The sequence below is a fragment of the Rhineura floridana genome, chromosome 4, assembly GCF_030035675.1.
Source record: "Rhineura floridana isolate rRhiFlo1 chromosome 4, rRhiFlo1.hap2, whole genome shotgun sequence".
In the NCBI taxonomy this organism is placed as follows: Eukaryota; Metazoa; Chordata; class Lepidosauria; order Squamata; family Rhineuridae; genus Rhineura; species Rhineura floridana.
In genome coordinates this window covers 203,928,800-203,994,219 of record NC_084483.1, presented here as the reverse complement: position 1 = coordinate 203,994,219, position 65,420 = coordinate 203,928,800, and the positions used below count along the sequence as shown (strand labels likewise).

At 44.7% G+C, this 65,420-nt stretch overlaps 1 protein-coding gene and 1 long non-coding RNA gene across 2 annotated transcripts; one reads left to right on the top strand and one right to left on the bottom strand.

The window, feature by feature from the left end:
• Window positions 1-4,755: 4,755 nt before the first annotated feature.
• Window positions 4,756-12,731, bottom strand: LOC133384554 (beta-defensin 13-like). The gene is made up of 2 exons (XM_061626491.1): window positions 12,561-12,731; window positions 4,756-6,304 (listed from the first exon to the last, which is right to left on the bottom strand). Exons 1-2 carry the CDS (start codon window positions 12,616-12,618, stop codon window positions 6,180-6,182), a joined length of 183 nt encoding a protein of 60 aa, XP_061482475.1. The 5' UTR covers window positions 12,619-12,731; the 3' UTR covers window positions 4,756-6,179.
• A 3,800-nt stretch (window positions 12,732-16,531) lies between these two features.
• Window positions 16,532-31,003, top strand: LOC133384553 (uncharacterized). Its single transcript, XR_009762625.1, has 5 exons — window positions 16,532-16,609; window positions 22,426-22,648; window positions 23,733-23,864; window positions 24,433-24,515; window positions 29,724-31,003. It is a non-coding gene; the product is annotated as an uncharacterized LOC133384553 (long non-coding RNA).
• Window positions 31,004-65,420: the final 34,417 nt, after the last annotated feature.

Genomic DNA, 65,420 nt, shown 5'->3' with positions numbered 1-65,420 from the left:
CTGGAGAGGGCTGGATAGAGACTGGATAGAGAAGCCTGGGGGCAGGCCCAGCACCAGACTGCAGTGGACCTGCCACTGCAGCTGAGTCTTAACTTGGCCCATCTGAGTCACTGCGCTAGTGTGCCGTGCACACACGCATGCCATCACCCAAGATTGTGGCAGGGGCATGTTGACACCGTTGCTGCCGTCTTGAGTGATGGTAAGCATGCACGCACAGTGTGCTAGTGTGCTGACGCAGCAACGTGGCAACATGGGAGTGGCGCAGTCAGCCTGAACTGACGGCAGTGGTGAGGGGGTTGCCTGGGAGGTGCACAAACCACACCAGCATCAGGTTGTGGGGCACATGGTCTGCAACCCAATGCTAGCACGGATAAAAGAGTGGGAGCTACACACACCCAGCCCCAGTGGCAGGGCCCCCTCTTAGCTGCATGGGCCCTCAGCAAGTGCCCTGCTGGGCCTGCTTGGGGGGCCAGATTCAGCCCATGTGTTGGATGTTCCAATTTCCACATCAGTTTGCAAACTGAAAACGCTCATGAGAAGTCATCAGCATTTTAGTGTGAATTTCTCCTAATGTACACATTTTTTTGTACGCAATTTTGCCTCATATGCACATTTTTGCAAGCAATTTCCTATAATACCTTCACCTTAGTATATGCATTTTTGTACACTTTATTTTGGCAGGAGAGAAGTGTGAATTTCGAAGGATGGCTGTGTTTCTGTTTGCATATTGTTTCGGAAAGTGCAAATTAGGTAGGTTTGCCTTTAAATGTGAACTGGACTTAATTTCTCTGTCAGCCCTAGCAGGTACCTTCTGTTCTTGTCACAGTCTGTTGACCGTGCAGACAATGGACAGTGAACACAGAAAGGGTAACCGTTCAAGACGGCTTTGGAATTCATCTTTGAAAACCAAGGGTGTGTGTCACGCTCCATTTCACTGCTGAATTTCCTTGGTTTATTTTGCTGACGCCACTTAACAGGAAAATCTACCCTGTTTCTGTTTAATGCCAGAAACAAGGCTGAAATGCACCTCTTCCTGCCGTGCAATTCCCTACCAAGGCTCACATTCACACAGCTTTGTTCATCTCTCTCTCTCTCTCAGCCTTCCACCACCGACACTCCCCTCTCTGCATGGCCAATCTGAAGACGTCAGGGCCTCAGTGATAAGGCCTCGAAGGGTCTGCGTGAGAGTAAAGCTTCCATGTGTTCTGTGGCGCCAGGCTGTGTCTAGTCCCTCTCCTCCTCCCCCAATCTCATGTAGCAACGTCTCATCAGAACCGCACATGACCTCATCTGTGTGTCCACTGCCGCCACCACCACCTCAAAGGTCGGGATACACTCAGAGGTGTGAATTCTACAGGAAAAGCAGTTTTGGTTACTTTGGCAAGAACCTCTAGCCCTGCAGAACATCACCAACCCAGACTTCATGAAGGTAGAAAGCCCTCAAAGCCGCCTTTTCTCCCCTCCAGGCCACAGCAGCCCCTTGTTTTCTAGCAGGAGGGCTTATCTCTGGCTGATGGCCTTGGGGAGATCTGAGTGTGTGTCGTAATGGTGGCTGGCCCCCTCGCTCGACTCTCCTTCCTTCCCTCCGTTTCCCTGCAGAACTCCTGAGGGAAGAGGAGTCCGCAGCATTGTGCATGTGTGGGTGAGGTTTCCAGTTGATCATTGGCCAAGAGAGCCATGGATTGGTTTCAAGGCCTGCTTGGCAGAAAGCTGGCCGCGTGAGCAAATGGAGCAAGCAGATTTACAAAGGTGGCATCAGCCGTCTCTGGGGGCGAGAATCCCCATCGGTGTTCCTACCCCCAGGGTCATGGGGCAGCATCCTTTGTGTCTCTTTCAAAATGATAATTCTTATCACGTGTATAGTGCTTTTAAAGGGCTTTAAGTGCCTTGTCCTCATTATCTTTTGGTGATTGCAAGAACAAACCCTTTACAACAACCACCCTGTGAGGTAGGAGAGTATTATTATACCCATACTGCAGACTGGAAAAGGAGGACTGAGGCTGAGAGACAATGATTTGCATAAGGCTGCCTATGGCTGAGGCGGGATTCGAACCAGTGCTTGCTGGATTTGTAGCTTTTCGTCACTGGTGCATCATAATATTTCAGGTAACATTTGCACCACAGTTGACTGACACTGCGTGTTTACTGTGGGGTATGCTTCTCTTATGGTAGTGCAGCTAGTACTGGACCTTAGGGCCAAACTCGGGGGCCCCACATGGCTCATCCCAAAAGATGAAGGGTAAGGGTCTTGATGGCTACTAGCCACTGTCATAGGCTGGGAACAGTAAGGGGGGAAGAGTGCTGTTGCGCTCAAGCCTTGCTTGGAGGCTTCCCAGAAGATGCATGTGAGAGAAGAGGATGCTGGATTAGATGGGGCTTTGGCCTAAGATAGCATCCATGCTCTTCTGATGTTCTTCTGATTACCCAGGAGTGGCAGCTGATGTGTCAGCAACACACAAGCCCAGTGTTGTTGGAAATAGGCAACCTCAGATGCTACCACTAGGAGGCAGGTTGCACATGCTTTAATACAGTTAAAGGGAGAAGTGCCATCTCTAGCCAGTCTCAGGAAAACTGTATACTAAGCTGTGATGTAGTTTCCTGTAAGACTGTTTTCCCCCCTCCCCTTACTCTCCTCCTTGCTGTGCTGTCCTTTGAATTCCCCATTACCACATGGAACAAGCATGCGTGGGGCTGCTTGCCAGGATCTGAAGACGATGGACTGAAAGTAACCTCCATTTCTTCTTTCTGATTTTCTAAGCTGTGTCTATATCACTGTATGCAAGGAGTATTTGTGAGTAAACTGTTTTTACATATTTTACTGCAGAAAGCTGATCGCTTTATTCTGCAGGACTGTGTGAGTAAAGACAAGGGGTGGAAAGTGGGACAGATTATTGCGCATTCTGTTTTTGTCATTTTAGTCTGCTAGAGATAGACCCACATAATTGTTTTATCCCATAAACCCCAACAGGTGTCAGCACCTGGGCCAGCATGGGTGTGATTTTAATGTTGTGTTTTATTGGGGGAGGGTCTGTCCCCCTTCTCATTCCCCTTGCCTCTCCCTCTCACTCAACTAGCCACCCCCAGCCATCCTCCCAGCACTCCCACTCCCCTTGCCAACCCACTTGCCTTGCCTGTTCCTCCACCTCCGCTGCCCTGTGCTGCCCTAGACACCACCTGCCCAGACTGCTGCTGGTGCCAATGCCAATCTTTGTCATCGCACAGCATGCCTTGGATGCACACCGGCTTCCCAGCCTCCTGGCCACCTGCTCAGTCTGCTGGTCCTGGCATCTGCTCGCTCACTGAGCTGCTGCCACCAACGCTTTGCCTGCTTGTCAAGGTGGCCGTTGGCGGGTGGCAGGAGCAGCATGCAGGCGAGAAGGTGGAAGTGTTCCTGCTGCAGTTTGCTTAGCGCCACCTGTCTGTGGAGCTGCAAACTGCAGCATGACAGATTAGGGACTTACATTTTTATTTATATAGATATTGTTGTAACCCTGTGGGACTTTATGGTGAGGGCGGGCAAGAAATCCAACAAAATGATGATGATGACCCCAGCCACCCCCAGGACTGACTCTGGTTGCTGCAGCATATGGGGAAGGGACATAGCTCACCATTAAAGCAACTGCTTTGCATCCAGAAGGTCCCAGGTTCAATCTCCATTGGCACCTCCAGGTAGGGCTGGAAATGTCCCCTGCCTGAAAACCAGGAGAGCCGCTGCCAGTCAGTGTAAACCATATCAAGCTAGATGAGTGAATGGCCTGACTCAGTTTATGGCAGCTTTCTATGCTTCTATTTCCCCTCGCCCCTTCTATTTCTTTTTCTTTTTTAAACATTTTATAGTCAGGGTCAGTGGCCAGGCATGTACATTATTATTATTATTAATATTATTAACTTTATTTATACCCCGCCGTTTTTCCAAATTGGAACTCACGGCGGCTTCCAGATAAAAAACAGATACAATTAAAACCTACCAAAGTTAAAAGCATATAACACATAAGTAAATAAATATAGACAGATATAATTAAAAAATGAACTCTAATTTAAAATAGCATTAAACTCTTTCTGATAACTAAAAACTATACTCATAAAATCAGAATAATTAAAAATTATTGTTGGCTCCAGATGCTTATTTTGGCATTTTTACCTTACAAATGTGTTTAGCATCAGGACAGCAGAAGCAAGCTCCGTTCTTCCTGTGGTCATCTTGAAGCACACAGACCACTGGTGGTCCATGGACCACAGTTTGGGAACCTTGGATCCAAAGGGTTTAAGCCCTTCCTCCTGAAATATCCGTGGCGGCGCCTACCCTGTGCAATTCCCTCCCCTTAAATATCAGACCGGGGCCATCTCTGTTATCTTTTCAGCGTCTCCTGAAGACCCTCCTCTTTCAGCAAGCCTTTTAAGTAGAGACCTTATCCCAGTCTGCCTCTGTGTTGGAATTGCTTTTTAATATTTTTTAAACCTTTTTTCTACAAAAGGTTTTTAATGTTTTTTTAAAAAAAGATGTTTCGAAAACCTTTTAGAAAAAAATGCTTTTAAAGATGTTTTGTTTTAATGTATTTTAAAGTCTGCTTTTATGATGTTTTAAAGTTTTTAGTGCTTTTGTTTGCCGCCCTGGGCTCCTGCTGGGAGGAAGGGCAGGATAGAAATTTAATAATAGATAAATAAAATAATAATAACTATTTCCCCTTAATGACTGTTGGCACCACCTCCCGGATCTTCATTTGCTTAAAACAAGGGGACAGAAGAGGACAGCGATTTGCATAAAATGAGCATCAGCTTGTTTATTTGTGTGTAGATGCATGTTTAGAAAGAACAATTGTAATTCAAATAGAAATGCACTACATCTCATCAGAGTGGGGAAGACTGTGAGAAAGTGGCCTGTGTGCCAGTCTGCTGTCCAGATACTTGCTGTGGATCGTAAGAGCCTAGGAAGCTGCCTTATATTGACCATATTGGTCCATCTAGCTCAGTATTGTCCACACTGACTGGCAGCAGTGGCTCTCCAAGGTTTCCGGCAGGGTACTCTGCCAACCTTACCTGGAGATGCCAGGGATTGAACGTGGGACCTTCTGCATGCAAGGCAGAGGCTCGATTGCTGACCTACAGAACTGAGCTACGGATGGGTAATTTTATGCTTGCTCTACCTTCCTATGGTTATATATCTCTAAACTGGGCTCGGACCAGACAGCCCTTAAATAGAGGACTGTCCTCTGTTGCGTACAACACACGGGCACCTTATGGAGAAACCACAAGAGTGCACTCTGGTCGCTTGGAATCCGTTGGGCAAAGTAAACTGGGTGTGGACTGCCATCTGCTGGCACAAAGCTGTATCACATTTGATCTGCAGCAGGGATGGAGTACTTGTGGTCCTCCAGGTGTTGTTGGCTTACAGTTGCATCACCCCGGACCCTAACCCTTGACCCTGCTGGCTGGGGCTGATGAGAGTCTGGCTTCCAACGTCATCGGGAGGGCCACAGGTTCCCCACCCCTGATCTACAAAGAGAGCAGAAGAACAGGTTAGTGTTGCCTTCGCCAACCTGGAACAAAGCTCTGGATTACCCATCAGCCCCAGCCGGGGAGAGAAATATGGCTGTGCTAGCTGAGCCTGGTGGGAGCTTTGTAGACAAAAACGTCTGGAGGATGCCAGGTTGGCAACTGCTGGCTTAGCAGAAGCTCAGTGAAGATGCTCAGGCTTCCAACTTGCATTTGTTATTTTATTTATTATGTTTATATCCTACCTTTCCTCCAAGGAGATCAAGGTGGCGTACATTTTATCCTCACAACAACCTTGTGAGGTAGGTCATTCTGAGAGATTGTGACTGGCCCAACGTCGCCCAGTGTCTGAGTGGGGATTTGAACCCTGGTCTCCTAGGTCCTAGTCCAATACTCTAACAACTACTACACTACTGTGGCTGTTGCGGTAAATATGAAGAAAATGTGACAAGGAAACTAATTTGGAATGGGAAAGAGTACAGTCATTGAAAACTTAAGCCCAAGGGGGCTGTTTTTTTTTTTAAAAAATAAGAAAATACACAGTTTAATGATAAAAAATCCACTTCACCATCATTCTGATTCCAAAGATAGAGTGCAGTTTGGTGGCATGACCCATATTTCTTCCACTGCCGCTGTTTTGGGAGGGCTCCGCCCATCTCCTGCGGCTTCCGGATCCTCCCAGGCCGTCACTTACAGCACCGCTGCCTTCTGTTGGTGCAGGTGCCAATCTGCCCTTCGTTGTAGAAGCAAAGTCTTCGGCAGTGTCCCCGGTTGTTGTAGCATTGAAGGCTGTCGTAGAGGTCCCCGGTCGCTATTCAGAAAACACAGGTTGCAATTAGAGTAGAATTGAGACCCTGCCGGCACAGTACAGCAGGATGAGGTGGTCGAGGTAGAATAGACTGCACCACTCCGGGTGGGGTGGGGTGGGAAGGGCTGCCGACAGACAGTTAAAAGGGATCCATTTCTCCTGGGCCTGGGGCCAGCAGGGGTTCCAGACTCTTTGCTCTCATTAAAAAGTTAGTTTCTAAGTGCTCTGGATCAAAAGATATACACCAAAATGTGAATCCTCCCCAGCTGCAATTTCTGTGAAATGAGCTATCTGGCTGCTCCAACTCCTCCCCTTTCAGGTTTTTAGCCAATGAGTGAAGTCAGAGCTGTGACTGAGGAGGGAGTTTTTGAAGACCAGGCACTAGAAACCTTTGCAAGTCCAGAGAAGAGCAGCCTTTTGCTGCTTGTCTCTGTATATTAGTTAATGGTGTGCACTGTGCCATTCGACAATGGAACCAATGACCTAGAGAGGTAGTGGGCTCTCTGACACTGGAGCATTCAAGAGGCAGCTGGACAGCCATCTGTCGGGAATGCTTTGATTTGGATCCCTGCATTGCACAGGGGGTTGGACTTGATGGCCTTATAGGCCCCTTCCAACTCTACTATTCTATGATTCTATGATCACTTGAGTTGAGTAAGCTTGTAGGTTTCAGCAGCAGTATGTGTGTCTGCCCATCCACTTTTCTCTCTCTTTATCCACATCCAGCATGAGGTCCAGAAAAGAAACGCACACAGCACAGCAGGATCTTGGTAGGCATGTACAGTAAACAGTTTCAGTGATGATGCTAATAAAAGTATACATGCATTTTTAAAAAAAAAATTGCAAAAAAAAGCATATTATAATTTTATCTGTCAAATAATTTCCGAACAGAAATAGAAAAGTGTACATGCAGCTTATGATGCCATTACAATATGTTACAGTTTTCTAACTATAAGAAGTCATACAGCTTTACATTTTCCTGGGCTGGTGAACAGGTGAGCTCATTGTCTAATTCATAGCTTGTTTCGAAAACCTTCCCAGTATGAGGCTTTAATCCTATACTCACTTTTCTAACAGTAAAGATGCAATGCTAATCCCACGTACATGGGAATAAACCCCATTGAATTCAGTAGGACTTAGTTTTGAGTAGGCATGGTTAGAGTTGTGCTATAAGTCAGTAGGACTTTTCAGGAGACATAGCATAGGACTGTGTTACTCTCTCCCCCCATCCTATTTTTAAAGCAATTAGGCAGGGCTTACTTAGGTATCACTGCAGTTATTTGGCAGGAAATTAATGCTAATTCTTTTTTGGGAAAAAATGTTCTGCAATGACCAACTGGTTTTGAAAATTAACTATTATAGGGGGTGTATGTATTTTTACATCTCCAGTGTGTGTGTATATAGAGTCTTTCCAACAACCCTGTAGGGTAGGCTAGGCTCAGAATTGTATATTTATTTATTGTCACTGCATGGTCTCTGAATATGACATGATATATTTGCAGTTCCCCTTTTATCTTTGCAACAACCCTGTGAAGTAAGTTAGGCTGAGAGTTCGTTCTGTCACCAATGTTATGAAGCTGTGCATACTTCAGGTATCTTTTGTCTGTTGTCAGAGATTCAGAATAACTGTTCATACTGATAATATATATCTAAGCAGCAGTTATTGCCAACAATAGATTGCCAGGAGCTGGGGGTGGGTGGGAATATAGGGGGTCCAATCTACATACAAGGTAGTGGGTCCAGGAAATCCTGTTGTCACCCTTCTATGTCTATGTGTGTGTGACAATTTGAATGCCTCCTGCTGTCAGTATAAAACCTCACTGCCTGTAGAAAACTTGCGCAGCAAGCTCGAACTTTTGACCTTGCTGTGCTAGATTTCTTTTTTCCTTGCAGGCAGTTTTTGGTTTTGATGTGAGGAGCATTCAACGTGCCATCCTATCCATCTGCAGCTTAAAGTGGCGCAGTCCAGGCTACCACTCCCTTCCTGGCTCTGTCACCTCATTTCGCCGCTTGTGTAGTTAAGGCCTGAATCTCGGAAAGTTTTCTAAGGCGTGCTTGTCTCCCTAACTCTGCAGTCTCCAACCATTTTCTTTTGCCAGTTATGGGGTGGAAAATCTGTTCGATTGGGAAGATGGTTGGGGTTGAGGGAAGCCTTTGTATAAAAGAGCCTAAGAAGAGCCCTGCAGGATCAGGTCAATGGCCCACCTAGTCCTGCATCCTGTCCTCATAGTGGCCAGCCTGATGCCCCAATGGGAAGCCCCCAAAGAGGACATGAGCACAAGAGCATCCACCCCGCTCATGCTCCCCAGCACCTGCCATTCAGGAGCATGATGTAGCCACTGTGATTACATGGAGATGATATAAACGTCATGATTGACAGGAAGCTCACTGGGGCCACATTTGCACCATACATTTATTCCAATGTTATTCCACTTTACACAGGCTACATTCACACCTTACATTTATTCCACTATTATTCCACTTTAAGCAATCATGGTTTCCCCCAAAGAATCCTGGGAAGTGTTGTTTGTGAGGGATGCTGAGAGTTGTTAAGAGACCCCTGTTCCCCTTACAGACCTGCAATTCCCAGAGTTTTCTGGGAAGAGGGAATGATTGTTAAACCACTCAGGGAACTGTACCTCTGTGAGGACAATTAGGGGTCTCCGAACAACTCTCAGCACTCTTCACAAACTACACTTCCCAGGATTCCTTTGGGGAAGCCATGACTGTTTAAAGTGGAATAATAATGGAATAAATGTACAGTGTGAATGTAGCCACAGTCATGGCCTCCCCCAAAGAATCCTGGGAAGGGTAGTTTGGGAAGGGCTATGAAAGTTGTTAGGAGATCTACCTTATTTGCCACATAGAGCTACAATTCTCAGAGTGTTTTAGCACTCAGTCCCTCTTCTCAAGGGGACTCTGGGAATTGTAGCTCTCTGAGGGGAATGGGGGGGTGTCTCCTAACCACTCTCGGCACCCTTCACAAATGACACTTCCCAGGATTCTTTGGGGGAAGCCATGACTGTTGAAAGTGGAATAATAGCGGAATTAACATATGGTGTGAATGTGGCCTGGGTGACCTTGGGCCAGGCACTGTCTCCTAGCCTAGCCTACTTCACAGGGTTCTTGTGAGGATAAAATGAGAAGGGGAACAACCATGTTGGGATACAAATTTAAAACAGTATTGAACTATTAGCCATTGAGAGCTTTATCCTCCATGAGTTTATACTGAGTCAGATCATTGGTCTCTCCAGCTCAGTATTGCCTACTCTGACTGGCAGCAACCCTCCAGATTTTCTGTCAGGAGGCTTTCCCAGCCCTACCAGGAGATGGCAGGACATGTTTGAGTGCAAAGCATGTGCTGTGGCAGGAGGCGATGGTGCTTCCTCTATGCTCTCCTCTGCCCCACTGCTTCTAATCAACAGTGCAGTCCAAAGCGGCTAGCCTAATTTCTGCCAGCCTAGCAGGTGTCTTGTGCTTACGAAATACTCCTGTTTTTCCCAGCATTATTGTCTTTTCTAGTGAGTCATGTCTTCTCATGATGTGTCCAAAGTATGATAACCTCAGTTTCATCATTTTAGCTTCTAGTGACAGTTCTGGTTTAATTTGTTCTATCATCCAATTATTTGTCTTTTTCGCAGTCCATGGTATGTGAAAAGCTCTCCTCCAACACCACATTTCAAATGAGTTGATTTTTCTCTTATCCACTTTTTTCACTGTCCAACTTTCACATCCATACATAGAGATTGGGAATACCATGGGTCTCAGTGATCCAGGGAATGATCCAGGGAATACAGGGAAGACTTGCAGGTGTGTAGAAAGCTGGGGGCAACGTGCTAGAATTACGGCATGCACAGATCACATGTGAGGATTCTCGCCTGCCGTTCCTCCTTGCCCTGGGATCAAGCAGGATGGCAGATGTGTTTCTTTCGTTCTTTCTTACACGGGTGTAAGGGAATAGGGCTCGGGTTGTGCTTCTCCTGAGTGCCTCCTCCAAATTCCAAACCCCTTCCGGCAGAGCTTTCTATGGCTTCCTGGGGTTCTCTCTCACAGGTCTTCCGGCTGTGGCCTGCTGCTGGCTTTCTCCACTATGTACTCTGCAAGGATTCGTCTCTGGAGGCTTGACCTCACACCTCTCCTTTGCCTTTCCCTGTGGCAACTGCCGCAGGAATTTACTCTCCGCTGGCACCTTGCCTGGAAATCTTAGCTGGTGTGCACTTGTAACCCCTGTGGACTATTGGTTTGTCCCAGTGGGTGGGGAAACCTTAAGGATGTGGCTGTATTTGTGAGTTTTAGATCAGAAAGAGAGATAGAAAGGTTGGCGAGGAATGGAGCTGTTATCGCCCGGAAGCAGGAATTAGTCTCTTGTCACCTTGAATGAGGGCTCTAAGGTTTTGTGTATGGGACCCCTGATCTTCCAAACCTGGATTTTTCTGCAAGCAACTTCAGCACTGGTGCTTTTCTAGATGCATAGAACTTTGGAAATTATTGTGGTTCTGAAGACACATGTTATATTCTGTTGGAAAATGTTGCATACTTTTTGCCATCTTTGTTAAACTTTCAAAAACCGTACAGGATTGTAATTGTGTTTGCATTATTCATTCACAAAGTAGCTCTGTAGAAGCCAAGAGATTGTTACACACTCACTTTTTTTCACTCCTTTGATTTTTACCTAGCACAAATGATAGCAAAGTGGACATTGAAAAAAGAAACATATGTTAAAGCTAATTGAAGGAAGATCATTTTTGTAATTAGTACTCAAACAACCTGTAGAACCTTGGAGGGGGGGAAGGTTACAGATGCTTGCTTTTTTGCCGCCCTAGCTCACTGCAGACGTTGTTGTTGTTATGTGCCTTCAAGTCGATTACGACTTATGGCGACCCTATGAATCAGCGACCTCCAAGAGCATCTGTCGTGAACCACCCTGTTCAGATCTTGTACGTTTAGCTCTGTGGCTTCCTTTATGGAATCAATCCATCTCTTGTTTGGCCTTCCTCTTTTTCTACTCCCTGCTGTTTTTCCCAGCATTATTATCTTTTCTAGTGAATGATGTCTTCTCATTATGTGTCCAAAGTAAGATAACTTCAGTTTCATCATTTTAGCTTCTAGTGACAGTTCTGGTTTAATTTGTTCTAACACCCAATTATTTGTCTTTTTCGCAGTCCATGGTATGTGCAAAGCTCTCCTCCAGCACCACATTTCAAATGCGTTGATTTTTCTCTTACCTGCTTTTCTCACTGTCCAACTTTCACATCCATACATAGAGATCTGCAGACTACATTTAAAAAAGCACAGCCACTGAGCTCCGCTTGGCACCCCCTTCAGCTCATCTTGGCACCCCGGGTGACTGCCCAGCTCACCCTCCCCTAAGGCCAGCCCTGAACATAGCCATTATGGCTAGTAGCCATGCACATCGTTTGTCTGTTCAGGGTCCATTAGAGCTTACCTGGGAGGACATGAAGAAAGATGCCGATTGGAATGAACACTGTACACATGTGGAACATGGGAAGCTGCCTTGCCCCAAGCGAGACCATTGGTCTATCAAGCTCAGCATTGCCTAAAATGACTCTCCAAGTGGTTTTCCAACATTTCAGACAGGAGTCTCTCTCAGCCATCCCTGGAGTAGGGATGGAAAGACCTGTCAGTTTCTCTTAGTTACTCATTTTTCTACTGTTAAATTCAGTTCTCTACATTTCTACAGGGATCTGTGAAATTTTTCTTTAAAAAAAATCCTCATGAAAATTCTCCACCATTTCAGTGCGAATTTCTCCAAATAAACACGTTTTTGTAGGCAGTTTTGACGATGGTACCATAAGTCGTAATCGACTTGAAGGCACATAACAACAACACATTTTTGCAAGCCATTTCTCATCATTTCATGCCTCTTTGCATGTTATTTTCATTCACGTATTCTTTATGCTCACTTTCCACTAATATACACATTGTTGTACATGTTTAGTTGGCGACTGCATCCCAAAATTCTAATAAATGCGAACGTCAAAGGATGGCTGTGTTTCGGTTCTCATATAGTTTTGGAAATTGCGAAGTTGATAAATTCTGCTTGAAATGCGAACTGAATTCTCACCCATCCCTACCCTGGGGACACCATGGATTGAACCTGAATTCTGCTTGCAAAGGAAGTGCTCTGCCACTGAACTATGGCTCTTCCATGTGGCTATTTTGGTCCTGGAGGTCAGAAGCAGCAGGGCAGTATTTCTGATCCGTTTTGCCCTGTCTCCTCTGTGCCTCAGTTTCTCACCTGGAGCAGACTGGTAGAGGAAGAGGAGAAGGACCCAGAGGAGGAAAAGGACCCTCATGATGTCTTTAGACGAGTGAACTGAAGCCTCAGCAGAGAGGAGTCTTGTGGAGTGAAGCCTACCAGGATCGGAAAGCGACTGTGCCGAATAATCTCTGCATTTATAGAGGACAAGAGCCTGCTCGAGACTGAAGGAGGTGTGTTACGGGGAGGCTCAAAGTACCCTGGCGTGGATCCATCCTTTTGATGCAAGACTTTCCCCCACAAGTTCTGGCTCTGTTTTTCCTCCAACTGAAACTCTGTCGGGATTCTGCAGTGGAGCGGTGATGCAACAGGAGGGTTTATAGTCATGTTTATTTAAAATGTTTCAATCCGACTGTTCCACCTTTGCAAAAAAAAGGCCATGGGGCCAGGAGGGCAATATGAATAATCCTTTAAAATGATAATCACAAGGTGTTAAAAAAAACACCCCATACTCAGTTGCAAATCTAACAGCTAATGGGAGTGACAAGCAAAGCAAACACAGCAGCAGGCTAAAATATTAGGGGATCAGATAAGTACTCTGGGGCATCTCACACAACAACTGCAGTGGGGTGGAGCAGCCCCAATGTCACTTTCTGAAGCTGGAGTGGAACTGCCAGATATGAACATAACATAAGAACAAAAGAGCCCTGCTGGATGAGGAGAGTGGCCCATCCAGTCCAGCATCCTGTTCTTACAGTAGCCAATTAGATGCCTATCTCACAAGCAGGGCCTGAGTGCAGCAGCGTTCTCCCCTCCTGTGGTTTCCGGCAAATGGTATTCAGAAGCATACTGCCTCCGACATCCCAACAGGCAATCTAGCAGGATACCAAGCTGTACAGCTGCTGAGGAGTCAAAAAGAAGCATCAGGGTTGCATTTCCCTTGTCTCCCAATAGTGGTTTTCACCCAGAGTAACCATTTCTGTCAAAATGAGGCCAGATAAGGATCTACATAATTAGTATTGTAATGGGACGTGGGGTCCAGCTGGATGACCTTAAGGTATCCTTCCAGCCCTGTGATTCTTGAGTGAGGGATGCCAGACTGCTTGAACCAGGAGGACTGCAGGAGATCATCTTGATGGCCCTGGGAAAGTGGACAAGGGCCCTTTCTTTGTTACTGAGAGAGTTTGCTGTAACTCAGGAGCTGAATGTGGCCCCCAGGCCTCTCTTTCTGGTCCTGAGACTCTCCCCATGCCGGGGGGGGGAGAAGCAGATTCCTTAGTCCTCTATTTTGATTGTGTCTGGTGTCGGAATTGCAGTGTGCACTGAATCAACCGGAAGTGGTTTTCTGGATGTACAGATGATATGAAGAAACTGGGGTGGGGGGGAGGAGAAGGAGATGTAAGTAGGTTCCCTGTTCCTGCAGAGGTTATGGGTTGTATCCAGTGTTAATCCTAATCAGAGTAAACCCATTTAAATCAACGGTCATTGCTAATTTAGGCTGATTAATTTCAATGAACCGACTCTGGATACCATCCGAGGAGTCTGTGAAGATCTAAACCTGTCCAGGTAGTCCACGACAAGGAAGCCAGAGAAACAATTTTCTCCTCTCCTCTCCAGACCAGCATAATTATGCCCAGCAGCATAATCCTGCCCACCAGGTCTCCTGTGTGATCTGCCACTTGAGCTGGCCCAGGTATAATTTAGGATGATCCTGTGCTTTTCCTAGTGGCGTTTGTTTGTTTATTAATATACGGTCACAGACCCATTCAAATAAAATAGTCAGTAAAACGTCAGAATAGTTAAAATACAGAAATATACTAGTACAACATAAAAGAAATAGCAGTTAAAAGAGAAGAATCCTCTTACGACTCCTTTGGGCAGAGAAGAGGAACTTAGCCACTGACTCTGTTGTAGACTTATTAGTGGTGGTGAAATTCTGAACTGTGCTTGACCAGGAGTATGTGTCTGTTTCAGAATTAATGTTGAAGATCCTCCAGCATCAACAACCTAAGGGACCCCATTACCAGACTGAAGGCTACCTGTGGCAGCTCAGTTGGGCAGTCTGACATGATCCTGCCCCAGGATCCAATACCAAATAGATAATTAATTCCCTTTGGTGTTGCCTCTTTAGATGCAGAATGGTGCCTTCTGAGAGCTGCTCTGGTCAGTGCCACAAATAGAGCCATTTTTGGCACAGTGCAGAGCCTTTTCTGATTCCAGGTACAAGTAGTTCTTGCTTCTTCATGTGACTGTGCTGAGACCAGATAAGAACATGCGACAATCCCTGCTTAACTGGACCAAAGGTCCCTCTAGTTCCCTGTTTGCAACAGCTGCCAACTAGATGGTTCTGAGAAGCTCACACAATAAGAACAATATGTTTACTTATATAAGGGCAATGCTTTTCTAAGGGCCCTTAATCCAACTCTTCCTTTCTGGTAGGTGCTAGGTGCTTGGGGGTCATTTGTCCTTCAGCACCAATAGCCAAAGAGTTAGTAATTACATTCCAGAGAAACAGAAGAGCCAGACTAGGCTTTTCTTAGTATATAATAAAAAGTAAAGCTGTTGTCGTGCATCAGTTTATTTGGCCAACAGCAGGTGGCGCTGTGAATTACAGTATGTGTCAGACTTCTGAGAGCTGCTGGATCAGTGGAGGAGGGAGATGGATATGGAGGCAGGCAGGCAGGTGTAAAGGGAGGGGTGGTTTGGGCAACATGGAAGGGGGTGGCTTTGGCAAGGTGCAAAAGGAGGGGGCAGGCGGGTTTGGTGAGCAATCCCCTGCAACTGGTATACAGAAGCATACTACCTCTGACAGTGGAGAGAGAACATAGCCATCATGGTAAGTAGCCCTTGCTAGTGTTATCATCCTGGAATAAGGCTAAGATGGATCATGGGTACCTGCAGGAATTTATTTGGAGGGAGGGGAGTAAATGATCCAAATAAATACCTGGAGATGCCAGGACTTGAAGCAGGGACGTTTCACATGCAAAGCAGATGCTCTGGCACTGAGCTATGCGCCTTTCCGTTTGTTTTTGGGTTGACACGCAGCAGGCTACTCCCAAACCATAGCTATGCTAAGATCCAAGAGTGTAAATAATGGGTGTTTTCACTCTAGTCTTCTCTAAACCAGCCAGCTCTATTTTGGTACATGTCAGTCATTACTATGGCTTCATTCATTGGCTAGAAACACTGAAAGGTTGGAGTAGGCTAGTTTCCCAGAAAACAAATGGGGAAATCAGAGCCTGCTCATTTTGCCTCATATCTCAGGTTCCAAAAATGCTAGAAACAGACTCCCTTTTTTTAAAAAATAAAAAAATAAAAACTGGGATACTGGAGATTATGGGTGGTATTCAATGCTCATCCTACTCAGGATAGACCCATTGAAGTTAATAGGTGTGACTAATTTAGGTTCATTAATTTCAATGAATCTACTGTGTGTGGGATTTAGCTGATTACAACCCTATGGTACATCTGGAGGAGGGGGGAACTGCCTCTTTGTCCCCCCCCCATGGATGCCCTTTCACCTATTATGTCCGCACACACTTCTTTTGAATGCAGGTAGAGAGCACTAATCTCACCATTCCACTTTTCAACAATTAGTCATACCCAAACAGAACTTGGTGACACAATACATATAACAGAATTAAGAGTGTCTGGAGAAGGGATAGATTCCTGCGATTGTAATTTGTTTTAAATTGTTTTAATATTGACTTTTAAATTCTTGTAGCCTGCCCTGGGACTTTAGGTGAAGGGCAGGCAAGAAATCAAGTTGTTGTTGTTGTTGATGATCATCATCTTCATAATCTTTTATAAGTATGTTCAGGCTGTATCTAAAGACACAGGTGGTTTAGTGGAGGCATAGTTTTTGATGATTTACAGCTAGACACTGTTAACCACACACTAAGCTCTTTATTCAATTAATTATTTGTGAATATTGTTAATTATTTATCATTGTTTGGAAGCTACACTAACTTAAAATATTTAATAATGGAAATCCAACCTTTTTAATTCAAGGCAGAGGTCTGAAGACTTGATGGACTGCCTTCAAGTCGATCCTGACTTATGGCTACCCTACGAATAGGGTTTTCATGGTAAGCGGTATTCAGAGGGGGTTTACCATTGCGTCCCTCTGAGGCTAGTCCTCCCCAGCTGGCTAGGGCCTGCTCAGCTTGCCACAGCTGCACAAGCCAGCCCCTTCCTCGTCCGCAACTGCCAGCTGGGGGGCAAATGGGCTCCTTGGGACTCTGCAGCTTGCCCACGGCTGCACAGGTGGCAGGGCACGTAACCTCTGAGCCACTCACTGTGGGGTGATCTTTGGCTGGCCCTTGACACCCAGGAGACACAAGCGGGGATTTGAACTCACAGACTCTGGACTCCCAGCCAGGCTCTCCTCCCCACTGGGCTATACCAGCTCTGAAGACTTATGATGGTAAAATTGTTGGTGTTTTTGTTGCAATTTTGATTGTATCTGGAGCTGAATTAAATATATATTGTCTTGTTATTCTCACTGTTCCCTCCCCACTGCCCCTGAGATCATTGCCCCTTAACTTGGGAAGGACTTTGCTCTTTCCAAAGGCCAGTTTAGAGCACAGCTCTCACACTGGGTCACAGATAGGGCCAGACCAAAGGGAGGTTTTGCTATCTGAGGAAAAGGGGATGGACCGTAGCTCACTGATAGAGCATCTGCTTTCCATTCAGAAGATTCCTGGTATCTCCAGGTAGGCTCTAAGAAAAAAAAAAGACAACATGATCTGCAACCCTGCTATGCTGCTACCTCTCAGTGCAGACATAACTGAGCTAGATTGGCCAGCCCCAACAAACAGTTGACCGTCTGCAGGCGTACCTGACGTCATTGCGATGTCAGGTGATTGACGGGTGGGCAGCAAAGAGTATGATGAGGCAGAGCAGGGCCAACATGTCAAGAGATCATAGCAGGGATGAACTGAAGGGAGAAACTGCTGAGTTTACAGAGCAGGCAGAAGCCATGGAAGAGAGGACAGCACTTCACAGAAGGCCGCTATATCAGTGGAAGGGAGATTCTTGAAGGAGGAGGAGGAGGAACGTGGGGAAGATAGACTGTGAATAACGTTATTTATTATTGCATTTATATCCCACCTCTCCTCCAAGTAACATACATGGCTCTACAATCCTCACAATGACCCCATGAGGTAGTTTAGGCTGAGAGACAGTAAATGGCCCAAGGCCACCCAGTGAGCTTCATGCCCAAGAGGGGGTTTGAACCCGGGTCTTCCAGGTCCTAGTCCCCTAGTCCAACACTCTAACCACTACACCGTGTCGGCCCTTGCAGGAGATAAGACAACAACCAGACAATCAGATATCATGAAAGGGGATTTCAAAATTCCCGCTGGAAATGCCCCTACGGGCTCTGAAGCCACTAGACCATCCTGCTGAGTCAGAGAAAATAGCTCAGCTGGGATGGCGATGGGGGGTGATGGTGGTGGTAGGATGGCAAACAAGTCCTTGGAAAAGACCTGAACCGTTGCTGATTTAATCTGTGGTTTGTTGACTCGGTTTCCTGCCCCTTCACCTCCTCTTCCTCTGATTTTTTTTCAACCTGAGGTTGCGTTGCCAAACGGGACAGAGGCAGAGAACAGCTGAGATGGGGAGCAGGGATGGGGGGGGCGAGGTTAGGGTGGGGTAGGAATAGAGATAGGCAAACCTGTCAATTTTGCTTTCTCGTATTCCCAATCTTAAGTGCTGTTCTCCAAATTTCCGCATCAGCCTGTGATTTTTTAATATAAAATTTAAAAAGTCCTCATGGACATTCATCATTTTAGTGCCAATTTCTCCTAATATTTTTGGACGCAGTTGGCCTAATACACACATTTTTGCAAAGCATATCTCCTAATATTTATATTTTCCTTGCTATAATAATCTGTATATGTTATTTTCACCAGTAAATGCATTTTTATGCTCACTTCGCATGAGTGCATGAATTTTTTTACACATTATTTGCCTGGGAAAATTCAGAGAAGTGCAAATGTTGAAGGGTGGCTGTGTTTCAGAATGCATACAGTTTCGGAAAGTTCAAATTGGATAGATTCTCCTTTAAATGTGACCTGAATCAAATTTCTCCACCACTTCTTCTGTGCCTCCTTCGTAAGGCAAATGCAGACTTTAGTAGCTGGTGCCTGTTAATGTAATCAAACACATCTAGGGTCAGATACGATCAGTGTACTCAATCGCTGTTTTCTGCCAGGAAGGAAATTGGATGGAAGCCATATCTGGACATTGCATAAAACTGCCTGGAACAGGAAATCAATTGGCTGGAGGGAATTCCTGTCTAGGGAGTTCAGGCAGCACATCTGCCCCCCACCCCCTGCAAATGCTTTGGGCAAGATATAATGTATTTCTGATGTCTGTCTGCCTGATTTTCCTTTGACAAAATCTTCACCAGTAGAACTGTTATGAGGATGGCACTCCAAATGCTGGAGAGAGATTCCCAGCTGTCAGGAGAACATGGTCAGTTCCCATTGATGGAATGTCAATCATATGGTGACCATAACCAATAAGAAAGGCTGGTCAGCTAGCACTGCTACCGTCATTTCTGTTTATTATAATCAGCTGGCTGATGCTTTGAGACTCTGAAAAGCAGGACAGAAGATTAGTGGGTAGCTGGCATAGGTCCATATGTCCTCCCCTTTCTTATTTCAGTCCAAAATCTACATCAGGGGTGGGGAAACATTTTCAGCCCAAGGACCACATTCCCTCCTGGGAAACTTTTTGGGGGCCATATGCTAATGTTGAACTTACAAGATCTGAGCAGGGTGGTTCATGACAGAAGCTCTTGGAGGTCGCTGATTCATAGGGTCGCCATAAGTCGTAGTCGATTTGAAGGCACATAACAGCAACAACACATGCTAATGTGGACGGGGGGGAGGCAAAAGTGCGCAAAGCAGCTAATGTACGTTTTACTTTTGTGCAGTAGACTAGTTTCCACACGCACTCTTCTCTGTCCTCCCTCCAGACAAGCAAGAAGCGTTGCCAGAATTCAAGAGTGCTTAGCACTAACACTCACGCAGGGTATGAAGCAGGGACGGTGAGGGGCGTGGCCTGGGGAGAGTCTCAAGGGCCAGATAGGGCCGGATTCCTTCCCCAGGCCCGTAGGTCTCCATCCTTGTTGCACATGAATGAAAAAGCCTAGCTCCTGCAGGCAGAACCTGTGTTTTATGATCACCCTCTTTAGCACTGACTTATTATGCCTTCCCAAGGTATCCATAAGCCTCTAGAACAAAATTCCTGGCAATGGGCATGTGTGAAGATAACATGTGAAGGCAGGAAGGCTGCCAGGCCTCAGGGTCTGGCCTGAAGTGTCAGGGTTTCCAGCCCCTTCTCGGGATCTCTGGGGAAAGAGTAAAATCTTGGGGCAAAGATCCTGCAGGGAGTGAATCGTCTAATTCCTGCTCGTCTTGATGAGACCTTCTGCTGTCGGGTCTGCTTCCTGGTCCATCAGATTCCACCACCAAAGTCCAGACCCAGCCGGACTCTTCCTTTGACCAGGCACTGGCCACCTCTGCCTCTCGCAGGTGCTGTGAAGCTCCACCCTTGTCCCACCAGGCCCCACTTCTTGCATTCAGGATCTGAGTCAGAGGACGTTTGGCAATCCTAGAAGACAGGGATGGCCTGTTTCCCGTAAGAGGCGTTGGTAGTATCTTTTGCATTTGCCGTTGCCAACCTGGCACCCTCCAGATGTTTTGGACTACAACTCCCATCAGGCCCCGCCAGCTTTATGGTAGTTCTGTATGGTAGTTTTGTTGGATTTTATTGCTGTTTATGTGGTTGCAAACTGCTCTGGAATCTAATTTGGTGATGGGGGGGGGGGTTCTGAACATGTTTTTTTTAAAAAAAGACATCTTCCTCATTTAGCACCTCCAAATAATGTGCAGTGACTGAATGGCCAACTTCGTGTGCTCAGAGGTACCCTTCATTAGAATTTCCACACCCTAGCTTGTGCCGCGGCCTTGAAAATGGAGCCCTGCAGTTCAGCCTTGATAGAAATTCAGGCTTTCCTAATACTTCTCCTTTTAAAAAGTAGCCACAGTTGTGGGGTGCTGTGAGTGTGTGTAAGGTGTGGGCCAGTGTTGTGCTGTCCATTCCCCTGAGAACCAGCCAAAGATGGTGGTGAGGCGCTGTTACTCAGAGATTCAGCTCTAGGGCCACATCCACACCAGACATTTATTCCATTTTAAACAGTCATGGCTTCCCTCAGAGAATCATGGGAAGTGTAGTTTGTGAAGGGTGTAGAGAGTTGTGAGGAAACTGTTATTTCCCTCACAGAGCTCCAGTTCCCAGAATCCTCTAGGAAGTGGGGCTGACTGTTAAACCCCTCTGGCCACTGGAGCTCTGTCAGGGGAACAGGAGTTTCCTCTCAGCACTCTTCACAAACGACACTCCCCAGGATTCTTTGGGGGAAGCCACAACTGTTTAAAGTAGAATAAATGTCTGGTGTGGATGTGGCCTAGGTCTGGCCAAAGGAGAAGAGGCAGAAGTTGGAATGAACTCATGCTGTGGGAGGCAGACAACAGGCCCAGTAGCATCCCCCCTCCAACCCCCCCACCAAAAGGCAGGCCTGGACATGGCCAACACCCCCTCCCCCCAGAGCAGACAAGCAGCAGTAGTGTAGTCACAAATTCAGAAGTGCAGGGTCCCTTCATTATAGTCATCACAACCACACCCCTTCCCCCTTTTTTGCTGCTGGGTTGAGAATGAGATCCTTGGCGACGTCCCTAGGAGTCAATCAGCCTGAAAGGGGAAAGTGTTAGCTACTGAGGAGAGTCTTCTCAGTGGCCGACTCACCTCCTTTCACTCCAATCAGCAGGAAAGGACAAGGAAGCATGTTAGAAGACTCTTCTCACTGGCTGGTACACTCCCCTTTCATGCTGATTGGCTCATAGGATGCTGGAGACATAGGGACCCTGCTCCAAAAAAAGTAAGGGGTCTAAGACCCTCCAAGACCCTGGACGACTACACCCCTGGCAAGCGGTGGGATGACCGAGCCATTGCAAAGCCGTTTCTGCATGGTCCTGTTCACCCCAGAGCCCAGGAGATCCGCCAGCAGCTGGCTGGTTCCAAGAAGGTGGTAAGAACATGAGACAACCCTTGTTGAATCAGGCCAAAGGGGCCCCATCTAGTCCAGCATCCTGTTCTCACAGTGGCCAACCAGATGCCCATGAGAAGCCTACAAGCAGGATCTGAGCGCAACAGCATTCTCCCCTCTTGCGATTCCCAGAAACTGCTATTCAGAGGCATGCTGCTTCCAACAGTGAAGGTACAACACAGCTTTTGTGGCTAGAAGCCCCATGAGTTTGTCTAATCCTCTTTTAAAGCCATCCCAAGTTTGTGGCCATCACTGCCCCTTGTGGGAGCTAATTCCATGGTTTGACTATGCGCTGCGAGAAGGCGGACTTTCTTTTGTCTGTCCTGAATCTTCCAACGTTCGGCTTCGTTGGATGTCCGCAAGTTCTAGTGTTAGGAGAGAGGGAGAAAAGCTTCATTTCCCCCATGCTATGCATAATTTTATGCATCTCAATTGCATCCCCTGTTACTCACTTGCTATCTCCATGCTACCTAATTTTCCTCCATGCACCCTAATTATTTCAGGAGCCAAGCCCGCGCCCCTCTTGTAGAGACAGAGAGTCCTGTCAGGACTGAGGCGAGACTGCTGCCTGCGGCGGTGACCCTCAAAGGTCCAAGGGTGTGAGATCAGGCCCGGAACCTCTCCTCTGAACCTCTCCTCACATGTCATTTTTGTTGGGAGAGGGAGGGCCTGCTGCCAACGTCTCCAGGTGGTGGAGGGGGTCCAGGAACCGCCGTTTATTTTGGTTTCTTACAGCACAATTTTTGCGTCTTGGAACAGTTCCCAATCTGTTCTTCATTATTTCCACAGGTGTCGGTTTCGCAGGTCCCACCTCGGAAGAAGCAGCCCAGGGTGGCAAAGTCGCCTTTGCCTACAGGTGGAAGGAAGAGGAACGTCAACCAGAGTGGCCGGACGCAGCAGAGGGCAAACTTCCTGCCCCCTTAAGTTTAGTTGCACTCAGAATGTATTCAGAGCCCTCCCACAACCCCCACATCCTTTCATTTGAGCTGTATGTGGTTTGGACAAGGCTCTGGTTGGTAGATCTTGGGTTTCTAATTAAAAATAATATCCACAGCTGTTAAAGGTGTAGGAACCCAGTTGGGCAAGGGCTGTAGCTCAGTGGCAGAGCATCTGCTTTGCAGGCAGATGGTCTCAGGTGCAACCACTAGCATCTCCAGGTAGGGCTAGGAACGCCTCCTGTCTGACACAGCAGGGAGCTGCTGCCAGTCAGTGCAGACAATATTGAGCTAGATGGACCAATGCTCTGACTCCGTATAAGGCAGCTTCCCATGTTCTTGATAAAGCTGTGACCCTTTAATCTAATTTAACCGTCTTGTGTCTTCATTCCAGCAGGGGGTGGGGAGAGCAGTGGGGGCTGGGGGCTCCATGTCAGTGGGGCAGCGGAATCTGCTCTGGGTTTTAGTCTGAATTTTCAAGGAGCTGGTCAGGGTGCGAAGTTCCTTGAAATTTCGGTCTAAAACCTGGAGCGGATTCCTCTCCACCCACTGATGTACAGCCATCAGCTGCCAGTTTGGGAGAGGATCTTGTGATCAGATAATTAAAGTGTGTGAGCTGGGAAGACAAAGACCTGTTGTGTTACTGTACATATCAGATGCTTGCAGCCTGGGCTGGGGTGTCCCGTCTAAGGTGAGCTTTAGGAGCGATGAAAAGTTTGCTTGCACTGTGGTGTGTAGTTGGCTTTCATGGGTTTAATTCCAGAATGGAGATCTGATTTCATAAAGTGGAACTTAGGTTAACCCATCTGCCATGTTTCCCAGGAAACGTAAATAGAGCCTGACTCCTGGATCAGGCCAATGGCCCATTTAGTCCAGCCTCCTGTTCTCAGAGTGGCTCATGGGAAGCCCACAAGCAGGACCTGAGCACAGCAACAGCACTCTCCCCACTTGTGATCCCCAGCAACTGCTTCCAACAGTGGAGGGAGAACATTGTATGGAGGAATTAATATCTGTCCATTTCAATTTTTTGCACTTTCTCAGTTTTCCATTTCAGTTCAGTTTTCTACATTCCCACATCAATGTGTGTGTGTGTGTGTTTTTTTTAAAAAATCCTCATGAAAATTTGCCAGCCTTTTGGTGCAAATTTCTCCTAAAATACAGGCTATGGTCTGAAGGCACATGAGGCCAGCTCCCTGCTGAAGCTAAGTAGGGTCAGGTGTGGTCAGTGCCTGGATGGGAGACCGCGTGGGAACCATATGTAAGCTGCCTTGGGTTGCTATCATGAAAAGAAAGGTGGGTTATAAATGTAATAAATAAATAATAATAATCTTTCTGTATGCAGTTTTGCTTAATCCTCACATTTTTGCAATTTCCCCTGATATAATGCATTTTTGTATATTATTTTTACTAATATACAGTATATGTATTCCTATGCACACTTTACCCTAGTATGTGAATTTTTGTACACATTGCTTGGCCGGAGAAAAGCACTGCAAAATTTGGAGAAAGGCAAATTTTGAAGGCTGGCTGTGTTTCAATTTGTATACAGTTTTGGAAAGTTTGAATTAGCCAAGTTCTCCTTTAAGTGCAAATTTCTCCCCCATCCCCAGAACACAGTCCTTGTGGCTAGTAGCAAGTAGCGCTTAGTGGCTCCACGTCAGTGGGGCAGTGGAATCCGCTCCAAATTTTAGTCCAAACTTTCAAGGAGCTGCTCAAGGTCCTGGGCCCCTTGAAAGTTTGGACTAAAAACTGGAGTGGATTCCACTGCCCGACTGACAAGCAGCCACGAGCTGCCACTGCTGAAAGCCAGTGGTAAGCTTATCATTAATTTATTAATGGATTTTTTACCTGAACTGGGCAGAAAGACCAAGAAGAGACCAGCAAAGAGAAGGCAGAAAACGTTCATGGCGGTTGGCGTGGTTGACTGGGATGTAGTCTACAAAGGTGAGACATAGAAGAGACTTTTAAAGCTCTAAATTCTTGAGTTGAATAAGAGCCAAAAAATTCCTCTGCATTTTAAAGATTGAGGTGCACCTTATTTCATAGCACTGTTTAATTATAATACGAATATTAAGTAGCCCTTTTAGAAAATTGGACTTGTATATAGTGGAGCCTGTCTAGACATGAGCACATTCTCTATGGCCCCTTTCACTGCGGACATGTCTGCCTCAAGCGTCTTCATTGTGCAAGCTAAAAGCAGATTCTGAGGCATTTTTGCAGGGAAAACCAAATGAAGCAGGCAGGAAGAGGAGAGTCCATGAGCTGTTTCAATTTGGCAGAAATAGAACATTTCAGGTAATCTGCGTATGCGGCAACACTTTAAAGACTACATTTGTTAAATGTAAAGGGCTTAGATTGTGTAGCTGGCTATCACAGACAACTGTCCATTTGTGGGCAAATGCCAACGAAAATTGCCATTATGTTCTGATTAGTGCAATTCTGAGTGAACCGCTCTGTATGCAGATTAACAAGTCTCACTTTGGATTCTGAATGGTATTGTTGGGAAGGCTGGGGATCCTGTGACCCACCAGAGTTTTTTTTTTACTGCAACTCCCATCAGCCCCAATGAGCACAATCAATGGTCAGGAGTGTTGGGAGTTGTAGTCCAACAACATCTGGGGTGAGGGACACAGGTTCCCCATCCCTGGTTAAGGAGCTGTGCGGTCAATCTTAAGGGACACAATTGGGGATAGCAAAGAGGGAATCATGTAGGCATTATGCAGCCACGAGAGTGGCTGTATGCTACAGCCAGAATGGATTTTTCACATTCCTCAATGTTAAATTGAAAATACCCCCATGCCGTTCTGATGTTTCCCATAAGCTCATTTCAAAACAAAACCTTACAAAACTTATAAAACCAAAACTTCTAAAACTGACAAAATGTTACGAAACTTACAAAACTGACAGAGCTCCAGTGGCCAGACTGGTTTAACAGTCAGCCACTCTGACTGAAGCTCTGTGAGGGGAACAAGGCGTCTCCTAGCAACTCTCAGCACCCTTCACTAACTACACTTCCCAGGATTCTTTGAGAGAAGCCATGACTGTCTAAAGTGAAATAAAAGTCTGGTGTGGGTGTGGATGTGGCCAGGGACAGTTTTGGTTTAAATCTGGGTGGGAGGCTACATGTGCCTGCTGTAGAATAAAAAGGGGGAAACCCTGAAAAGCAATGTTACTGTTCAGTGTTTTCCTTTTGAAAAGTTAGTTAGTTACATAGTTATTCTTTATTTATATCCTGCCATCCTTCCAATACTGGAACTCGTGGCGGCTTCCAGATAAAAGCACATATAATTAAAACATACAGAATCTACATTAAAATAAAATAAAACTACGTCCAATATTAAAACCAATCATACTGCTAGATAAAATGGAATCAAAACCAATTTAAAAATAGTAAAATTCGGCATTGGTAGTGCAGTTCCCAGCAGTCCCAACTTTAGCAACTGTCAGTACCAAAAGCTTGTTGGAATAGGAAAGTCTTTGCTTGATGCCGGAAGGACTGCAGGGAGGAGGTCATTCTTATATCCCTAGGAAGAGCATTCCACAGCCTAGGGGCAGCCACCGAGAAGGCCCTATCCCGCGTCCCCACCAATCATACTTGAGAGGAGGTGGGTACTGAGAGAAGGGCCTCTGCAGGTTCATACAGGGAGATACGGTCTGATAAATAGCCTGGACCTAAGCCGTATAGGGCTTTATAGGTCATCACCAGCACTTTGAATTTTGTTCGGAAACAGACTGGCAGCCAGTGGAGCTTTTTTAACAGGGGGGTAGTATGGTCCCTATAACCCGCCCCAGTTAACAATCTTGCAGCAGCACGTTGAACCAGCTGGAGTTTCCGAACCGTCTTCAGAGGCAGCCCCACGTAGAGCGCGTTACAGTAATCTAAGCGGGATGTAACTAAGGCATGTGTCACCATGGCCAGGTCCGACGGCTTCCCCTCTGCCCAGTACCCACCCACCCAATCTCCTCTCCTCCCCCTTCCTCCCTTTCCTCCTCCTCCCCCTCCCTGCCCCTTCCACATCAGTTTCTCCTAAGCATGATTGCACAGGAGTAAATTCCATTGAACTCAATAAGCATGCAAATGATCAAACCTGCCTTTCTCCTCCCCTCCCCCTTTCTCTCCTCTCCTTCCCCTCCCCCTTCCTTCTTCCTCCTCCCCCATGGGATTTGCCCCATCCCTCCCCTATCCCCTTCTAACCTCCTCCTCCTCTTTCCCCTCCCCTCCCCCTCCACCCACATGGTCAGTTTTACCTATCATAAGCATGATTGTATGGGAGTAAATCCCACTGAACTCAATGAGCATGCAAACGATCAAACCTAACCTACCCTCCTCCTCGCTGACCTCACCTGCCTTTTGCCCCTTCCCTCCCCCTTCCTTTGCCCCTCCCCTTCCAATCCCCTCCTTCCCCCTCCCCCTCCCCCTCCCCCTCCTTCTCCTTTCCTCTCCCTCCCTTCCTCCTCCCCCATGGTCAATTTTACCTATCCTAATCATGATTGCATGGGAGTAAATCCCATTGAACTCAATAGGCATGCAAATGATCAGACCTGCCTTTTCCCTCCTTCCCCTCTCCTCTCCATTCCTCCTTCCTTCCCCTATTCCTTCTTCCTCCTCCCCTGCCCACTCCAGCTGTCCCTCCCACCTCCTGGACAGTTTTACCTATCCTAAGCATGATTGCATGGGAGTAAATCCCACTGAATTCAATAAACATGCAAATGATCAAACCTGCTCTCCTCCTCCCCTCCCCCTCTTCCCTGCTCCCACCCCCTCCTCCCCTCTGCCCTTCCTCCCCTCTCTCCTCCTCCCCTACCTCTGCCCTTCCTCCCCTCTCTCCTCCTCCCCTACCTCTGCCCTTCCTCCTCCCCTTCCCATCTCCTGTGGTCAGTTTCACCTATCCTAAGCATGGTAGCAGGGGAGTAAATCCCACTGAACTTAATAAGCATGCAGATGATCAATCCATTCTCAGCAAACTTGCACAGGATCCCATTTCTTACCTCTCGGATTAAAAAACAGGGAAATTCACTAATAGGCAAAAACCCTTACGGTTTAAGAATGTACCTATAGCCCACAGATATTTCTATCAAACTTTAAAAAGCAGGGAAATTGGGCAGCTATAGCGAATGTACCAGGGGAACAAGAAACCTGATCTCCTCTCTGAGATATTGGACTGCCCTACAAATATGTAAAAATGCAAAAACAATTTGTGTTGGTCTTTCACAGTCCAATCTACTTCCTATGTAGCTTGGGAGAATTTGGTAACGTGCCTCATTGGAGTGGCCAATGCTAATGCAATTTAGACACACACACACAAAAAGCCCATATGTATGGATGCTTGAATCAGGTTTTCACAATAATCAGACCACAAACAGGACATGTATGGATCTCGAGGCCACCAACCAAATATGGAAAACGTGGATTTTGCGGTTAGGTATGGATGGGTCCATGGTCTAAACTCAAGGATATAGGCCAAGGATAACCAATGCTGTGCCCTCCAGCTGTTGTTGGACTACGACTCCCATCATCCCTGACCATTGGCCATGCTGATGGGGCTGATGGGATATGGAGTCCAACAACATCTGGAGGGCACCATGTTGGCTACCTCTGGCCCTTCATGGATTTTAGGAGGAATTTGAAGGCAGGGCCTGGCGGAGATGGGGACAGAAAGAGGTGACATCACAAAGGTGTTTGGGGCAGGAGGTCCTTGAATAAGAACAGAAGAAGTCACTGCTGGATCAGGCCAGTGGTCCATGTAGTCCAGCATCCTGTTCTCACAGTGGCCAACCAGCTGCCCATGGGAAGCCCACAAGCAGGACCTGAGTGCAAGAGCACTCTCCCCTCCTGCAGATACCAGCAACTGGTTTTTGGAAGCACACTGCATCTGACTATGGTGGAAGAGCACAGCCATCATGGCTACTAGCCACTGATGGGCCAGCAAGGGAGAGGCGGCGGAGTTAACCGGCATCGTACTTGGGGAAGCAACTCCTCTCCAGGGCTCAGTCGTCTCAGGCCTGCAGGAAGGCAATTTCAACCTCCCTCTTGGCCTGAAGGTCTCTTGTCATGGCGCAGGTCTGTTAGGTCACAATAGGAAGGTTGAGGGACCCAAGATTCTGCTCACAGCTAGCTGAACTGATATACCCATTTCCATTATGGGGGGTTTCATTGTGGGACAGGGTGTGTGGAAGATCCCAGTGTGGGGTGGGGTGTAGGGCATTCAGTGTGGGGTTTCAGTGTGGGACAGCATGCAAGGGGTCAGTGTGTGCATGTTTCAGTGTGTAGTAGGGGGTTGAGGAGGTTGCAGTGTGGAATGGGGCCAGGGGTTTGCGGTGCAGGGTGCATGTGTGGTTGTGGGGTGTGGTCCCTCCAAGTGGTTTGATTGTTTGACTGGCAGGCTTCTCACAGGGATACATTGCTGCAGTCGCTATCTCTGCACATGATCAACCTCACAGGGGTGTTGTGAGGATAAATACTGGTAGAGAATCATGAACGTGCCAAGAGTTCCAGGGCAGCCACATTCTGACCACTATACCACACTGCTGTCCACCTTGTACAGTGTTGGGAACTGCTGGAAGCTACAGCATGGGGCGGGATTCGGGAGCTTGCATCAGGAAGTACATGGATGCATGGTTGTGAAGGGGTGGTCTCTCCAAATGATTTGACTATTTGGTTAAAAACACATCTCACAGGGTTAAATGGCTGCAGTTGTGTTCTCATGACATGACCTACTTCAAAGGGCTGTTGTGAAGATAAATACTGAAAAAGAATCATGAATATGTCAACAGTTCCAGGGCAGCCCTGTTCCAACCACTATATCACACTGCTCTCCACCTTGTACAATGTTTAGGAAGTGATGAGGAGCTGCAATGTGGGGTGGAGTCTGGGGTTTTGCCATGGGATTACATGAGGTTGTGGGGCAGGGTCCCTCCATGACAGTTTCTTGGGTTTCCAAATGTGTCCATAGCACCCAAAAGGTTGACAAGGGACCCCCAGCTAACCACTGTACCAAATTGTTATATTCCTTAGCCAAATAGGCATTGCACATAACATCCACTAGGTGGCTCCCTCTGCAAGCTTCTTCTTGGGGATCACTCGTGACCCAGTAAGATTGTCTTCCAAGATATAGTCTTTAACAATGGATCCGTCTGAATCTGTATCCACAGCCGATGTACCAGACCATGACTAGGGGCTTGTGGATTTCACAGTCCTGCCCCGTCGCCATTTGCCAATCGCCATGGGACTTTTGTTATGGAAGACGCCTGTGCGTGAATTTGTTTTATGCGGGGAGATCGGCGCACCACGATCAATACACAATCTTGACAGAAAAAGGCTTTGATCCAATGGCATGGGTACCATGACGATTGGAAGTCCTTTATCTGCTGCAGCCTTCATCCGCCTTCACAGCCGTTGTAACACACATTGTTATCCTCCGCCTGTTCTGCCGTTGAGGACTTTCTTGGATCGTTCTTTGGTTCCTCTCCCTTGACCTTACGTTGCATTATCTGCCAGTACTTTATGATTTGACATGGACTTTAATGGGGCAAGAAAGCCTTAAGAACTTTTGAACTCCTGCTCAGAGCTTCACCAAACCAGTGCAGGCTGGTCTTCCTACACAAAGCTATAGAAACTGCATATTAGAGCAAAAAAGACACCTTTGTCAGCCAGAGGCTCAAGCGCTTCTGCAAGATTGTGCCATCACCCTCCCTCCTCTTACATCTGAAAATCAAAGAGCCCTGTACAAAGTACATGGCTTTTTGCACTCTGAAACATAAATAAATGAGAAATCATGCTTTGCTCAGGACTAGCTTGCTCAGGATTTCTTTAGGGTGCCAGCTGCTTCTTCGGGGAGTGGAGAAGCAGTTCCTAGCATGGTTGACAAGTCTGGAGCAAAAAAGGCATGACTGGGAAAAATGTTTGATGGCTGAGGAGAGCATTGATTCCTGGCTTGTTTGCTTGCTTTTGCTCTGGCTCCACTGATACTATTACAGGGACAGTTTGCTGTGCAAAAGAGAGTCCCAGTAGCACAGGGGGATGCCAACTGTTTTGGGGCCTGTAGCCATGTTTGCAAACCAGAGGAACTGCAGTGGGCACAACATGCCACGCTGTAAGCTCCTTTTGCAACCAAATCTGCTGCCTGCCATAGAATGCTTGAAATACGAGCCTAATTTCAACAGAATTTTTAAAATTAGCTTTGAAAGCATCAGTTGTGTGAGTGATACTTTTATTAATCTACTTCTATGTGCGCTCTTCAAATGTGTATTCTCTTTCACTGATGTCAATGAAGTGTTGATTGTAACTGACAGACAGAAAGCAGCTGGGGGGATGAGATGTTGATTGTAAACAGAAGGGGGAAGACACTGACTTGATTATCTGCCTTAATCTGCTCTGCAATGCACTTGAAAATGAAAATGAAATGGACTGCCTTCTGTAAACAGGCAATAATTACAGAGTTCACAATAAAGACTGATACCAATGGAGACTTGCGAATAAATATTGATTATAATATCAGTAATTCTCTGCAAAGTAAAAAATATCATAGGAGATTGGAAAAATGAAAAGATAGCGAACTGATTCCTTTTTTCTCCGCTAAGGATCACTAGGGGTCCAGATTTTGACTGGACATCAGTAAAAATCTTCCTAACTGTTAGAGCCATACGACAATGGAGCAAATGACCTAGACAGGTAGTGGGCTCTCCAACACTGGAGGCATTCAAGAGGCAGCTGGACAGCCACTTGTCGGGAATGCTTTGATTTGGATTCCTGCATTGAGCAGGGGGTTGGACTTGATGGCCTTATAGGCCCCTTCCAACTCTACTATTCTATGGTTCACACTGAAAAACAAAATGTAAAAAAGGCGAAGATTCCATCCCTACCTCAGGCATGGCTCCAACTTGGAAGTCTTTAAAAGAGAGCTAGACAAATTCATGGAGTATAAAAGTACCAATGGGCACTAGCCACAATGTCCATGTTCTACCTCCACTGCTGGAGGCAGCATGCCTCTGAATGCCAGTTGCTGGATATCACAAGTGGGGAGAGCGCTTTTGGTTTAAGGTTTATTAAACTTACACATCACTTCCCAATAAAAAAAGTTCCAAAGCAATTTACATAGCAAAAGTAAAAATACAATAATAAAATCATTTACAACATATGAAAACCAGATCCCAGTGTACAATATCATATCTATGGTGCTGCCCGTATGCTTGGGGAATAAAAACCAGAACCAAATACTTGCACTCATGTCCTTCTTGAGGGCTTCCCATAGGTATCTCGTCGGCCACTTTGAAAATAGGATGCTGGACTCGATGGGCCTTTGGCCTGATCTAGCAGGGCTCTTTGTTAACTCCAGCCAATTAGCTCAAAGGAACAACAGTCAAAGGGAGCAGGCAGTCATGCTTTTCCATCTTCAGAATCTTATGCTGTTTGGGGATATAATTTGAGAAGTGCTTGCTTCTGATTAGAGGAGGTGTCATAGAACTTCTGCAGACAGGGCAGCTCCCTGTAATTTCTCAAGGCTCTTATGTTTCTGTGGCAAACTTGCAGCATAAAATTACCGGATCAAAACAAAATTTTCCACTTGGGATTTCGCCTTTGGAGCAGTATCCCACTCTGCAGTTATGGTGTGGAGGGCCACAGCCTGGCTTCTCATCTTGAATCGTTCCTGCAGAGAAGGAAAAGTGGCTTACAATAACTCATGCCATTCAGGCAGCAGCCCATGCCATTGGCTCGGAATGAGTTGTGAACAGGAAGAAATAAACGCTAGAAGAGCCTCTGAATGGGTCTGTTGCAGCAAAAGCAACAAAGCTTCTTAAAGACGAACAAGTTTACGGTAGGCAACAGCCTACTTCACAGGAAACATGGATGGTGATTTTTTTAAAAAAAATATATATTTCATTTATATTCCCCCTTGCCTCCAAGGAGTTCATGGTGGCAGATTCTTAAAGATTCTTAAAGAGGAACAAGTTTCATAGACAACAGCATGCTTCACAAGATACGTGGACAGTGAAAATGTATTTATTTCTTTACTTAATTTACATTCCCCCCTTTCCTCCAAGGAGCCCAAGGTGTCATATATGGTTCTCCTCCGTCTCCATTTTATCTTCACAACAACCCTGTGAGGTGGGTTGGGCTGTGACTGGCCCAAGGTCACCCAGCAAGCTTCACGGCTGAGTGGGAGTTTGAACTGTTGTCTGCTAGGTCTTAGTCCGATACTCTAACCACTAGGGGATAGAGGAGACATGCAATTTTGTTAACATTTTAATGAGAAACTACCTAATTCACATTTCTCAAACCCATATATGAGCCAAAACATAGCTATCCTTCATAATTCACACTTATCTGAGTTTTGTGATGCTGTTATCTAACCAAACAACTGGTACAAACATGTATATATTAGGGAAAATGTGCACCACAATAGTAAAGAGCACATATTAGTGAAAATAACATGCAAAATGCATTATACAAGGTACAATTGGTTGCAAGCATGAGTATTGTAATCAAAACTGCATACAAATTGTGTTTCTTAGGAGAAATTCGCACTAAAATGATGAAGAATTTTCATAAGGATTTTTTTAAAAAAAGAAATGGCAAATTGCTGTGGAAATGCAGGAAAATGTATTTAAGATGAGAAAAAATCGGCAGATTTGTCCATCCCAAATCTACACATCCCAGGTCTATTGAGGAAGGGAGTGGGAAACAGTTTAGCAAAACGAGAAAATAAAGGAATAAACATAATCAGTTGCAGTAAACAAGATACTTCATGAGGAATTATCATTTTTATTATCCATCATCATTATCCACTAATGAAGACTGCAGTTGGTCCGAGGCACTTTCCCAAAATTGCATTCTTCAACTGAGCTACAAATCTATCTTTATATGTTTGATTAATGCGAGTGTTGATCTTGTAAGGGTCTGCTTGAGTAAACTGAATGATACCTACTTCCAACTGTAGTTACATGAAATTCTGTCTGCTATTATAAAGGTGGCTGGCTTTATTATTATATTATTGATTTTCTTTTCTCCAATTTACCTTGTTTAAAAATAAGGTTGATTTTTTAAAAACTTGATATTTATTTTGTTGTTGTTGTTCAAGCCTAGGGGATACCTTGTTCGGTCTACTATGTTTGCTATGATTTCTCTTGTATTTTTTTGGAATTCATTTTTGTATGCAATGTTTAAACTAAATGCTGATACTAAAGAGGATGGTCTGTTCAGTTATCAATCATATTTTATAGATTGTGTAGTGCTCTTGTTGTTGTATTTGCTGTTTAAGATGTTTAACTTATGTTGTACGTCGCTTAGAGTTTCATTTAAATATAAGTGGTATATAAATTGTCTAAATAAATAAATAATATTCCTCCCCTGTCTTGTACATACCTTTCTTCCTTCTCTTTTCCAGCCTTTCACATATTGGAGGGGAAATGTCTGCAGCAGAAGTTCCCTCAAGCATTTTAGAACCCTAATTATGCAGGGAGCTTTGTAGTAAAGAACCTGTTTTCTATGCAGAATATTTCAGATTCAGTTCCTCGCCTGAAATCCTGGAGGGCTGCTGGTAGTTGACGTCAACAGTACTGAGTGAGATGAACTAACAGCCTCCAGACTCAGTAAAAGGCAGGATCCTATGTCCCTGTCCACCTCCACAGGTGCAGAAGGATCTCTGGTGTAGATGCTTATTATACTACAACTGTGTGTGTGTGGGGGGGGGTGTAGAGCATGGTGTACAGATGGAGGCGGGGCATCTCATGTGACTATGTACCTATCCGTGGCCATATCACCTCCCATCAACATAAGCCTGGATGCATTCCAGGGGAGTCAGTTTTGCCTGTTGTCACATGACAACTGACAAGTCGCTGAGGGATGAAAGATCAAAACTGTCAGGCATGTATGCCAACCCACCCTTGGACAATTGCCTTAACCTCATTTGGGGAGTGCTACATCTCAAGGACATTTTGGAAGTTCTTACCTGGAGCCGCAAGAGCCACGGAGACAAGATAAACCAGCAGCAGCAGCAACAGAGCCATCTTCATTGTGGCAATCGAGCAAACTTGGGCCATGGATGTGAGCTTGAAACGGGGAAATGCAAAATGATAAGCTTCTGTATTTGTTAAGAGCTGCTTGCTAGAAGGTATGAGAGAGAAGGATCCCGCATCAATGAATAGTGCTCCTGTTTTCCCCTCCTTGTGGGTCACTGTGACCCAGAGGGGAGTCCTGGAGCCCTGCAGGAGGGCAGCCCAAAATGTAGCCTCAAACCGCATTTGCCTGCTTATTCATACAAATGTAAGGTGTGTCACTTTCAATAGTCTGAGATCACTTTGTTCCAGAGGCCAAATACTTGTCCCCTTAGCTCAGGTCTCAGCTGCACTCAGGGAAGATGACAAATGGGATTTCGAAAGCCACAGAACAAAGATCTGGCATAAGGTTGCCTGCCTACTTTTCTCAGGATGATCTTTATGTTGGAACACAAACATCATCAGCGCCTTTCAAATTGGGTGCTTCAGGACTTCCACAATAGAAGGCAGGTCTCTCTAATCTCAAAGGACAGCATCAATAACTGTTTTACCAGCATCTGTATCTTGTAGCCCATTAATAAAGATATCCTTCTAGAAACTTCATCTGAGGTCTGAGGCACTTCCGGGCTGTTGTTGTTTTCTGGTGGGATTCCATCACATACTGGCAAATCCAGGTTGCAAAAGGAAAGTTGAAATGGTGCTCTTGCACAATAAACCCACTTCCCCAAAAAAGATTGGACTTCTTGGGATAACGAAAGTGTCAGGAAAATACACCGGAAAGTGTGGGATAACACTTGGTCTACACTTTAGGTTCATCCATATGGTGCTACTTGCATCCCTTTGAAATTCGTATGATTTACATGACGTTGCAAGCAAGCAGAAGCTATCTCGCAGTTTCCCCCTTTAAATCCATATCATTCTAATCCTATTGTAATGTGAAAAGGAAAGGAAAACCTGTCTCAGTTTTGCTGTGCTCCTCATTGTAGGCGCTTTGCTTTGATTTTTTTTTAGTGGGCGGGCTCTCTTATGCCCCATCATCCGCTCCCTCTCTTTGCCACCCACAAAAGTTGCTGCAGCCACTGCCTACTTTGCCTTTCACTCACCCCCCCAATCAGTTTCATATAGTTTTGTGTCAATTGCACCCCAATGCCTAGAGGCATGCAATTGACAAGAACAGTGAAACTGACAAAAAACCCTCCCTTTCTCTATCATCATCATCATCATCATCATTATTTAATTAATTTGTATCCCGCCCTTCCTCCCAGCAGGAGCCCAGGGCTGCAAACAAAGCGCTAAAAACACTTTAAAACACTTAAAATACATTAAAACAAAACAGCGTTAAAAACATTAAAAAAACTTTTAAAAAGGGTTAAAAACATTATTAAAAAACATATTAAGCAATTGTAACACAGATGCAGACTGGGATAGATCTGAACCTAAAAGGCTAGTTGAAAGAGGAAAGTCTTCAAAAGGCTCCGAAAAGATAGCAGAGATGGCGCCATTAGCGCTCCATTAGCAATGTCAATACTCTCGAGGGGGTGAACATGTAAAATTGGGACCGGGGCCACAAGGAAACAGCAATACTAAACCTTTCCAGAGGAACTCCTACTTGTGTGAATGTAAAACAGCGGATTGGAAGCTACCATTGAGCAAGAAATGTGGACCTTGAAAAGCTATTGCAATGGTAAAAGCAGCTTCTTTAGTACGAAGTCAGGCTCCTGTGTGGATAAGCCCATTGTCTAACCTTCCTGTAAACAAATCAGAAGAAATGCTCAGTATATAGCCGATGTTTTCTAACCTCCCATAAATAAATCAGAAGGAATGCTGAATAAATAGCTGATGGCGTCTAACCTTTCTGCAAACAAATCAGAATGAATGTTCAATAAATAACTGACATCATCTGTTCTCCCCACAAACAAATCAGGATGAATGCTCAATACAGGTTGACTGGAATTGTGTCCACTGTGTTCTGGAGTCAGTTGATAATGGTGAAAATCTTGTTCTCTGTTTCTGCTTGTCTCCTGCAACATGCAGACACAGAGGAGTATTAAGCATGTTATGCGGCACACCCTTGGCTAGTACCCCACATGAGAACAAATTAGGTCCCTCAAGCATGAAGTCTACTGACCCTTGTTCCAGAAGATATCCTAGGATCCTCTGCCATGTGCATTAGTTCCATGAGCCAAAGGCGTGCATGCCTGAGCACATAAGTTAATGAAGAAAAGGTTCTCTGAAGGAAGAACATCTGAAACCCACTATCATAACTATTTATGAGTATTGCTAATTATTCAGGCAGATCTTCATATTGTTTCAGACTCCCGCAAACAACAGCAAAATTCAGAGCATTTTTTTCCAGCTTTGGTTTTCTTCTGAGGATGGGAGATGTTTGGTTCCTTTTGAAGATGGAAGATATTTGGTGTCTTTTCCCAACAAACTATATTGACTCACTTTTCTCCTCTACGTCTGGTTGTTATTAAGCCCTTTCACATTTAAGTTTTTTTAAAAAATGTAACTTCATTCATATTTATTAAATATATTGTTATGGGTTTGGGGTTGAGATAGGTAATTTCTATGAGTCCCCTTCCAGCCTCTGATTTGGAGACTTGCACCTGGGGGTGAGAAACCCACTCTGCTGGTCAGATGAGTTTCTTTTGTTAATCTAATAGAGTGGCCAGGTGGGTTAACGGGTCTATTGGGTGCCCATCAACTGGTGAATGGGCCAGGGAGATCCTTTTGCCATTGAAACTCTTCAGGAGAGCCTCCCCCCTCCTCCTGGGGCTGAGGAGAGGCTTGTGTAGTGAGTTGAGTCTGAGAAAGGCTGGGAACTGGAGTCAGGCAGAGAGACTGGCTCTCTGCACCATGGCTTTGGGGTGCCTCCTGTAACCCTGATGGACAAGCTGGATATTGGACTGCTGATGCCTTGAACCCTCCATCCTAAGCTCAGGTTGGAATGTGTGTAAACAAACAAACCATATTTCATAAAGACACCATAGTCTCCACTGACCTTCTTTCCAAGGAAACCAAACCCTGAGCAAGTGCAGGGACCCTTGGAAATCCCACTGCTCAGAGATTGGGGAGGCGCACAACAATATATTGTAATTGCCTACTCACAGGATTTCCCTGGCTTTCCCTGTCTCTCCTGCTTCCACATGCCAGGCAAACTTTCCAGTATATAGTACATTATAATCTTTTAGAAGAGGCCTGTTTTAAGCTGTAAATTATAACAGTAAGAACTCATGCTTTTCTTATATTTTTATATAAACTCTAAATTGATCGGTTGTTTATTGATGTTCTACATTTTTTTTGCACACTTCTAAGCTGCTCTGAATATTTAGTATTATAGGAAAGCAGATTCAGTGTTGACTAAATAAATCCGTAACAATTAAACCTTGGGTCAACTCACTGACTTGTAGAATTGCAGGGAAGCTGCCCCCAGTTTGCACCAGAGTAAGGACAATACAGGCATCTGTCAAGGATAGTCAAAAGGGAAACAATGCAAGGGCAAAAGTACATTTTTATTAGGGAGGGAATGTAACTTTTAGCAAGGGTAATTCATAACTGGAAAAAGGGGAGCAGAGGAATCCTCTTTCCTTTTTGGGATCTCTTTGGCTTGCCAGTGTGCATCTCCTCACTACATCACTTCATCCCGGCAACAGATCATGGTGTGGTGATAGCAGGTCCCAATTTGTTCTTCGCCCTCGCTGCAGTCATCATACCGGCAGATCCCTCCTCTCCGGAGGCAGTGGCTCACATACCGGGGCTCGCGCTGACCGCTTCCTATGCAGCAAGGAAGCAGAGAATACAAGGTCTTCAGGATGGTCTTGCTGGACCAGGCTAACCCTTTCCCCCTTTATTTCTGTTCAGCAATTGGCATCCAGAAACAGACTGCATCAGTTAATGGACGGCCCGCTTTGTGTTCATGGCAAATAGTTTTTGATATCCCTCTTCTCTATGAATGTTCCTAACCCTGTTTAATTGTCATGTAAGCAAGCGACCATCACCAGATCTTGTGGGAATGAATTCCATAAGTTGATTTGATTGTTTGTTTGTTTATTTATTTATTATTTGATTATTATTTGATTCATATCCCGCCCTTCCTCCCAGCAGGAGCCCGTGTGTGAAGTATGTGTTGTGTGAAGTAGCGTTTTGTTTTCTCAGTCCTGGCATCAGCTCCCTTGTTAGAGAGCAAGGCAGCTCAGCTGCAGAACGAGACATATCTGAAATGACTTCTATAAAGCTGCATAGCTCCCCGTAGGGTAGCATTTTACAAAACTGCTATCAATTCAACCACCAATTTGTGCAATTTTGTGCACAGAAAGATATTATACACCAGCTATTGTTAGTAAAAAAAAAATTATACAGAGATTCATCACGTATGGTTTTAATGTATATGTTTATTAATGCAGTTTGTCCCTGCTATTTTATTATATTTACAGCCCCTGATGAAGGCCTATATATAATGGCTGAAACATGTCCGGCTATTGAATAAAATATATTTTTTTCTAGCATCTTGGGGTTCTCCCCCCCTTTTTTTCTTTTTTCTGGGTTTGAACGCTATCCACTTTCATCTGTTGGTCACCTCCGTTCCTACCAACCTTTTGACGTGTTGAGATCTGCAGAGGGGGCTCTCTTGGTTGTTCTGCCACCCTCAGAAGTGTAGGTAATGGTGGCCCAGGACAGGGCTTTCTCTGTGGCAGTCCCCAAATTATGGAAGTCCCTCCTCACACAGCTATGTCTACCATCCTTTGTTGTATGCCAAACATGCATCTCTTTTAACCTGGCTTTTGACAATTAAGGGATTTCATTTTGTGAGGCTTACCTCTTTGCTGAGCTTTTCTATTACAATTATAAAATATGAGAAGCCATTCCAAATGGAAGAGTTTTATCTGTTTTTCTAAATAATTGTATGTTCTGTTGTTGTAACCCACCCTGGGACCTTGTGGGGAAGGGTAAGAAAACATATAAATAAATAATATTTCTTGAGCAGGGGGTTGGACTTGATGGCCTTATAGGCCCCTTCCAACTCTACTATTCTATGATTCTATGATAATACACTCAATACACCAGAAAACTCATCAGAAAATCAATGCCGCCCTGGACTCCTCTACTGGGAGGAAGGGCAGGATATAAATCAAACAAATAAGTAAATACGTAAATAAAATGAAACCAACTATCTAATGTATTAGCTGCATACATAGCAGAAGGTTGATTTTGCAAGGAACCTTGCCCACTCTACCACATTGCCAGGCATCTTTGCAAGCCTCAGATCCTAAAGGACCAAGCTCCCCTTTCTAATTCACTGCACCAAGTGGACAGTTGATAAAACGGAAGCACAGCAGAGGCGTCACAGGGTGGCCTGCCCTGAGCCTGGTATTGCCCTTCAGTTTGAGCAAGCGAGTTTAAAAGGGGAAGTTTGCTGGACTCCTCCACAGAGTTCTGCCAGGATTGCCACCAGGGCCACGTGAACCCTGAAGTGCCAGCAAGCCTGACACATCGTTCTCTGGAAGGACTGTCAGTCGCATCAATTTATGCCTCGTGAGCCGAGCTTGGAAAAGTTACTTTTTTGAACTACAACTCCCATCAGCCCAATCCAGTAGCTATGCTGGCTGGGGCTGATGGGAGTTGTAGTTCAAAAAAAGTAACTTTTCCAAGCTCTGCTCGTGAGCAGTGCAACTCATTCTTATTTGGAATTCAGAATCAAAGCTTGGCTCTTTTAAAGCACAGGCTACCCATCACTTGCTGTATTAAATTGTAACTTCTGTGCAGAGCTTGGAAAAGTTACTTTTTTGAACTACAACTCCCATCAGCCCAATCCAGTGGCCATGTTGGCTGGGGCTGATGGGAGCTGTAGTTCAAAAAAAGTAATTTTACCAAGCTGTGCTTCTGCGTGTGCCTCTGGGGAGCTACAAGCTTATGTAAAAGCAGAAGCTAGAGAGGCATTTTGCTAGAGGCTAAGAATTTCAGGTATGGAGAATCTGCCCTGTTTCAAATCAAGATGCACCTTCTTTTTTTCTTTTTAGCCTTCACAGGGTGGGATGAGCTTCTTGCTGTTGATGGCGTTTGACCATTGGTGACTGAAATGTGGTCACACCATGCGGCTCTGTGGCTTGCATCTTACCTGGGCTCACTAGGAGCACTGCAAAGAAAAGGGCAATCAAGAGGGGGAAAGTCCTCATGGCTGGGTCAGGCTGGGTCTCCAGGGTAACCGCTGGGAAGATCAGATAAGGAGATGACAGTAGTAAATACTATTTGTGTTATAAAATGGATCATTAGCAGTAATAATCAGGCAAAAGAGGAAAGGGGTTAGTGAAAATGCAACAGGGCAATGTCAAATAAACGGCAGAGGGATCTTTCTGTCTGGCTGTTGGTCTTTCTTCTTATCCAGACAGTTAAAGCATTTTAATTCCCAGTGATTGCAATATGGGAAAGTTAAGCAAGTGCCTACTGAAAGAAATGGGACTTAAAATGACTTTAACTTTGGATGAATTGTACCCCTTCCATCTTCTCTGTTTCCTTCCCTCTTTCCTCCACTACATCTTCCTTCCTTCCTTCCTTCCTTCCTTCCTTCCCCCTCTCCCTCTTTGCACATCCAGTCAATCTTTCTCTCTAGTCAACAATAAAAACTTTTCTGAAAAAACTTTCTGGATGAACAGCAGACATAGAAATATATTAAACCATGAAGTAAGATACAACTTTAACTCTGTGAAAAAAGCACTCCAGGCTTCGGGTAGGAGAGCAATACTTAACTTTTAGTAGGGTTTCCAGTCTTCCTTGAACAGATAGTGTACCCTTATAGAGCAGATGTCAACCTCTGGAGGACTCTCTCCATCCTTCATTATTTTAAAAATGGTTACCTTAACTCTTATTCTTCCTCCTCCTCCTCCTCCTCCGTCTTAAATATCTAACAGCTTCAGGTTGCTGATGAAAGCAGAAACCGAAAGATTTAAATAAAGGTATATCTTATTTTACGCCTATCTTGGTTTGCCACTCTGTATAAATGGCTATGGTCTTCTTGAGGATTCAGAAGCCTCTTCAAATGTGCTGATTAGATATTTTATACCATTCTTTATATACCTAGAGAGAGTTATAACTTGGACACACGCTATTGTTTTGACTGTACATTTTTTAAAATGGATTTTAATATTGTATTTTCACATTGCTGTAACCCGTCCTCGACCCTTATGATGCAGGCAGGGTTAGAATTCTAAATAATAATAGATATAGATATAAAAGAAATGAGAAATCTGGTGCATTCTTCATTCAAAATTCAAACATTTTACAAGACGACTAACAAAGATCAGCAGTAGTGGTTGGCCAGAAGTTCTTTGGCCTGTCCAGGCAGATAAAAGGAGACAATATCTAGAGGGTGGATTAACAAATTAACCATAATTTGTTATCATTCCATCCACCCTCTACAGAGAGTAGACCCCTACAAAGCTTTGGCCCTGTCTAGTTTCTGTCGCTGCTGATTAGGATAGTGGTGGTGGAAGATCTAAATGTTGAGATCACATAGACTCATTCTACATTTCAGCACACAGGTTCTATCCCAAACAGGACTGACCATCAAGACAATTCAAATCCACTAGGCAGTGCTTACCCTTAACGCCCTGCGGTGCCTCACTCACACTGGCTTCTAACCATCTCATGCTTGGAATACCTAGTATGACATAAGAGAATGAAATCCTCTTTTTCCATAGGCTGGAAAAGCAAGGCCATTGTTTGTCCAGCAGTCTCTTGTTTCAGGACTGTTCGGTTCTAGAGCAATATTAGCCAATCAGGTCGCTTATGTAAATGCCTACTTTTCAATTGGCCGAAAAGGAGATCTGACTTTTCCTCTGGTTGGTTTTTCTGGTGTCTCACATGGGGAGGTGGGAAGCTGTGACCTAGAACAGTTTTTTGGGGGTGTGCGCTGACCACAAGGTTCGGTTTGTATCTGAGTCTGTCACTTTGGGAAACAGCGCAATCTGTTCCCAGTTGCTCTGCAGTCTGTCTGATTCAACTCTGATGGGGCACCTTTGGTGGTCCCCCATGCCCCTGAGATTCAGTTAATCTCCACCAGGAACCAAGCATTTAGTGTGTCAGCTGGAACCATCCCTTCTATCTTTCAGGAGTCTCTTGAAAACTGAACTTTTTAGACAGGCCTTTTAACATGATTTATTTCTTCCAGCCAATGCAGTATTACTTGATGCTTTTGTTATTGTTTTTAATGTTGTTTTTATGGGTTTTTAAATTTTATTGTGTCTTTGCATGTTGTAAGCTGCTTTGATGTACTTTTTGTGAAAAGTACGGCTTATAAATACTTTAATGAAGCTACATCAGGTCTGATGGAGCTTCATTAAAAATGAAGCTCTGTTTCCCACCATTCTCTATTATGGGGAATAACCCCCTCCTCCCCACTTTTCCTTTTGACAGAAGCGGATGAAATTTTTAGACATCTCTTTTTAAATTATATTTTGGGGAGAATTGCATGAAATTTGCAGCCATGTTCACCCCACTCTATCATATATGAATCCACCCTATCATATTTCAGAAGGATAACTGCAGTAGTTTTCCTGCAAGGACAGTTGCTTTACAGTTTTGGGGTGGATAAAATAGGAATCACTTAACCTTCCCTACTGTTTTATGGGAGATCAGTCTGAAAATTGCTGACGTGGCAGGGGTGACCCTGGGAAAGAAACCTGTCAAACTGCAGACAAATGTGTCCATCCATAGGCTTTAATCCTAGGAGACTTTCAGGTTGAATTTGGGGTGAGAAAGAAGTTAAAGGTATTACAGAAACCTGAATTAAAAGGAACTCTTGGCCACCAGCCCTACAGCTAAGGCAGAGGAGGAGGTAGAGTACATTGTACTCTAAGCACTATACTGTGAGCACTCTTAACACTAAAACATGGCACAAAAGCAAACTGAAAAGCAACACAAAGGGGGGAAAGGCATGAAAATAAAATAATTAAAGTAGCTGTTCGTTGAAACTTGAGTTGGGTGCAGGGACCTTGATGCTTTTGACCACCGTTCTAAGTGTCCTGCTTGGCAATAGCCTCCCCAAGCAGAGCCAGCCTGCACAGGAGGAAAAGGAGCCACCACACCACACGGCAAGTGACAGGCTGGAGGCTGGGATGGGTGAAAAATCCACTGAATTCTGACTTTGGGGGTTGGAATTAACTGGATTTTTTGCCCGTCCCATCCTGCAACCTGTTGCATGTCCCACGGTCTGGTGCCTCCTATAGTTTTGCTGGGAGGCTTTTTTGTGCCTCCTCTTTCTCTGCTGTAGAGGAGATAGGCAGGCATGGAGTGGATCGGTGGTTAATCCATGGCAGCCATGGACTCCATCTCTAGTAAAACTGAGACTGGTGTCCAGAATCCAAGAACTTCCAAACAGAATTTTTTTTCAAGAAAAAAATAATGAAGGAAACATGTTCAAATAAAGGAAAGAAACGTTTTCCATGTAATTTTTGTACAGCTCTCTGATTAATCTTTGTTTTTGGAGATTTTATACCTTTATCAGAATTGTTCCTTGTGACTGGGAGGATGATCAGCATGCTCCGCCCCCTGTTCCCCCTGTGGAGTCACAGCGTGAGCAGGTAGAGACAGCTACTATGGACACACATCCCTCACCCGCATAGGCGGAGCCACCTCAGTTTGTGGATTCCCAGCTGGGTGCATAGTTGATTCCCACACCTGAACTCTCAATTAGCCCCCACCAGTCAGAGGAGGAAGCTGAGATCCAACCCCCTTTGCCCAGTTCTCGAAAGATGCTGAGGCGCAAAGAGCAACGGCTGGTTTTAAGGCACAGCGAAAGACTTCACGCAAAAGTCAAGCCCTCTTAAGGAGACGTGTGAAGGGGGATGTCTTTGCTGCATCAACGTCTGTGACTGGAGACATGCTTAGTCAGAGTTAGTCAGGGAATTTAGTTCTTAGAAAGCATCATTAGTTGAATGAGTCAAAAGGCTTTTGAAGTTGCTGTAACTTTAATAAAAAGAGAAAAACTCACAGAACCGAGTGCGCCTGGATTTCTTGGCTTCGGGCAGGACAATTTCAAGTTGCTGGCTTGCGAGGAGTGAGTGAAAGATGGCACCGCAGTGAGATTTTATATATCTCACCTCTTATTCACTGTTTCTCTAAACGAAAAGGCTTCAAATCTGCAACCTTTCCTTATAGGGGAGTTGCTTGATCATCTTGGTTGCCTTTTTTGGAACTTTTCCAACTTTACCACTTCCTTTTTGAGGTGAGGAAACCATACATAGTATTCCAAATGTGGTCACACCATATAAAGGCAATATGGAGTTTCCTTTTTTACAGCTGCTGCACACTGGGTCCACATCTTCGTCAAGCTATCTGTTATGACCCCAAGGACTGGTTCTTGGTAAGTCACTGCCATTTCAGACCCTGTGAGCGTATACAGTAGGGCCCCGCTTATATGGCGGGTTCCGTTCTGGACCCTGCTGTAAAGCGGCAATTGCCGTAAGGCGGAACCCCATTGACTTTAATGGGGCGAGTCTCGCAAAAATGCCACAAAATGCCACAAAAGTGGCAAAAGCAGCTTTTAAAGAGGGGAGGAAAGCCACCGCATTAGCGGAAAGCCGGGAAGTGGAGCGCCAGGAAGCGGGGCCCTACTGTATGTGAAATTAGGATTTTTTTTGCATCACTTTATATTTGTTTACACTGAATTGCATTTGACACTGAATCACCCATTCAATCAGTTTGGGGAGGTCCTTATAGACCTTTACCAAATCCTAAGACTCACCCACTGATGTGTCTGGTGCATAGGATTGTGGCCTAAGCCTGCCTGAGAAAGGAGGATTTGCACACCTCTAAGCCCCAGCATCTTTGCCTACAAAATGTAGTCTTCATCTACCCCATACATTTAAAGCACATGGCTTCCCCAAAGAATCCTTGGAACTGTAGTTTGTTAAGGGTGCTTGGAATTGTAGCTCTGTGGGGGAAAATTACAGTTCCCAGGATTCTATAGGGGGGAAGCCATGTGCTTTAAATGTATAGCGTGGATGTGACCATAGCTTTTCGTTGAAGTTCAAGGAACAAAAGAGTGGTGAAAAGAGTACAGTTGGGCATGCGCAGAGTGCCACATTCAGTTTTTAAACAATCAAGGTCAGAAATTAGGGCTTTTGTGGCAGAGGAGATTAGGGTACAAGTTTAATTTGTGTTGCCAGGACTTCACCAGACACTCTTAATATAGACTGAACTATGTGAAATAACTTAAAAGAAGATCCGTCAAACGCCTTTACTTGCCACTAAGGCTGCATATACACACAATGTTTAATCAATGGAGACCAAGTACTTGATTTTTCTAAATAGCCCAAACACAACCTAGATCTATTGCATACTTTTGCCCCTGAAAAGAACTTCTTGAGAAATTGGTTTCATTCTGGGGAAAAAAAAAAAGCTCATTGCAGATTGATTCCACGTTACCCCATAGTTTGTCCATTTGAAATCAGTCCTGGCAATGGGGGGGGGGGTCAGGGGCATATCCACACCTGTCCAAAGACATTATGGGCAGGGATATACCAACACCACAATTACCACTTCCTTCTTCATTCACCTGGGGCATGTGCAGGGATGAAAAAGCATGGATAACCTCATCAAGGGGGGGATTTTCAAATGGGTGTTAAGTAACCACGCCCATCCTTGCGGACAGCAGGATGTAGAATCAATCTAGATTCAAGGCAGCATGTTGAAGACGAACATGAACAAATCTGAATTGAGAAAAAAACATTTTTGTGCTACAAATTCTAACAGCAATAATTTCCCCGAAATACTGCATTTGTATATGTTATTTTCTCTAACACATTCATTTTCTTTTGTACACTGCCCTGAGAGCTTGTTGCTATAGGGCGGTTTAAAAATGTAATTAAATAAATAAAAATGTAATTAAATTTTTATGCAGAACTTTCCTTTAATGTATATTTTTCTTGTGAACATTGGAGAACTGCACCACAAAATTCACATTAAGTGTGCATCTTGAAGGATGGCTATGTTTTGGTTCTTATGTTGTTTCAGAAAGTGAAAATGTGATAGATTAGGCTTTAAATGCAACCTGAATCAAACTTCTCTTCCCTCCCTAGGTACAGGTGTCTATCTCTGGGGACCTGAGATACGAGGCCAATTGATTTATTGCTTATAGGGGTGCTAAGCTGATCACCATCACCCATGTTCAACTTGTATATTCATAAACAAAACCCAAAGATTGCGAAACACCCTAACCCGTCTCTAGTGATCTCTCCTTCCATATCCAGGTAAGTGCTGCTGATCCTGTAATTCTCACCCCTCTGAGAAGTGGGGAATGCTTGACAGTATTCTGAACCAGGAAAAGCTGGACTTAACAGACCACTCATGAGCCTCTATGGAATTCTTGGTTTCCTATGTCAACACAGGTCTGTTTCAAAAACTCATTTTTAAAAAAAAATATCATTTATTTCTCACCTCAACCTATGATTTTGTTTTCTTTTTGCAACCAGGAATTGATGATGCAATTTGACACCAGACGTTGGAAAGACTGTGTGCGCACTTAAATATATATAGGATATTGTAATAGCGTTGGAGAATGCGTAAAAGTATGCAAGACCCACATAGCAGTTCTGATTTCCTCCCTGTTTCAGGGTAGAATTGTTGAATGTAGATAAACTGCTTTTCTAAATGCAGGATGCAGGCTAAGATGTCAGGTGGCTCAGGATACTCATGCCCAGGTTTTCAGGGCATCCCTAGTGGCGACGCCTCCTCTTAATCCTTCTCTCGACAGCATTTGATTCTCGAATGGTGACACGTGCTGATCTCAATTTCGTCATAGTAGCACTGATTGCCTCGGCATCTTCCCCCTCTTCGCCAACAGAGCCTGGTGGGTAAGTTCAAACTGGCTCCTTAGCAAAGGAAAATTGTGATTCATGATCACTTGCACTCCGTACAAGATGCATGAGATGGGGGAAACAATGATCTGGAAGGAGATGCATTTTGGGGATGTCATTATGGTAGGGAGTAGGGATGAAAAGATCTGTCCATTTCAGTTCTTTCAGTTTTTCCAGTCTTAAACTCACTTTCCACACTTCTGAAGCAATGTGCGATTTACAAAATACATACATACATATGCTCATGAAAATTCTTCAGCATTTTAGTGCAAATTTCTCCTAACAAACACACGTTTGTATGCAGTTTTCACTAATGCGCACATTTCTGTAAGCAACTTTCCTTAATATAATGCATTGCTGTATGTTATTTTCACAAATGCATTCATTTTTACGCACATTTCCACTAATACAGGCATTCATTTTGTAAATACTGTTTGGTTGCAGGACTGCATCATAAAATTTGGATAACTGTGAATTTTGAAGAATGGCTGAATTTTGGTTCTTGTTTCGGAAAGTGTGACTTTGAAGATTTGGCTTTAAATGCAAGCCAAATCAAGTTGCCCCCCATCCCTACTCCTTAGCAATGGAAAATTGCGATTCATGATCACTTGCCCTCCATGCAAGATGCATAAGACTGAGATGGAACGACAACGAGCTTGGACGGGATGTATTTTGGGAATGCAATTATGTCAGCAAGGGTCCATAGCTCAGGGATTGAGTTCAATATCTGGCATCTCCAAGTAGGGTTTGGAAAGACCCGCAGCTGAAATGCTAAAAGGCCTCTGCCAGTCGGTGTAAACAACAGTGAGCTGCAAAAGATCCCAGGTTCAATCCTTTGGCTTGAGATGATGGGAAATGGCTGCTAGTCAGGGCAGACAATCCTAAACTAGATGAGCCAATGTCCTGACTCACAATAAGGCAGCTTTGTACGTTCTTATGCCACATGGACGTGGAGGGATGGCATTTGACTTTCCATGCATTGAACATGCATGTGGAATGGTCTAATAGATAAGCTGCATCTACACAATACAGCAGAGAACTCAACACAACCATGCCAGTTTAAGTGTCTCTGGGTACTTCCAGACTGTTGCCATTTTCCAGAGGGATTCAATCACATACTGGCAAATTCAGGTTAAGAGCATAAGAAGAGCCTTCTTGGATCAGGCCAATGGCTCACCTAGTCTACCACCCTGTTGTCACAGTGGCCAACCAAAGGCTTATGGGAAGCCCACAAGCAGGACCTGAGCGCAAGAGCACTCTCCCCTCCTGCTGTTTCTAGCAACTGGTATTTGGAAGCATATTGCCTCTGGCTGTGGAGGTTGCACAATTGTGGTTGATTGGGAGCTCTTGTGCAACAAACCCACTTCCCCAGAAGCTCAGACCTTTTGCAACAAGGAAAAGCGACAAGAGAATGTGCTGGGATAAGTGTGGGATGACACTTCGTTCGACACATCTTACCTCCCTGCAAACAAATCAGGATGAATGCTCATTAAACAAGTTGTCTGGAAGCGCCCCAAGTGTCATGTGTAACATGGGTGTTCCATAGTTATCTTGCAAAATTGTCATTTTGGTGAGCTGCTGTGAACCTCTTTCTCACTGTTATTTCAGTGATGGGAATGGAAAGTACCAAGCGTGGCCTAACCATCCAGTCTTGGAAGGGATCCCATGTGACAGGTGATCCAGCTAATTCATCTTACCTAAAGAGACTAGGAAGGCACCAAAAACGACAACGGTCAACAGACTACGGAACCTCATGGCTGGAGGGTCACATGTGATCTCTGAGGAACTAGAACAAACATATAAATGGATACGAGATGAATAGATTGTTCAAATGGCTGACAAGGTAGGAGCAGAAGTGGGTTGAAAAACATGAATTCTGCTCTTGATGTTCTTTTATCAACATACACAATGTATGGAGTCCATTGTTCTCCCAATGAAAAGAACCCACCACTTCATCAAACCCAAGAATTAAAGTCCTGTGTCCCTATTGGCCGAAGCTAGTCACATGGGAGATCTGGAATGTTCCATTGTTTCCATCTTGGAGGATGATTCAGTTCGGATCTGTTACTTGTTGACCATGCAAGCAGTCCTCAGGTACGCACTTCTGTGGATAAATTTATTATTATTTATTATTTGATTTATATCCCGCCCTTCCTCCCAGCAGGAGCCCAGAGTGGCAAACAAAAGCACTAAAAATACTTTAAAACATCATAAAAACAGACTTTAAAATACATTAAAACAAAACATCTTTAAAAAATTTTTTTAAAAAAGCTTTCAAAGCATCTTTTTTTTTAAAATAAAAAGATTAAAAGCATATTGTTTTTTCAAAAAGGTTTAAAAACATCTTAAAAGGCATTTCCAACACAGAAGCAGACTGGGATAAGGTCTCCACTTAAAAGGCTTGTTGAATAAGGAAGGTCTTCAGTAGGTGCCAAAAAGATAACAGAGATGGCACCTGTCTAATATTTAAATGTGATATTCATTTTAAAAACTTGGCACTGCTAAGACAAAAAAATCCCAAGCGATATCCTTTCTTGTAAAATGTAAATGTACTGCCTTCAAGTCGATTCCGACTTATGATGACCCTATGAATAGGGTTTTCATGAGGCTGAGAGGCAGTGACTGGCCCAAAGTCACCCAGTGAGCTTCATGGCTATGTGGGGATTCGAACCCTGGTCTCCCATGTTATAGTCCAACACCTTAACCACTACACCACACTGGCTCTCAAATAATGATAACAATATCATTATTTTTTGGGAGGGAAAAAAACCAAATCAGTAAAAGCAAAGAATACCAGGAAAATAACAAAAGTGAACAATAACCGCCTCCCAGTTCAGCGCAAATCCACAAATTCCAATTACCGTCATTGCTAATCCCCATCAGTACCAGCAGTGCCAGAGAAGTTATGGACAGCTACATACGTGCCATAGGGTGGTTCTTTGGGTGCTTTTGCACCCATGGGTGCCATACTGAGGAGCTCTAGCATAAGCCATACAAAGCTGCTTCATGCCAAGTCAGGTTGCTGGCCATCTAGCACAGTTCAGTCTACTCTGACCGGCAGCGGTTCTTCTCAGGCAAAGATTACTCTTTCCTAGTCCTGCTATGAAAGTTCTTCTTAATACAAGGGTGGGGAACCTCAGGCCTGGAGGGCCATTTGTGGCTCTTGAGGCCTTTCCTGATCTATATTTATAGTTAGACACGGCAGTTTGGCCTGATTTGCCCATATTTTGAAGTTACAACAGGGGTGGGGAACCTCTGGCCTGGGGGCCAAATGCGGCCCCCTAGGCCTCTCAGTCTGGCCCTTGGGGCTCTCCCCAGCCACATCCTCTCTCTCCAGGCCACACCTCTCAATGCCTTTCATTTGCACCCTCCTTAAGTGCTTTTGCCTGGCTGTGTCCTTGAACTTTGATAATGTCTTCTGCTTGGCTGGCATGGAGGATAGAAAGGGGGGGTGTTGAGGGTATGTCCAAACTAGCCTACTGTACAGAGGTGAAATGTACATTTATCGCTCTGCTCACTTTTTCTTCTGGCTCTGCTAGGGAAGGGAGAACCTGCCAGTTTTGTTTTTCTCAGTTGCTTATTTCCCCAATCTTAAATTTAGTTCTTCGGGTTTCTCCAGCAATTTGCAATTTTTTTAAAAAAAACAACAACCCCCATGAAAATCCTTCAGCATTTTAGTGCAAATTTCTCCTAACAAATACAATTTTGTATGCAGTTTTGCCCACTGTACACATTTTTGCAAAATTTCCCTCTTAATATAATGCAATTTTGTATGTTATTTTCACTAATATATTCATTTTGTACACATTTCTTGCTAACATATGCATTTCTGTAAACATAATAATTGCTCTGAGGCTTTCCTCTTGGCTGGATGGCAGCCTGTTAGCTCTTGAAATTCCACAGGTCCCCTGATTTGCAGCTGGATTGGTCCTTCAGCGGAAGGCCAAAATCTTCCCTGGGTAATGAGTGCATGACAGCTGGTATAGCCCAGTGGGGAGGAGAGCCTGGCTGGGAGTCCAGAGTCTGTGAGTTCCAATCCCCGCTCGTGTCTCCTGGGTGTCAAGGGCCAGCTAAAGATCACCCCCACAGGGAGTAGCCCAGGGGTTACGTGCCCTGCCACCTGTGCAGCCGTGGGCAAGTGGCATAGTCCCAAGGAGCCCAGTTGCCCCCCTCCAGCTGGCAGTTGTGGACAAGGAAGGGGCCGGCTTGTGCAGCTGTGGCACGCTGAGCAGGCCTAGCTAGCTGGGGAGGACTAGCCTCAGAGGGAGGCAATGGTAAACCCCCTCTGAGTATTGCTTACCATGAAATCCCTATTCACAGGGTTGCCATAAGTCGGGATTGACTGGAAGGCAGTCCATTTAATTTTTCAATGAGTGCATGAAAGGCAGGGACCTAGCACACTTCTCCCAAGTGAAAAAAATTGGTCGCTTGTTTTCAGCTACAATAGCCGCCTCCTCCACACACAGTAGCACCCAGCCTGCCATGGTCTCAGTCATTCATTTATTTCAGCTCTTTGCAACTTGCGTTCTAGTTCGAAACTAATTTTCCAATAGGGGCGAACCGTGAAACCATAGATTAAATTAACGAATTAAAATACCACCATGAATAAAACCAAATAATAATAATAATAATAATAATAATAATAATAATAGCAGATTCCAGAGCGATAAGGATCAAAGCAGGAGGGAAGATTATTATCCATGTGTCCTGCTTGAGAGTTTCTCATGGGCATCTGGTTGTTTAGTTAGATAGTTTAGTTAGTTAGTTAGTTCAGTTGTATATATATATATCCCACCCTTCCTCCCAGCAGGAGCCCAGGCTAGCAAACAAAAGCACTAAAAACACTTTAAAACATCATAAAAACAGACTTTAAAATAGACCAAAGCAAAACATCTTTAAAAACATATTTTTAAAGAAAACTTTCAAAACATAAAAAAAAGGTTTAAAAACTTATTGAGAAGCAAATTCCAACACAGACACAGACTGAGATAAAGTCTCTCTTGTTGTTGGTTTATTTATTACATTTGTCAGTCGCTATAAACAAAAGCAAAAGTCTCAAAGCGACTTGAAATACAATCAATAAATGCAAATTAACAGTAGAAAAAATGAAAATAACGAGCAATACAAAATATTTAGAAATGGTCATCCAATAACATGCAAATAAGGACTAGTCCTAGCCATCCTACTAAAAGGTGAGCATCATCCGTAGTAAGCACTTTGATTACCAAGAGCCTGAGTGAGCAAAAAGGTCTTTGCCTGGCACGAAAGACTGCCAGTGATGATGCCAGGCGCGTCTCCTTGGGGACAACATTGGGAAACAGGATGCTAGATTACTTATTTTCATTCATTCATTTTTACATTTATATTCCACTTCCCCCCCCCAGGAGCTCAAAGTGATGTGCATGCTTCTCCCACTCCCATTTTTTCTCACAACAACCCTGTGAGGTAGGTTAGGCTTAGGGAGGATGAACTTCATGGGTTCCCAGGCCCTAGTCCAACACTAACCACTACACCACACTGGCTCACAGTAGATAGACCTTTGGCCTGATCCTGCAGGGCTCCTTTTATTTTCTTAAATAGATGCTGTTATTTTGCAAACATGAAAGCCTGTGGGTTGCATCCAATGCTGTGTGGGGTTCTTCACACTTAGTGGGACTTCTCCTTCCTGTCCAATCCCCGTTCAATGCTCTGCAGCAGATTTTGAGTGTGTGCTGGGGAGGGGGGCTACAGGGGAGAGGAGGGGAATGCTCAGTTGCACAAGTGGAAGTCTGTTGCGCTAGCAGAACAGCAGCACTGGATACAACCCTGTGTTTTTGGTTTTTTTAACAAACACTTCTTCAGTGGACATGCCAGTTCTCCATTGCCCCCAGCCTGGTTACGTCGCAGGACAATGTTGTCCTCTTCTCTTGAAGACGGCTATTTCCTTTCCTGCAACCTTTTTAGAACTCTGTTGTCTTCTTCTTACAACGTTTCCAAACCTTTCCCACAGCAGAGGCTAAGAAGAATTTTGCCAGAGGCGCGCAGGCCAAGTCTGGGGGTACAAAACCCGCCGTTGCCCTTGTAGGAAAGGAAGTGTGAGGGGCATTCTAGAGAGAGAGAGAGAGAATTAGAGAAAGAGAAGACCATACAACAGCAAATATCCCTGCCTGCCATTGATGGAAAAGCATACAGCTTTCCAGAGCTTGGAAAAGTTATTTTTTTGAACTACAACTCCCATCAGCCCAATCCAGTGGCCATGCTGGCTGGGGCTGATGGGAGTTGTAGTTTTAAAAAAGTAAATTTTCCAAGCTCTGCAGCTTTTCCACTCTCTTGCTAGTGTAATCTTTTGTCACCTTTCCCCCCTGCAATTTTCTGCTCTGCCCAAGGGCAGGTACTGCAGCAATCTAAGCCCTTCAGCATCAGTTGCCTACAATTTCTTTGGGGGCAGGAGAAGAGGTTCAGGAGGGAGTTTGTGCTCAACCCCTGGATTGGTCTTCCAATTAAACAGAGGTCTCATCACAAATCTAAATACCAGCCTTTGCTCTATGCTTTCCAGCGCCTGCTAAAAGCTTTTCCGTTTAGGCAAGCCTACCCAGACACTTAAACCTGATGTGTATTTTAATCTGTAATTTGAGTTTAGAATGCATGCTTTTAACTGTTGATTTGATTCATTTGGTTTTTTTGCAAACTTGTTAATGATTCTTAGAGACAATTTTAATGCCTATTTTACATTTGTTGTAAAACCTCGAGGTTCTATTTACATTCAGTGGTACGCTAATTTTGATAACTAAAATAAATAATTAAACAAGTCACCCCCCCAATTGTTGTTAATTATGAGGGCACACCACAGACAATTTTTCAAGATTTTGATGGGAAAGGTACATAAATGTAAGAATAAAACAAGACCTGCCATCTAACCAGTTTGGATTTGTTTCAGAGTGTACAAGCTTCCAGACTGGACAGGACTCTTCATCTGGGAGAAACCTTAGAATCTACAGGCTTAGTTCTCATTGGCGATTGTAAATCTGTATTTGGGGATATGCTAAAGCAAATTGTAGCTGGAAGGAGCTCATATTATTGAATGCTCCTCCATTGAAAAAAAAATCCCCATACTTAGAAAAGTAGCTTGCCAGGCAGAAGGCTATAGTTTCATACGTAGAGGGAGTTTCTTTTTAAAAAAATGGAGAATTCAGTCTTGTGAGCCCCACTTGGAGTGGTACATTGCAGAGCAAGTTTGCCACCTCCATGAAAACTAGGCCACAATCACCAGTGAAAGGTAATCTCCTGAACATTTCTCTTATTACATGAGCTGACTGGGGAAACAATCATTCATTTACTTATTTATGTATTATTTAATTTATATCCCGCCCTTCCTCCCAGTAGGAGCCCAAGGCAGCAAACAAAAGCAGTAAAAACACTTTAAAACATCATAAAAACAAACCTTAAAAATACATTAAAACAAAACAACTTTAAAAACATTCTTTAAAAAAGCTTTAAAAACATCTTAAATAAAAAGGGTTAAAAACATATTGTTTAGAAAAAAAAGGTTTTAAAAAATATTAAAAGCAATTCCAACACAGACGCAGACTGGGATAGGTCTCACTTAAAAGGCTTGTTGAAAGAGGAAAGTCTTCAAAAGGCGCCGAAAAGATAGCAGAGATGGCGCCTGCCTAATATTCAAAGGGAGGGAATTCCACAGGGTAGATGCCACCACACTAAAGGTCCGTTTCCTATGTTGTGCAAAATGAACCTCCTGATAAGATGGTATCTGCAGAGGCCTACACCTGCAGAGAGCAGTGCTTAACTGGGTATGTAAGGGATAAGATGGTCTTTCAGGTATCCTGGTCTCAAGCTGTATAGGGCTTTGTACACCAAAACTAGAACCTTGAACTGTGCCTGGTAGCAAATGGGCAGCCAGTGCAATTCTTTCAGCAGTGGGGTGACATGTTGGCGTTACCCTGCCCCAGTGAGCAGTTGTGCCGCTGCAGTTTGCACCAGCTGCAGCTTCCGGACCAACCTCAAGGGCAGCTCCCAACACCAAACCTTGATAACTGGCACTTGTGATTATGGGTGCTTCCTGTTTAACCAGGGTCCCAGTTTGCTGCATCTGCTTTGCATGCAGAAGGCCCCAATTTCAACCTACAGCAGTGGTTCCCAACCTTTATGAGCACGGGACCCCCTTTATAAGCTGAAATTTTTTTGTGACCGCCTCCCCCCAGGGAGGCAGGCTGGCTGCCAGGAAGGAAGGGGGAAAGCAGCCTTTCTGTGCAGGCTTGCTTCCTTTTGCTTCACAAGAAGCCCTCTCCTCTCATTCTAAGCAAGGCCATTGTCAGTAGTGGCAGTGCAAGGAGATGGGAATCAGTGATAGTAATCCCCTCTTCTTCCTGGTAGCTCCACCCTGAGCCTCCTTTGGCACCTGCCATGTATTTTATAGGCAGATGACTGCCCTTAGTGCTCCTGAAAGACGCTCTGGCGCTTCAGCAAAAGGCCTCCCCTCTCGTTTGGAGCAAGGGGGAGGTGTCATCTGCAGCGGCAGTGGAAAGCAGACAGTGTCGAGGGAGTGAAGACTTTTAAAAAATTAATAAATAATTCATTTCTTTACTGTTTACGGCCCCCTCTGGATTACTTCGCGGGCCCCCTGGGGGTCCCGGCCCCCAGGTTGGGAAGCACTGACCTACAGCATCTCTAGGTACGGCTGGGAGGAACTGCCTTGCAATCCTGGAGATCTGCTGCCAGTCAGTGTCGACAGTACTGCACTAGATGGACCTATGGCCTCCCTGACTCGGTAGATGCAAGCTCCCTATGATCCAAGGAAATCTCTTCCAGGGAAGGCTTGTAGCTCAGTGGTAAAGCATCTGCCTTGTGTGCAGAAGGTCCCAGGTTCAGTCCCCGGCTGGGAATGTCCCCCGTCTGAAAGCCTGGACAGCTGCTGCCAGTCAATGTGGACAATTCTGAGCTCAATGGACCAGTGGGTCTGACTCTGTATAAGGCAGCTTCCCAGGCTGCTGTGTTCTTAGAGATGCCCTCTATCCTCTTAACCATTCCCCCCCCCGGCTCAGTAACATTTCCCCCACACCCCACCGACTGCCCCAACTCACCAACACAGCAGAGCTGAACGCCGTCACAACAGGTTCCCTTCTCAATCTTTTGCGCAGGGCAAAGGGTAGGGTGGCAGGTCCCTTTATTTTCACGGCACTTCTGGGTGTCCCTCGCATGGCTGTGCCCTAGGCAGGGACACAGATACACTGAAAAGGGATGCCTTCACCAGTGTGGTGTAGTGGTTAGAGTGTTGGACTACGACCTGGGAGACCAGAGTTCGAATCCCCACACAGCCACGAAGCTCAGTGGGTGACCTTGGGCCAGTCACTGCCTCTCAGCCTCAGAGGAAGGCAATGGTAAACCCTCTGAATACCGCTTGCCATGAAAACCCTATTCATAGGGCTGCCATAAGTCGGAATCGACTTGAAGGCAGTCCATTTCCATTTCCATTTTCACCCCTTGGGATGCAGAAGCCATGGGAAAGCAACGTTCAAAGCAACACGCTCATGGAGGACCTCAGAAGAGCCCTGCTGGATGAGGCCAGTGGCCCGTCTAGTCCAATATCCTCACAGTAGCCAACCAGACGGCTATGGGAAGCCTGCAAGCCGGATGTAAGCACAAGAGCGCTCTTCCCTCCTGTGATTCCCGGCAAATGGTATTTAGAGGCATACTGACTCCGACAGTGGGGATAGAACATACCCATTGTGGCTAGTAGCCACTGATAGCCTTACCCTCCATGAATTTCTCTAATCCTCTTTTAAAGCGGTCCAAGGTATTTATTCCCATCTCAATGACAAATCAGTTCCCAGGTGGGCATTCTGCACTCTAGGCTAAATTTGCCAGCTTTTGAACTGTCCCCTTGTAGCTGAGTCCCCCTCCCTGCCTCAGGTTATCTGTTTGGCAACCCTTGTTGTTAATCTATTTTTAAGCTTTTATTATTTTAAGCTTTTAATGTATATTAGGTTGTCATTATTTGGTATTTATGCTCTATTGTTTTTGTGATTTTACTGTATGTTATCTTATGTTGTGCACCGCCCTGAGAGCCTCCGGGCTGTGGGCGGTATATAAATCGAATAAAATAAATAAAATAAATAAATTGTTGTTGTTATGTGCCTCCAAGTTGACTACGACTTATGGCGACCCTATGAATCAGCAACCTCCAAGAGCATCTGTCATGAACCGCTCTGTTCAGATCTTGTAAGTTCAGGTCTGTTGCTTCCTTTATGGAATCAATCCATCTCTTGTTTGGCCTTTCTCTCTTTCTACTCCTTTCTGTTTTTCCCAGCATTATGGTCTTTTCTAGTGAATCATGTCTTCTCATTGTGTGTCCAAAGTATGATAACCTCAGTTTCATCATTTTAGCCTCTAGTGACAGTTCTGGTTTAATTTGTTCTAACACCCAATTATTTGTCTTTTTCGCAGTCCATGGTATGCGCAAAGCTCTCCTCCAGCACCACATTTCAAATGAGTTGATTTTTCTCTTATCCGCTTTTTTCACTGTCCAACTTTCACATCCATACGTAGAGATCGGGAATACCATGGTCTGAATGATCCTGACTTTGGTGTTCAGTGATACACCTTTGCCTTTGAGGACCTTTTCTAGTTCTCTCACAGCTGCCCTCCCCAGTCCTAGCCTTCTTCTGATTTCTTGACTATTGTCTCCATTTTGGTTAATGACTGTGCCGAGGTATTGATAATCCTTGACAAGTTCAATGTCCTCATTGTCAACTTTAAAGTTACATAAATCTTCTGTTGTCATTACGTTAGTCTTCTTGACGTTCAGCTGGCAACCCTTAAGATGCACTAAATCAGAGGTTTGGAATCTGTGGCTCCCCAGATGTTGCTGAGCCACAGTTCCCATAGTCCCTGACCCCTACTTTGCATGTAGAAAGTCTCCGGTTCAGTCCTCAGCATCTCCAAGCAGGGCTGGGAAAGGGTCCCTGTCTGAAATTCTGGCGAGTTACTCCCAGTTTACAGCACTAAACTAGATAGACCAATGATCTAATCTGGTATAAATTATATAGCCACAAGCGTGGATTTTTCGCATTCCACCATGTTAAATTGAAAATACCCCCATGCCATTCTGTTGCTTCCCATAAGTTCATTTGAAAACAAAACCTTACAAAACATATAGTCCTGAACTCAGAAACGCTTGCTTAACAAACCTGCAAAGTGTTTCTGTACTTCTTGTATTCACAGAAACAGAAGCAAAAGAAAATGAACTTCACTAAAATTGGAAAGTAAATCAAACATATTTTAAGTGACTATCTGGACAATATGAACTGTCTTAATACTGTTGCTTCCTCCCTGCTAAAACAAGATCAGCACAGCACACGTCTTGTTTCTGTTATTTGGGTTGATTGCAGGTGTTGCCACCACTCACCATATGCTCAGAGGCACATGTTACATTTTGACGAACTTGTAGGGCAGTCCAATATCTCAGAGAGGACGTCAGGTCTCCTGCTCCCCTGGTGCATTCACTATAGCTGCCCAATTTCCCTGCTTTTTAAAGTTTGATAGAAACATCTGTTGGCTATAGGTATGTTCTTAAACTGCAAAGTTTTTTTTTTTTTTGCCTATTGGTGAATATATCCTACAGTGTAGAACACCCCTGCTTTGTATTTTGATGGAAAACCACATACCTGGGGATGAGGCACAGAGAAGCAAGAATGCAGTGAAGAAAAGAGATGGATGGATCCCCATGGTCAGTTGATTTAGAGGTAGAGAGAATCTGAACTGCATTCAAGAGACTGAAACGCTGGCAAAAAAATATCATGTCTTGGTACTCTTTGGCCTTTTTAAAGTGCTGGGATCTTGGGAACCAGCTTAGCTGTTCCCTGATGGATTAGAGAGTTGATCTTCAATTGTAGTTTGAGATTTTACATCCCTGTGGGAAAACTGTAGCCAAGCAGAAGGTCATATAATCAGAACAATAGATGAAGGTCACAGGCGTAGTCAGAGAAGAGGAAAAATAATAACTAATCTTCCTGAAACATCATCAGTGGCTCAGAACGGGATGCAGCGTCTTGGGTGACTCAGTTGATAAGGAAGCAGAGATAGCACTGAGGACAGGAATTCTGAAACCTTGGTAAACTTTTGCTCATCGTGGTGATGGGAAATGTTCCACTTTAAATCACTACGGATCAACTCCTACTTTATGGCCAAGAAATGTCAAGATCTTGTGTTTCTGGTCATCCCAAATTATTCATACTGTTGATGGTGTTCCTTCTTGAACTAGCTTGATTGGATTTGGGCTCAAACAATGGACACATCTCCTGAGGGGCACCCTATGATGGCTGATTAGGTGGCACTGCAAAAGGTCATGTCCCACGCATACAACTTGCAACATCATTTCCATCAAGGTGGCAATTTCAGTTCCTTCAGCTACTTTCCCCCATCAACCAGCTTCCTTGCTTTTATTGCAAAGTGAACCGAAATAAAGCCATTAAAAAAATAAAAAAATAAAACATATAGGAAGTACTGGAGTGGAGCAGCTTCATAAGCTGGCAGCCTACCTAAGGTGATCATGGAAGTGAGGAGCCCATAGAGAGAGGGGAGCCCATGCAGGTCGGCTTGCCCAAGTGCCCTCCAAAACCTCTATGTAACTTACCTAAACTACATTCACTTCAAGGTCAAGGAAATATCAAAACAATGGTAAAACGTCAGTAACAACAAGACAACTTTAATTTTTTATCCGCCCTTCACCTCTGCCTGTCTCAAGGTGTATTACAACAATTTAAAACACACAATTAAAAACAGTTTAAAGCAACTTACAATCACAAACATTTGCATCGTTTGCAGACGTTGAAACAACAATGTGAACCAATGCTCATGGTATTCGCTTGACTGATTTCCATTCCTGACCTCAGAGAAACGCACAAACTGCAGCAGATTCCGCTTCCTTTTCTATTTCCATCAGAATTTCCCAGCATCCCTAGTTACAGGCAGGGAGATTTTGGTAAGAGCAGTTTGACAGCGGAAGCAATTATCTAGGGTAGTGGTAGTGGACAATTAAATAATGATCCCTATAGGCAAATTAAACCAGAATCTGGTATAAACAATAAACGAATCCTGATATTTATTTGTTTACATTTATTACAATATTTGTGACCTGCCTTCTGGCTAAATGTCTTCAAGGTGGCTTGAAAGACACAGTAACAACAATGGAGAATCACATAGAAACAGGCTGCATTTTAAAAATACAACCTACTAAATAGCAGCAAGAATTGTTCCAAGCAGCAGAAACAAGAAAAGGAGACAATCCAGGCACTCCTCAAAAAGCTTCCCTCTCCTTCAGAAATGGATCACATTGGCCTGGCGTTTAAAAGCCAACCAGGAAGGAGTATGGCTAATTTCATGGGGCAGGGAGTTCCACAGTTTTGGTGTCACCGCAGAGAAGCCTGTCCAGGGATGCTGACCAACACATGTCAGATGCAGATAATAGCTTGTCTGTAGCTGTTCAGACGAGAGGTGGCTGAGAGCCTGGAGCCAGGTGGATGTGGATTCCTTCAGCTGCCAAGGATGTAGTAGAACTTTTCCTGCTGTCTTCTGCAACACTTCATCTTTCCAAAGAAACAGCCCCCAGTCTGTTTTTCGCTGAGAAGGCAACTCTTTCTGCAACTCCCGCAATGGAGTCCGCATCGCGAGGAGTCCAGCAGCAACATCTCCCACTGGCTGTGCAGAGAAAAAAGGGTTTGCATGGGTCATCGGCAGTGCTAAAATCTGGAAAACCCTCCTTATTTTGAAACTAACTAACATTTTGCCCAGTGCTTTACCCTGAGCTCCCAGGAGCTACAACTGGCTGGTTGCAAATTTGACTCATTCATTGCTTAGAGCCAGGGCAGAGGGAGCTGTGGTCCACCATGTCTGTGGGGCACCATGTGGCCTACCCCTGAGTTAGATTTATTTATTTATTTATTGCATTTGTTTATTGCATTTGTATACTGCCCCTAGCCGAAGCTGTCTGGGCGGTTTACAACAATTGAAAACATTAAAAACAAATTCTTCCATCAGCTGCCCCTCCCCTACCCCTCCACGACGATGGCACATATTTTATAACCCAATTTCACCTGGAGGTGTTTGGAGAACCAAGAAGAGGAAGGCACAGGAAGGGCAGGATCTTCATTGCTGAAGTCTCCAGTGGGAAGGGTCAGAAAAGAGGAAGGCAGCATCTTTATATAACTTGACAGTCTCATCAACATCAGAACGGATTATGGAAAGGAAGGACTCTGTGACTTCATTTCAGAGACTCTGTGTTATGTTCCCTTGAAAACACACTTTTCAATGCCACATTCACAATAGAGCTGCACAGTTTTTCACTCACGCAATGTGATCTGCTCCTTCTCCCCTCCTTTCCCTTGGTTCTTTTGTTCTGATTTCTCATGTGAAACTCTCTCTCTCTCCTTCCTTGGCAGACAGATGGAAATCTGGATTTCTGGAGAAAGGCTGGCTCAGTGGTAGAGCACCAGTTTTGCATGCAGAAAGGCCCGCTCAGGTTCCATCCTCGCATCTCCAGGTAGGGCTGGAATGTCCTCTCTCTGAAGAGCTTCTGCCAGTCAGTGTAGACAATACTGAACAACATAGACCAATGGTCTGACTCGGTCTAGGACAGCTTCCTGTGTTCCTATATATATTGTATTTACACCGGTTAGAGGACAGTAGTGTGCATTCCAAGAGTTGGGGAAGGGGCCACAGCTCAGTGGCTGAGCATCTGCTTTGCACATGAAAGGTCCCAGTTTCAATCCCTGGCATCTCCAGGTAAGGCAGAGAAATGCTCCCTCGTCTGAAACCCTGGAGAGGATTGTAGCTCAGTGGCAGGTCTCACTTTCAATCTGTGGCATCTCCGTGAAGGGCTGGGAATGTCCCCTGCCTGAAACTCTGGAGAACTGATGCCAGCCAGTGTAGACAATACTGAGCTCAATGGATCAATGGGTCTGACTCTGTATAAGGCAGTTTCCCAGACTGCTGTGTTCCTAGAGATGCCCCCTGATCTCTTAACCATTCCCTCCCCCCCCGGACAATACTGACAATAGTGAGCTCCTACCTAATTCAGATGTTGGAAATGGTGCCCAAGTGAATATAGTTCCCATGGGCCTTGAGCAAGCTCCTAACACTGCCCTTCTTCCCTGCCAAGATCCCTTGCAAAGTAGATGTCTAACTATAAATATAGATTCACTGATATTCAAAAAATCTTGTGGCTTAAGGACGTACCTATAGCCGACAGATATTTCTATCAAACTTTAAAAAGCAGGGAAATTGGGCAGCTATAGTGAATGCACCAGGGGAGCAGGAGACCTGACCTCCTCTGTGAGATACTGGACTGCCTTACACATTTGTCAGAATGCAAACACAATTTGGGTTGGTCTTTCACAGTTGAATCTACTTGCTGTGTAGCTTGGAAGAATTGGGTAACATGTGTCTCTGAGCATATGGTGAGGCAACAGCTGCCATCTCCAAAGATGGAGAATTATATTTTTGTATGTTGGTGTTCTTCTTACTTTGCTTCTTTCCTGTGTTACTAATGTTTCTACAGAGAATCTAAACTAGAAAATTTTATTTCCCTCATTATTCATCCTAGAAATCTGTGTCAAATCTATTTTTATTAATTTCAAAGCCTTTTTATCGGTCAATGTCATATGATGGTGAAGACAGCCTTTTGTGTTTCAAATTGGAGGTTTTGTTCTATTTCTATTTTGGGTGTATTAACAGATGAATCTGAAACTGCAGTCTGACGTAAAATCAGACTGATTAGAATATGTTGCTACTTCAGTAATGACTCTAGCTGTTGGAAAAAAGAGGATGCATGTTTTCAGCCTGCTATGTTTAAACCACTTCATTTAAGGCAAGGTGGGCACGGTCAATTAAAAACATAGAGCACACCTAGAATTTTGCTAGAATATATTTCACCTCCCACTGTTTTATCTTGTGCAAATTGAGACACTCCTGAGGTCCACCGGAGACTATTCTGCAGACGTCAGTGCCATTATTCCACAATCATGTTTGGAGTTTTTTTGGTGTAAATTTTCCAGAGTATTGCTGTACTTCACATATTCACAGAAATAGAAACAAAAGAAAATGATTTCCTATAGGAAACTTCACTAAAATTGCAAAGTAAATCAGACATATTTAAAGTGACCATCTGAACTATATCAACTACCTTAATAATGTTGCTTCCTCCCTGCTAAAACAAGATCAGCACAGCACATGTCTTGTTTCTATTATTTGGGCTGGTTGCAGGTGTTGCCACCACTCACCATATGCTCAGAGGCACGTTACCAAATTCTTCCAAGCTACACAGCAAGTGGACTGGACTGTGAAAGACCAACCGAAATGGCGTTTGCATTTTGACAAATTTGTAGGGCAGTCCAGTATCTCAGAGAGGAGGTCAGGTGTCCTGCTCCCCTGGTGCATTCACTATAGCTGCCCAATTTCCCTGCTTTATAAAGTATGATAGAAATAGCTGTTGGCTATAGGTACATTCATAAACTGCAAGGGTTTTTTGCCTATTAGTGAATTTCCCTGCTTTTTAATCCGGGAGGAAAGAAATCAGATCCTGTGCAAGTTTGCTGAGAATGGATTGATCATTTATTTATTTATTTATTACGTTTATATACCGCCCCATAGCTGAAGCTCTCTGGGCAGTTTACAGCAATTAAAAACAAATGCACAAAAAACAATTTAAAAACACAATTTAAAAAATTTAAAAACAATTTGCATGCTTATTGAGTTCAGTGTGATTTACTCCAGTGCAAACATGCTTAGGATAGGTAAAACTGATGGGGGGCAGGGAGGGAAGGCTGAAGTGGGCAGAGGAGGAGGAAGAAGGGGGGAAGAGGAAGGGAGACAAGAGGGGAAGGAGGGGAAGAACAGGTCTGATCATTTATTTATTAATTTATTTTATTTAGTTTAATTTATATACCGCCCTAAGCCCGAAGGCTCTCTGGGCGGTGTACAAAAAGATAAAAACAAGCACAATATATAAATACAATAAATAATAATAATAAACAAACAAACAAACAATAACGAAACAAACAACATCCAAAATACGGAAATGCTGTTTAAAATACACTTTAAAATGCCTGGGAGTATAAAAAGGTTTTCACCTGGCACCGAAAAGATAGTAGCGTCGGCGCCAGGTGCACCTCATCAGCGAGACTGTTCCACAGTTCGGGGGCCACTACTGAAAAGGCCCTGGTTCTAGTCATCACCCTCCGAGCCTCTCGATGGGATGGCACTCGGAGGAGGGCCTTAGATGTTGAGCGTAGTGTACGGGTAGGTTCATATTGGGAGAGGCGTTCCACCAGGTATTGCGGTCCCATGCCATGTAGGGCTTTATAGGTCAAAACCAGCACTTTGAATCTAGCCCGGAAACAAATAGGAAGCCAGTGCAGACGGGCCAGAACAGGTGTTATATGAGCGGACCTTCTGGTCCGCGTCAACAATCTGGCCGCTGCATTCTGGACTAGCTGTAGTTTCCGAACAGTCTTCAAGGGCAGCCCCACGTAGAGCGCGTTGCAGTAGTCCAATCTAGAAGTTACCAGAGCATGAACAACTGAAGCGAGGTCGTCACTGTCCAGATAGGGACGTAGCTGGGCTACCAATCGAAGATGGTAAAAAGCATTCCGTGCCACCGAGGCCACCTGCGCCTCAAGAGACAGGGAAGGGTCGAAAAGAACTCCCAAGCTACGAACCTGTTCCTTCAAGGGGAGTGTAACCCCATCAAGAACAGGATGAACATCCACCATCTGAGCACAGAAGGCACTCACCAACAGCGTCTCAGTCTTGTCTGGATCGAGCTTCAGTCTGTTAGCTCCCATCCAGTCCATTATCGCGGTCAGGCAACGGTTTAGCACGTTAACAGCCTCACCTGAGGAGGATGAAAAAGAGAAATAGAGCTGCGTGTCATCAGCGTACTGATGACAACGCAGCCCAAAACTCCTGATGACTGCACCCAGCGGCTTCATGTAGATGTTGAAAAGCATGG

Excerpts from the sequence above, each read along its gene's own strand:
- LOC133384554 (XM_061626491.1), bottom strand. The coding sequence starts at position 12,618 with ATGAGGGTCCTTTTCCTCCTCTGGGTCCTTCTCCTCTTCCTCTACCAG. Across the intron at positions 6,305-12,560 it reads CCTCTACCAGTCTGCTCCAG|CGACCGGGGACCTCTACGAC; the intron begins GTGAGAAACTGA and ends TTTTCTGAATAG.